The sequence below is a fragment of the Gymnoscopelus microlampas genome, assembly GCF_963454915.1.
Source record: "Gymnoscopelus microlampas genome assembly, chromosome: 14".
NCBI classification, from domain to species: Eukaryota; Metazoa; Chordata; class Actinopteri; order Myctophiformes; family Myctophidae; genus Gymnoscopelus; species Gymnoscopelus microlampas.
In genome coordinates, this window is record NC_139951.1 from 45,520,366 (window position 1) to 45,592,454 (window position 72,089).

General features: G+C 42.5%; 1 protein-coding gene across 2 annotated transcripts; it reads left to right on the top strand.

Annotated features, from left to right (window-relative positions):
- Positions 1–8,009: 8,009 nt before the first annotated feature.
- LOC311060682 (cdc42 effector protein 4-like) lies at positions 8,010–56,071 on the top strand. 2 transcript variants are annotated; one of them, XM_084078961.1, is made up of 4 exons: positions 8,010–8,281; positions 52,093–52,788; positions 53,626–53,948; positions 55,318–56,071. In XM_084078961.1, exons 2-4 carry the CDS (start codon positions 52,346–52,348, stop codon positions 55,728–55,730), a joined length of 1,179 nt encoding a protein of 392 aa, XP_083935087.1. In that variant the 5' UTR covers positions 8,010–8,281; positions 52,093–52,345; the 3' UTR covers positions 55,731–56,071. The 2 variants fall into 2 exon arrangements, with proteins under 2 accessions (XP_083935087.1, XP_083935088.1); XM_084078962.1 differs by lacking the exon at positions 8,010–8,281 and adding an exon at positions 34,263–34,393.
- Positions 56,072–72,089: the final 16,018 nt, after the last annotated feature.

Here is a 72,089-nt window from a genome sequence, read left to right on the forward strand (position 1 = left end):
GACCCAAGCCCCTGTTTCACTAACACTAAGATCACTCGTTCACAAACCATTTACCAATTAATAAATTGTACATCTCCTCAGAACCAAAACTAGTGAAAGTAGCCGATCTACAAGCTCACAAACCATTAAAAGTTGTCAGATTGTACATCGGCTATTTTCACAATGAAGTATGTTATACATTGAAAAAACATACTCTCATTGCTATCTGAAAAGTTGTGAGATTGTAGATCAGCTATTTTCACAATGAAGTATGTAAAAAACACTCAATTAAGTATTTCATGTTATCTTTAACAATTGCAGATGTATTCATTGATAGTCATGTTGTGTGAAATGCAACTTAGATGAAGTCTGCACCAAGTGAGGCTTGAACCTGTGACCTTGAGGTTGTGAGACATACACTTAAGCGGGAAGCTATTAAACCAACAGACAAACCTCTGAAAAAAGAGATCACACTGATGATACAGTTTCACGCAAATAGCTGAAAAATCCTGGGTTTAAGTGTTTTTCAAACTGCTCAAGATTGCGGACAATCTAAGGGCGGTGCTTACTGGTCAACGTGATAGATGTGTTCCTCATTAGTCAAGGCACATGTGTAAGCAGGTCTAATGGCTGTCGGCCAAACGAGGCATGACTTTTGCCTGTTTAAAGTTTGCATTTTCAAAACATTGCTATAGCGCCCCCGTTTGACCAATTGGAGTAAGATTGGTTTCAGTGATATTTGGAATGGCCCTTTACATTTCTGCAAAGTTTCAAAGAATGGTAAGTCTGCATGTATGTGTTAGGGGCAGATGAATAATTGTAATAAAACTGCAATATTCATTGGCTCATTAAAGCTTCATTTTTTCACTTATGGAAAATCCGCTGCAAACGTTTGTCGGCATAGGTCCAAAGTTCATGTGTAAAATGTTTCGTGCAGATTGCTCAAAAATCCCAGGAGGAGATAGGTTTTAAATGTTTTTCATATAATTCAAAATGGTGGGATATCTAAAGGTCAGAGGTCAAAAGTCAGAGTGTGAAAGTTGTTCAGCATGAGGAGACGCATGTGTGTATTGAAGTTTCATGGCTGTAGGTCAAATAGGGCATGAGTTGTACCTGTTCAAAGTTGGCATTTTTCAATTGAGTGCTATAGCGCCACCTTTTGACGAAAGATTGTGAGAATTATTTCTTGATCGTTTTTCATGACCATCTACCATATGGCCGAGTTTCGTAAAAAGCGTATGCACAGTTCAGCCAGAACTGGCAAAAACGGCAGAAGAAACGGAATAATGCCAATAACAAAACGGGTCCATGCTGGAAGCCTGGCCCCGTAAAAAGAAAATGGCCGGCGATGGGATTAAAATGCTTTTTATTGAACAATACGGGAGATACGGGTACTCATCGTGGTCCGCGTCGCCTTGTAACATCCGTGGCTCGGTGGTAAGCACTTTTTATTTGAAATCTGAACGTTCATGTTTATGTGAGAGATGGCAATGTGAAAAAATCGAACACAACTTTAGACCAGGGGGACTCGGCACCATGACTGTCATGGTATGACAGTCATGTTTCAGGGCTAGCACCTGATTGTGACTGACAGACGCTGATCAGTCACGACTGGAGCCGTCACCCTCAACACAATCATGTCTAGCTAGACATGATTGTGTTGAGGGTGACGGAGGACTATATAGATTGATTGATGTACTTTATTTAGTAAGACATGAGAACAACAGTACATGGAAGTACAAATTCACAATACAAGGTCTACTAAACTGGAAGACTCATTAAGCACTGAGCTTGTTTAAGATGATATCCCCATGCACACAAATCATGATGACATATAAGAGACAGACAGATATACACACTACTATGCAGAACCTCATACAATCAGCTTACAGGTTACTGGTATGAAGTAACCTGTAAGCTGGTATGAAATATGTACAAGAGAAGAAAAAGAAAAGGGGTAGGGGTGGGGGGTGTAGGTTAAGACTTAGACAGGGTCCATTTTCGAATTGCAGCCTCCTGAAGGTGTATCTTTTAATAGGGCAGTTTTGAAAGTGAGTTGTGTTGTTGTAACAGTAATGTTGTTTATTTTTTTGGGTTGTGATTGTGAATGATTGGTTATTATGTGTTAGCCCATGTTAAAAAAAAATCGCTTAAATCATAAACGCTCAATAAATATTTTATTTTCCATATATTTTCAGACATCGGGCCGATAAAACAAGTTCACAGCTAGCAGCTGCGTCACTCTTTGACCTGGACTGGGTGAGTTGGTTCTGAACATTAAAGTCAAAAAAGATAAACGGACAAACAAAATCTAAGGCAGCATAAATCATAGAAACATTTCTAAAGGTTTGCACACTGTAGCTCCCTTTTGTCATTTATTTTGGTACCACCTGAGTGGGCTGAACAACATTTTGAGCACACTGCTCTTCTTCAGACTTGAAGATCAGCACCTGCCTTTAAATGGTGTATGTGCCTCTTTTGATCCTCATTGTACAGCATAAAGCCCCATAGTAATGGGGTCTTCAACGTTTTCAGCCCAAGGACCCCCTAGCTGAGAAAGAGATGAAGCAGGGACCGGGACCCCCTATTGTATAACATTGTGTTTCAGATTCAACTTTTTTTGTTTACTTGGTCTGCTCCTTTTTCCCCTCTACACCTATATAACAGGCAGTGAGGCAGTGAGCAAAACAGTAAAGACATGAATAGCAGATCTACAAGCTCAAAATAGTAGATCTGCTACTTTTGATGCTTTTTGTGATGCTATAGTGTGATCAGTGGAGGAAAAAGTATACTCAAATGTTTTACTTAAGTAAAAGTATCAATACTGCAATGTAGAAATACTCTGTTACAAGTAGAAGTCCGGAATTCAAAATTTACTTGAGTAAAAGTACAAAAGTATTGGTATCAAAATGCATTTAAAGTACCAAAAGTAAAAGTACTAAAATGTTTGAAAATAGCAGATCTACAAGCTTACAACGCGTTGCATCGCGATGCGTAGATCGGCTTGTACATCGGCTATTTTCAAATAGCCTAAAATAGGGACTAAAGTGGTTAATGTATGTTTTATAATGAAATGATTTATATCTGCAAAGTAACTAGTAACTAAAGTTTTCAAATAATTGTAGTGGACTAAAAGTATAATATTTGCCTCAGAGATGTAGTGGAGTAGAAGTAAGAGTATTGGAAATTGAAAATACTCAAGTAAAGTAAAAAAAACACCTCAAAATTATACTTATGTACAGTACTTAAGTAAATGTACTTCATTACTTTCCACCACTGAGTATGATCAAGTAGGACGTTCATTTACGGGGGGAAAAAACACAGAGAAGTTGAAATATGGAGATAAGAGGTTTTTCCGCCCCGACAGCAACAACGATATATCCAGGCGGGCATATCAAGTTTAAACAGACAAGTGGGCGTCATTGTGGTCTGGACATGAGTTCAAGTTCACACCTGAAGACCAGATGGTTGCATTGTAAAGCATGGAACACCAGCCACACATTGTTGCTGTCGGATAGAATGTCCAAAACCCTAACTTTTTGAGGAAATGCAAAAAAATAACTAGTGTTCCAATGGACCCAGTGCAGTTACTCACAAGCTGTTGCTGATAATTTACATTGGTTCAACATTTATACGGCGCTCTCACACAGACAGACAGACGCTTAAAGGAGTAGTTCACCCAAAGGCTTCATGGGGTGTGTAACTGATAGAAAATAAGTCTTTTTGATCGGTGCAACCGCTCCTATAAGAGGATTTAGGACCCATCCGTGGTGAAAGTTTTTCTTTCCGTCGTGAAAATGTGTCTTTCGCTGTGACGCCATGCTGTGGAAAACACGCCCTATAGGCTAAGCTTTGCAGGACGTGCTGTGATTGGCTAGCGAGACGCATGATGAAATTAATAATAATGTAAAGAATGTAAGCACCGCCGTGACGCCACGACATGGTGTCACTTCGCAGGATGCACTGTGATTGGCTAGCGAGACGCATGATGAAATTAATAACTCATAAATAGCACCGCTCACTTCACACTGGGTGTGATTTTTTATTTGTGAACTACTCCTTTAATCAGTTTCACTTTTCCAAAAATAGCAGATCTACAAGCTCACGACGAGTCGCGATGCCCCCAAACCTCTGAATGATGTCATAGTGTAGCCAGCTGAACCCAACAAACTTGCCCGTTCTATTTTAGTATGCGTTAGGCTGAGAATATAAACTGTCCAAGTATGGTTTCCAATGATGTAAAGTAACTAAGGACATGTACTCAAGTACTGTCTTGAGTACAATTTTGAGGTACTTTTACTTGAACGGAGTATTTAAAAATTTCAATACTTTTACTTCTACTCCATTACATCTCAGAGGCAAATATTGTGCTTTTACTCCACTACAATTATTTGAAAACTTTGGTTACTAGTTACTTAAATATAAACTAAAATATTTTATAATTAAACATACATTAACCACTTTAGCCCTATGTTATACCTAGGCTATTTGAAAATAGCAGATCTACAAGCTCACAACGCGTCGCATCGCGACGCGTTGTGAGCTTGTAGATCGGCTATTTTCAAACACGTTAGTACTTTTACTTTTGGTACTTTAAGTACATTTGATACCAATACTTTTGTACTTTTACTCAAATACATTTCTTATTCCGGACTTTTACTTGTAACAGTGTATTTCTACATGGCAGTATCGATACTTTTACTCAAGTAAAACATTTGAGTGCTTTTTCCACCACTGAATTAGTTTCTCCTGCTAATCTGGCGAGGCTATAATCATGGCAAAGGTCCTAAAGTTGCACCTCAGCGTCGGCCCATTCATTGCGGTATATGATTGGATGATTAGATTCCATTTTATTCCTCCCACAGGGGTAAGAAATCCATTAATGCTCGGAACGTATCTGGCTGCTAGAGAGTGATAAATCGATCCCCGAGTATTAATATAGCAGACATTGTAGAACATTCTGAGTTTATTATGTTATTATGATTAAAAATTAACTGGCTTTGTGTGATGCCATTGATCAAGGCGTGTCACACAGATGGCAGAAGTTGGTGCTGCTGTACCACAGATCAATGGTGGCCGGTGGTTTAAACCATTCAATCCGGGAAAGCGTCTGTGTCATTTTAGATGTTTAGCTGTAACCACATTATTTGTATACTTTGGCCATTCAAAAATAGCAGATCTACAAGCTTTTATAACGGCACCGAGTGCAGCGCTACGAGCTTGTAGATCTGCTATTTAAAAAAAATCTTGAACGTTTGTGTACATATATTTTTTTGAAACAACATTTTTATCTCAAATCTTGGCTTCTGGGGGGGTCCCTGGAACAACATATTTTGATGGGGATGGGTGGCCAAAAACATATAATAGTGGGGGTCCTTGACACGAAGAAGGTTTGAGCACCACTGATATAGCAACACTAGTTTTTCAGAAAAATTAAGAGATTTGTTGAGACATTTGACAGTTACAAACGTTTGCTTTAAAACATATATATTCAAAGATTTGTACGAATCTTCACAATATTTCATAAATAGCAGATTGAATAGCCAAATAGATCTAAAAATGACACACAGATGCGTTCCCGGTCTAAATGGATTAATCATTGTAATAGTGTACAGCACAGCATACTGACTTTAAGCCAGCAGGAAGGAAAAGAGAGGAGAGGGAACATTCCTCTCGAATTTGACAGTATCTGTGGTTTATGTTCAGACCACTACATTCCTGATTTGGTGCCAGCTATATTTAAAAAAACTAAATAGGCCCCAGTCAGACAGACAGACAGACAGACAGACAGAAATGGACGCTATATGTTCGGGGTGTGGTGCTACTTTTAGAAGTGGGGAACCTGAATCTTTTCCACATTGTAAGCCTAACTTTATAAATGTTTTAACCATAACATTTCTCTTTGTGAAGATCATGCAGGACTATTGTCCTCTCAATGTCCATTTCTCACATTCTACTATACTTATTTTTGGATACATTTGGCCCTTACAAGTAGTAATACATATACGCACGCGCGCACACACACACACACACACACACACACACACACACACACACACACACACACACACACACACACACACACACACACACACACACACACACACACACACACACACACACACACTCACTCACTCACTCACTCACTCACTCACTCACTCACTCACTCACTCACTCACTCACTCACTCACTCACTCACTCACTCACTCACTCACTCACTCACTCACTCACTCACTCACTCACTCACTCACTCACTCACTCACTCACTCACTCACTCACTCACTCACTCACTCACTCACTCACTCACTCACTCACTCACTCACTCACTCACTCACTCACTCACTCACTCACTCACTCACTCACTCACTCACTCACTCACTCACTCACTCACTCACTCACTCACACTCTCTCTCTCTCTTATGTCTGAATTTCCCCTCTGGTATCATCAATGTTCATGTCTCAAGACAGATAGACCAAACGTTTTCATGTGAAGGACAAGATTAAGACAAGATTTGTGTTGTTAAGATCTGCATCCAAAGCTGACATGTTAAAGTGGTTGAACAGACTTTGATGCTATATTAACTAACTCTGCAGGGGACCCCCTGGAACACCCCTGAGGACCCCTGGGGGTCCCCAGACCCCACTCTGAGACCCACGGATATACCCATGGATATACCCATGGATATGTATTTTGTAGAATAACAGAGGGCAGAGCATAAGAGATGTGATTATCCCATGTTAATAAATGCAAATATTTCATTGATAAAGTAATGATGTGAAAGAGTGAATGTGAACAGTGGCTGAACTCTCTCTCTGCTTGTTTGATCATTCAAAACGATACATTCCTTTGTCAGTGTTCAGAGTACGTCACTACGTTTCTGAGAATCCTTTTTACACTGGCCGCTGTTCCTCCTTGGAACATTTTTTGGCAAAATAAATGACCCACTTCTCCAGACACCAGTGACTCAAACCAAGTTAGGCCAGTTAAAATAGAACTGTGTGACTTTACTTATGCAGTGTGGGTGGAAGAACTTGACTTTTTATGTTCTGTTCATGTGAAGATGATGACGACATCCCCAGCAAAATGAGGAACAGTGTAATTTATGACCCTATTATTTCAACGGCTACAAATCATCTCGAGATGAGAGAATGTATTAGAACTATGACTAATCACATTTCACATCATAGGTTTCACTGTCTCCACTGTTATCTCCCCCCACCTATAGTATATAGAGCAAACTTGTTCATGTCAAGGACGCCAATACTAAATAAATTGTCAAATTAATTATACGAGACAAAAGCGAATATTGTGAAAATAGCCAATCTGATTATTTCACAATATTTATCTGTGGAACCGAATCAGATTAAATGTAATGCCTCAACTCCAACAATTCCAAGCCCTTGTCATGGTGGGGGGTCCCCAGTACAAATATGATTATTTTAGGCGGTCCCCAGTTCAAATATGATTATATTTTAGCGGGTCCCCAGTTCAAATATGATTATTTTGGGGGGGTCGTGGCCTGAAAAGGTTGAGAACCACTGGTTTATAGCATTGGTTCTCAAAGTGGGGTCCGGGGACCCCCAGGAGTCCTTGGGGTGGATACCATGGGGGTCCACAGCAAAATTAGTTAATAAAGCGTCACAATCATTTTAATCCCTTTTTCCATATTTCATACTTTGGCTATTCAAAAATAGCAGCTATACAAGCTCATAGCGCGGCACCGAGTGCCACGCTATGAGCTTGTAGATCTGCTATATACAAAAAAAGAAATCCCTCCCTGGCATCATTTTGGGGGTCCTTGACATGAAAAGGTTTGAAAACCACAGGTTTATACTGTCTAGAACAGCTGAGGTTCTGCCTGTCAATGATGTGCCCTGCTGACCATGACTTGGGAAAACCTCAGAAATGGTACACTGTCCCTTTAAAAAAAACGGAACGGGAGGGGGAGGTGCTCTCGCGGGAACAGCAGTTGGTTGATACTTGGTTACGCGCGTCGCGCGCGTCGCCGCTCAGTATCAAAGTTGACGCTGAACAGCACAGAGCTCTCAGACACAGAGCTCGAGTTGTGTTTAATATTAATAATATCTCGTTTCTGTGGGAAATATAAGCATCTTTATGAGTGAATTGACACTCATAAAGCTTCACTACACTCTGAGAAACACTCAGTTTGTTTTTATCCCGCTTCGTTTAAAGGAAAACCCCCGTTTTTCAGAGGATTATTATTTTTTTATCCTGAAACTTAATCACCAACAAACAAGGAATAATATTCATTCACCTCCCGCCTCCCGTCCGTCCGCTAAGGTAACGTTTATTACTTAATATCCTCAACTAACGAAACGACACGTTCTTAATGTGTATTAACGCTCTTTTTCTTCTTGAAGACGACAATAATAAACGGAGTTATTGCCTTTATTTGTTGGTTTGGTTTATAAGGAAACTTTCAGGTAGGATTTATTTAGGACTAGTTGCTCCTGTATGGAGATAATGTTAAACAATAGGGAGGAAGTAAAGACATTCTGATCTGCATCTCATTTGAATGTCAAATCATCTCTCTGGTGTTATTTATTATGGATGATTTATAGTGCTTATAATCTCAGACATAAGACACTCTGAGAGGGTCCATTTGGCGGGTCCATTTGGTTCCAATTTGTACCCTCTCAGAGAAGAGTTAGATTGAAGTTTTTGGTTTTGCTGAGTGTAGGGTAGAGGTTTGCAAACTTTTATTTAAGTGGTGGTCCGTGGTAGGACCCCCATTTCAAATGGTTATATGACCCTATATAGCCTTGGATCAAGACTATCATAGAATTGTATCTAGTCTGACTTTTACTTTTTAGTATATCTATGAAGTGAAAATCAGACTAGTTAAAATACATCTATGACAGTCATGATCAAAGGCTATTATGACCCCTGTCATGAAATAAATATCACATATGATGGATATTGTTTGATGTGATGCTTTGAATTTCATTCAATTCAGTTGTTTAATGAGAAATATACCTCTGTGGTGATTCAGAAACACCCTTCATGGAATAGCCTAGGATAAGTTGTTTAGTATTGGTAGCTGATTGGGGGTAGACAGAGAGCCTGCTTGGGAAGCAGGTTCGATTCCTGTGGAGCTGAAAGCTGGATTTCCCCTGTGGGATCAAATAGGTCTAATTATTGTCTAATTCTAATTATGTATTGAGTTCAATTCAACGTCTCCTCATTTAGCTGGGGCCCCCCTGGCTGTAAGCCCCTCTGGAACCTCCCTTGGGGGTTCCCGTTCCCCCGGGTTGGACCCCACTGGGTTGAGGCCGGGTCATGATCAATGTGCTTCCACTTGGGTGACCTTCTGGCTGGGCTGGCTGCTTCCAAGCTCTGGCAGACTGTCTTAAGTACTGTATGTATGTAGTAGCTGGTTCTTCACTGTGGTAGAAGAAGTGCTCAGATTTTAAAATCTTAAGTAAAAATCCCGTATTCAAAGTTTTACTACTTGAGTAAAAGTCTTGTATTCACAACATGTACCAAAGTCAAAGTGCTCATTCATTATGAATGGTCAATTTCTCTCTCAAAACTTTTTTTTCGAAAATAGAAGATCTACAAGCTCACAACCCGTTGGCAATATATCATGCTTCCTGAGCTTGCAGATTGGCTTATTTTTGAACAGCCGTATGTTTTGTAACAATAATAATCTAAATCTGTAACTAAGTAGTATAAGTAATAATAAGTCATAAGTAAGCAGTAACTCAACTTTCCAAATAATTGTATTTGGAGTCCAAAGTACAATAATCCTCTGAAATGTAGTGGAGAAATGTGGAATTATTCCTAAAGTATGGAAAATGCCACTGGTTCTTTGTTATTGGTTTTGTAGCAATGAGTGAGTGTGCTCAGTCAGTGTAGCTGAATGTGTGGCTACACTGTGGCTAGATATCATGGGCAACAACATCTCAAAGGTTGTTGTTGGCGATCTGCGTGGAACAGTCAGCATGTTTATTCAGACTGTTATTTACACAGATACAGTAGATTCTCCTTCCCTTTCAACTGGAGAACGTAGCTATTTAGTCTACTGCTGTAGTTCTCAAAGTGTGGGTCCTTGAGAGGGGTTCCAACTTCCAAAAGGACCCCTTTGCAGTTCTGGAACTCAAAGAGTGTACAAATGGAGCCACCCCATTTGTACACTCTCTGAGTTATATGGGGGCCTTTGAAACAAATAGGAAGGAAGGAATGGCCAACTGGTTGCATGAGTTTTAAACTTAGTCATCATGCAGTTGTGAGCTGTGAATTGGCCTATAAAGTAGTCTATTTGACTAATATATTTCCAGATGGGGTTCCAGGTTGGTTGATGCTTTTAGGCTGCTCTCCCTCCCTCTTTCTCTCTTTCTCTCTCTCTGTGTCTCTCTCTGTGACAGCATGAATGGTTTAATCAGGGTAGGACAGATGGGGGGGGGGGGGGGGGGGGGGCTGGCTTTAAAAGTGTCGGCTTTCTAAACTGTGACTGAGTTACATAACAATACCAAAGCCACACATACGGTCACTAAGTCTGTTTCTCCTGGAAAGCTAAACAAACCGTAAGGGGAGTTAGTAACCACCATGATTAAGTGCTCTTACTACAAACCTACTTTGTTATTTTCCTTTCTCTTTCTCTACCTCCTTTGTTTTCTTTCTATATCTATTCTTTTCCCCCCTTTTCTTGTAGACAGCAAATGATGGGAGCTTGTAGACAAAGAATTTCACCCACTTTTTTTCACAGTAACCCTGTGATTTGACAATAAAATTGAAGTAGAGTCTTTCTCTCTCTCTCTCAACTGGAGTGTTTTACTGTAGCCTAGTGCCTTGGCTGTTAATAGGCCTACCTATTAGCGTTTCATAAATCACACTTAAGTGAGCGCTGATTTTAACTACGGTGTCAATAAACCCGGCAGGAGGGCCTGAGTTTATTGTTCATTACGTTGTGTAAACAACAGCCCCTCTCCCTCCTTGTAAAAACCGTTAGCCAGGACAACAGCGAGTGGACGTCTTGACAAACGAGCTGAGCTTTTGTTTTTGGTCCCTGCAGGCAGCTAACTGACTCTTTGCCCTCTGACACCACGGGGGTCCTGTAGCACGCCTAAAGCTCTGTGAAACACACACATATAGAGAGTGTGATATAGTGTGTGTGTATGAGTGGGGTCCTGTGCAGTCTTATATGGCTCTTTTCGACAGTCCCCACACCACACCGCCTACTTGTGCCGTCCTTTCCATATACAAGGACCTGGGCCAAAGTGGGCTCAGTGGGGGCCAAAGGGGTCCGAAAAAGGGTGACGATTTTGACACCATCCACTCCAGGGTGGTCTGAGCTAGGCCAAACGTAAGCCTGTAATGTGTAATGCTGCTGCAAGCGCTGGATTTGCTGTGATTTGCACTGGTTTTGCTGTAATTTGTTTACATTTGTTGTTAATAAACAGTTTTATTAACAGCCTTTTACTTCCATTTTTACACTCTGAGTTTACAGACCTGTAATGTCCATTTGGTTCTTAATGATACCTGGAGTACTCCTGCGCAGGTGATTTGCATTTGTATACAGGAGGACAGTTGGCCACTTGTCTACATTAGGCAAGAAGCAATGACCTCCATCTATGTACTTACATTACAAAGGGGTGTCAAATATGACCGGAGTCTGCTATGCATAGACTGCATACCTGTGGATTTGAGAGGGGCCACTAGCCTACTACTGTGCTATGTTAACAGGAGATATTTTGGGTGCTGGGCCGTGCGAGGCAATGCTAGGCCATAGGTGTGGTGTGCTTTAAAGTTAAGCATTTGGCCCTAGTAGGAGCACAGGAGGAAGGTGACACTGCAGCGCACACAGACCAGACCAGACAGTGGCCAGGGAGATTTAATGCTATTAGGTCAGATTCAGCCTGGCCATTAGCACGCCTAGCAGATGGTCCCATGGTGGTAGAGGGAGCGCGTTCACCGTTCACACAACATCATCACACACGCGTGAAGCCTAGGTCCCTTTGTCAGGGTTTCTTGTGTTGTGTTTCTTCTTGTGTTGTGAATGTGTTGTGAGCTTGTAGATCGGTTGATCGGTGAATGACCCCCCCCCCCACACACACAGACACAGAATAGGGATGCCAGGGTTCAAGTAGTTACATTAAATTCTGAGTGGAATTAAAGTCTTGCATCTAGCAAGCCTAAACCATGCAAAAAAAAACTGTGCTTTTCTCCACCCCTCCACCAATGACGGGTGATGCGTTGCGGTCAGTGTTGCCATGTCCGCTTATTATAAGCGACTTTTGGGCTTGTTTTCCTGTAAAGTTGCTTGTTAATATTGGTGGTTGCAGTTTTTTTGGGCTTGTTTCTAAAGTGTAGTAGGCTTGCTTCCTAATATCGTTTAAACCGGGTGGTTCTCAAACATGTTCATGTCAAGGACCCCCAGATTAATATGTATTTGGTGCCAAGGACCCCCTTTTTTTAGTTGTTGAAAATAGCAGATCTACAAGCTCAATGCGCATTGTGAGCTTGTAGATCGGCTATTTACAAGTAACCATTTGGCCTAGTCGCTTCTTTTGGGCTTGTTTTCAATAGACCTGGTTGTTTATTCCCCTCACAAAATCTGGCAACACTAGTGATGATGAGTTCCGGCTCACTCACAGCCCTGCCATGCGGCAGCTCTTTAGTTATTGTCCTGCCCCCCCCCCCCCCTCCCTAGCAGAGCTCCTCAGATGTTTATCCCTCCATCAAGGAGAACTATTGTGTCTTCCAGACTGTTGTCGAGGGAGCACAACCCCCCACCCACTCCGTCAAGCTGTTGGTTGGGGGTTGCGAACTTGCGATAGAGTAGGGCTCGATATTTAGATTAGAGCCGATAACAGACTTAATCTTGCTATTTGAAAGGCATTAGCACAACAATGTGCACATCGGCCGAGTCCTGCTTGTGCTGAACTAAATGCCAACTTTTGCCAACAGACTGCCAGTCTGTTGCAGTGTGTTGTAGTCTGAGGTTAGATTCAGACTACTTGGCAGATGTTGTGATAGTGTGAACGTTGCGTACCGTTCCCCCGGAACGGATCACCGTACCGTACCCGGGACCGCCTTGAGAGGTAGTCTCGGGTCCAATTGCTGTGTACTTGCCTGTTATCTCATGATGGTACCAACATCAATAAATACAGCATGGAATTGTATCCAACGATAACACAATAATATTCAACGTTTTGGGTCCGGTCTGAGAGTCTAAATCTCATCAAATGGTGGTTCTGTGGCTCAAATGCCGAATAAATAATGGAACTTGATATGAAAAAACTTGATATTGAAAACCACTGCTTTTAGAGGAGGATCATCATCTCTCTCTCCACTCAGCATAGTGAGGACAGTGCTGGCAGTGGCTTCCAGCCCGGCTCTGAATGCTCTGAGGTCATTCCCCTAGAATCCCTGTTGGAGCGAGGGAGGAGAGAGAGGGAGGGAGGAGAGGAGAGTGGGGGAGGTGGCCTGGTTCTCATAAAAAGCGCTGACTCCAGGCGGTTTGGTGAGCAGTGAATAATTGTAGTGGATGACTAAAAGGCATCTCTGGTGAATTGATGGTGTATCAACACTTTTTTGGGGTTGTTGTAATTATTGTTTTGTTTTGTAAAGCTGTGTGTGTGTGGTAGTCATAGTCACCTCATCGTTGTGCATCATGAATGAGTAAAAAGCTTCAAGTGTGTGTGTGTGTGTGTGTGTGTGTGTGTGTGTGTGTTTAGACCCCCGACGATGCCAGATTTTGGGGTTCTAACTTAGGCCGATCCCGATTTTGGAGAGTCTTAGACCAGTGATAACTTAGAGCTGAGTAACGTTTCTATTTGAGAACATTTAACTCATATGCAAACACATACATAAACATAAACATAAATAACCATTGAAGCCCCTTAAGATAAAAATGGCAGATCTACAAGATCACATTGTGTGTTACAGGACCACATTGGAATGGAAATAAGTGTTTAATTACACTTTTATGTGTATATCCTGGCTTTAAATTATATTACGTTTACTTAATAATGAAATGAATGGATATCAAATTGTGAGCTTGTAGATCTGCTATAATGATTGGACACATCGGCTGCATAATTGCAGATACCGATGTCGTCAAAAAAGTCAATTAATGGCACTATGGCAGATATATCAGTCAGATGTGTCTGCATGTGTGAGAGTGAGAGAGTGAAAGTGAGAGTGAATCAGAGTTGTTCTCAAGGGTAAAAGGGTCATAAATAATAATCTGCAGCAAGCAGAATGTGTCTCTATAAGTCTCATATGCCCTTCTTGCTTCCCAGGCTGCAGGAAATGCCTAGAATGTAAATAGTTTTGTGGACTTGGCACAGTCCACCCACCTTTATCCCATGGCTCCATAGGGCACTGACTGATGTGATGGAACGATAGCAGAAACTCTTGGCATTTAGTCGCCTGGCCCGAGGGAGACGGCTAACTTATTATTATTATTATGGACCGCCTGCACAAAGGGTAATAGATATTGAAGGGTAATAGATATTGAAGGGCGACAGTTACATGGCAGATTATATTTACAGGAATTCAATCCTTCCATTATAGAGGAGGTCTTGTCTGAACTTAACTATAGCTGAAATAATGCGTAAGAGTAACTCCCTCAAAGGTGCTGCTGGGTAATCTCCGCCCGCCTGCGTTAAATGACAACGTTAAAAGACCTGCGACAAACAACACAAATATTAATAACAGATGACTTGAAGTCACATTCTGTCATTCATTCAAAACACTGTTCGATCTGATAAAGTAGAATGGCAGTCAAAATGAAACCCAGCTTATGACATGTACACACATCATTATTATTATTTGTGTTGTTGTTGTTGTTGTTGTTAATATCATTATCATTTACATGAGGTAAATGTTTGCACATATCCTCGGCTTTTAACTTGAGGAGCAGTGAGTGGGCAGCCATTCGCTGGTGCCCTGGAACCAGCCAGTTTTTCCACATTTTAGCGAGAGAAATAAGCAACCAGGTCTATGCAAACAAGCCCAATAGGAGCGACTAGGCTGCATGAGCACTTTAAACCCATATGCATCGTCCCTGGCACAAAATGTTTTCAGAAGGGGATACGCGGACAATTACATATTCATTTGGGGATCCTTGACATGAAAATGTTTGATAACCACTGTTTTAACCCATTTTGGGCGGGAAACCTCTATTTGTAACTATACCTTTCAGGACGGGAACCCCTTTTGGGGTTCCGGTTGCTACTGTATATAGCAACATACATTTTTGTAATTTTTTAATACATATTTGAAGTTTTTCAGAAAACGTAGGTCAGGATTTAGAAGGCGTTTTTAGAATCGGCCTCAGGTCTAAATGGGTTCAACAACATTAGGAATAAAGCACAAATAAGCAAGCTACACTTAAAATACAAGCCCAAAGTCGCTTATAATAAGCGGACATGGCAACCCTGGAACCAGCTTCCCCGGTGACTGGCTATTTTCAAAACAATTTAAGAATTAGTTTGTGGTTTAAAGTGGCTAAAACAAACCCAGGGCCTTCTTGGTCAGAGGTGTCGTCATCATTGCTAAACCACTGAACCACTTAAACCACCTTTCATAACTGAATTATTTTGAGATGTGGCCTAGTTGTACATATGTTTGTAATTGCTCATCATAGCTCATCACAGCATGTTGTCGTGACTCGTTCTCAGTTAAAGATACACATTGATCTCACACGGTTCACAGTTCAAAAAAGGCAGACCTTTTGAACCTAACGCTAAGCTCAACCAACACGTCTTCAAACCACGAGATATGTATTTATAGATAGAAGAGAATCTTCAGGTTATCAGTGAACTAAAGAGGTTGATGTTAGAGTCTGTGGTTCTCAAAGTGGGGTCTGGGGACCCCCAGGGGTCCTTGAGGGGGGGTCCCCCCCAGCCAAATTGATTGATTGTTTGGAAGTATAGTAACCAATTGGACCCCTATGGGTCTGTAACTCCGAGAGTGCACAAATGGAACCAAATGGACCCTAACGGGTCCATTTGGTTCCATTTTGTACACTCTCAGAGTTAAATGAACTCTGATGATTCTACAGTGTAGAGATTGGGGTCGCAGAGATCGAAATGGTATTGAATGGGGGGTCTGAATGGCAAATCAAACTGGGGGTCCTTGGAATTAAAATGGATGAAAATCACTGCTATAGCTGTAAAAATCGTCTTGTATGGGGGGTATATCTTTTCAGATGGGGGTCTGTGGGCTAATATGTATACAATTTGGGGGGTCCTTGACATGAAAAAGTTTGAGAAACACTTTCTTAATGCATATCAAACTGGTGGTCCATGGAATAAAAATGGATGAAAATCACTGCTATAGCCGTAAAAAAATATATATGTTATATGTGGGGTCCCCGGTATATCTTCTCAGATGAGGGTCCGCGGGCTATTATGTTTCAATTGTGGGGGGTCCTTGACATGAAAAAGTTTGAGAAACAGAAACACTGTCTCTAGACGATGTGAGCTTGATGGATGTTTCACTTTCTCAGCTGTTGGTTTTGGACAGCGTGAAGGGATCACTGTGAACTCTCCTGGGAGAGAGATGTTTTGTCTCAGACAAAGAATACAGGAGCCTCCCCTCCTTCGTCTTCCCTTCTTGAAAGGGGGGGGGGGAAGCCTGCCGCTAGCTCTGCTTGCCTTTTTTACGCCTTTGAACTGAAGATGAATGGCCCTGCGGATAAGGCTTGTGTGCGTTCCTCTCTTTGAACCGTCCCTCTGCGTGAAAAGCAAAACGTAACCAGACTTCACAGAAAATAAATGAATTTTGAGACGTGCCGACAAGAGTTCAAGTGTTGGAACAGTTGAAGATTTCTTCACAAGAAGAGAAGCTACACATTTGAACCGGCTGTAGTCTGCTGAGTTTGTTGTTGCTGACCGTACGTAAACCCCCCTGGAAACTCTTGCCCAGCAGTGTTGCCAGGTTTTGCGAGAGAAATAAGCAACCAGGTCTATAAAAACACGCCCAAAAATAAGCTACTATTAGGCCACATGAGAACTGCAAACCCATATACGTCGGCTATTTGAAAAATAGCAGATCTACAAGCTCACGACGCGTCGCGATGCAACACGTTGTGAGCTTGTATATCTGCTATTTTCAAGAAAATCTTGGGGAAAAAAGTGAAAACGTGGAATATCTTTGAAATATTTTAACATCACAGATCTGGAGGTCCCTGGCACAAATTATAATTTCAGATGGGGGTCTGTGGACGAATACACATTAATTCGGGGGTCCCTGACATGGAAAATGTACAAAAACCATGGTTTTAACAAACACATTTGGAAGCAAGCCAAAATAAGCAAAGTTTAGAAACGAGCAACTACCAATATTTACATGCAACTTTACAGAAAAACAATCCCAAAGTCGCTTATAAATAAGCAGACCTGGCATCACTGCTTGTCAGTGTTCCAGATACAGTCGTCAGTAAAGGCTGTAACTCTATTACCCGGCAAAGTGAAACCTTAGTGGAACCTCTTATATGGACACCACATGCCCGGAACCATGCCTCAGACAGCAGTCTGTTATGGCTCTGGCCTCAGTCCCTTGGACCGCAGTTTGTCATGGCTGTAGGCCCCACAGCGTATCTCCTTTCCTGTTGCATGTGCCTGCAGCCTGACCACGTAACACAGTGGTTCACAAACCTTTTTTTTTGTCTCGAGACCCGAAAGAGAGATTTGATGTCTCTCCCCGGGACCAAAAGTCGTGAAAATAGCCAATCTACAACAAGCACACAACGCAACGTGCTGTGAGCTTGTAGATTTTCATTATACTTTTTATGTATTCATGAAATTCTCTAGATGTACGTTTTTTATATATATATATATATTTACTTGCGGCCCATAATAATGGGTCCAAGGCCCACAAATGGGTTCCGGCCCAGTGTTTGGGAACCACCGCTGTAACACTTTCAGGCCTCTCCATTTTGCTTACAGTATGTTGTGACCACTGAGGAGTAAATAACCGGTTCAACAAGAAACATCTTCCTGTGTGGTTCAACCACACACCGCTAAATAACATATATGTTCTGCCTGAGGAACATGGCTCATGATGAAAGAAATGTGGACTTCAAGATGAGTGTTTTGAATGTAGAGAAATGTTGTCCAATGTGTATGGTAGAGTATGTTGATACAATATAACTTATACAATTGGGGTGGTTGTATTTTGTCTCCCTGCTCTTCTAGACACAGGATCTGACACAAAGTTTGACCTGATGGTCAATATTGAATTTATCCCCCGAGCAAGCAGGCAGGCTCTATTATAGATAAACTTCAATTTTCTTTAACTTTATATATTCTAATGGTCTATGAATGTATGTACTGTATGACCAAGGTACTTGTTCAAAATGAGGTTGTATTATGAGTTGCTGGCTGGGTATACACTGGAATGTTTTTTTAAAAGCATATCCTCATGCTTTTACAAAAAGCATGAGGAAAAACAATGTTTATGTTTTTGTAAAAGCATATCCTCAATGTCCATGGGGTCCTTGAGGGAGTTCCAGGGGGTCCCCAGCTAAATGATAGATAGTTAGGAACCAAATGGACCCTTATGGGTCTGTAACTCAGAGAGCGTACAAATGGAACCAAATGGACCCGTTAGGGTCCATTTGGTTCCATTTGTACACTCTCAGAGTTCAATTAACATTGATTTTACAATATAAATTGGGGTCCCAGAGATAGAAATGTCATTAAATGGGGGTCCATCCGTAGTCTAATGCATGTCAAACTGGGGGTCCTTGAAATTAAAATGGTTGAAAATCCGTATTTTTGAGAACCACTTCTCTGTGGCTCCTGTGACACACCTAGCTTGACTACGTTTAGGCAGTAGACTCCCTTTCTATTTGGACAGTGTTCTGAATAAGAACAATGGCAGCTCGTAATTAGCTTTTTGTGGCGTAAGAAGCGACGCTCCCTTGTTTATGGTCGCATGTTGTTGGTGTTGTTTTAAAGCTGTGAAACCGGTTGAGATAACTAACTTAACACCTCATCATTATCATGAGAACAACACACACACAAGCTGAAGACACCTAAAAGACAGCGGAATGGTTGCATTCCGGAAGGTTCAGAACATCACCTTCGCTTTGGTTTCTGTTGTTGGACATGAATTCACTAGTGAACCGCGTCCCCACCCTCTGTCAGATCTCAGATGACACTGACAGTGACACACCTGCCTCCTAGCCAACAAACAGTGTTGCCAGATTTTGCGAGAGAAATAAGCAACCAGGTCTATGAAAAGAAAGCCCAAAAGAAACGACTAGGCCATGCACATGAACACACTCACACACGGCTATTTGAAAATAGCAGATCTACAAGCTCACAACGTGTTGCGAGCTTGTAGATCTGCTATTAAAAAAAGTATACATTTATGAAAAAAATGGAACGTTTTTGATAAAATTTCAACACACAAATCAACACTTTCAGATCTAGGGCAGCAGGCAATTAGGCCTACATATTACGGAAGAGATCAACGCTGGAGCAGCAGGGACAGTTTTAAGCCTTTTTATTATTTAGGTGCAAGTATACAAAGTGACTTTGTATACTTGCACCTAAATAATAAAAGGCTTAAAACTGTCCGTGTTGCTCCAGCGTTGATCTCCTCTGTATCTGTTGTCCCTGTCCCTGTGACTCACCCGGACTGGCCGTTTTAGGCTGAGGTGCACCGGTAGATTCCCTTTGTTTTCAGGCCCACATAACATATTAATTTGGGGACGTCTTTGACATGAAAATGTCAAAGACGTCCCCAAATGTCAGAAACCAAACCACCGATTCAAACAACATTAGAAAGTAAGCCCAAATAAGCAACTACACTTTAGAAACAAGCCCCCCAAAAAAACTGCAATCCACAACTACCAATATTTACAAGCAACTTCACTGAAAAATAAGGCCAAAGTCGCTTATAATAATAAGCAGACATGGCAACACTGAAATTCACCAGTGAAGCGCGTTCCCACCTCTTGTCGGCTGTCACTGACAGTGACACACCTGCCCCCCAATTATAGCCAAGCAGCTGTAAATGACAGTGACACACCTAACCCCCTCCCCCCCCCACCCAGCCAAACCACTGTCACTGTCTACTCTGTCTGGAATGCTTTTGTTGTAAGGTGGACACACCAACATGTTTTGGTGTGTCACTGTTCTGCTGTTGTTTCAACACTCTGGGTAAGGCATTAGAGAGCTGTGCCCTCCCTGCCTGACAGTATTATCTGTTCAGCTAACTGATCATTACTGAGTCAGACTGTCTGTCTGTGTTGAGAAAGTGCTTCCTCAGGAAGAAAAAAAACGTGCCCTTGATTTCATACTTGGTTTCGTGCCGTGCCATGGCATACAGTGGAAATAACAGATCTACAAGGCCCACAACGTGTCGCGATGCGACACGTGTCGCGATGCGACACGTTGTGAGATTGTAGACCTGTTATTTCCAAGCGTTTTGAGCTTGTACATCTGTTTTTTTTTCCAGGTGTTTTGAGATTGTACAGTAGATCTGCTTTTTTTTGTTTTTGCTATTTTTTAATTTGAAAAACTCAATTTGTTCTTGAAAACATTTGACACAATTTGAGTACTTTTACTTTGGCGCTTCAAGTATATTTTGATGCCAATTCTTTTTACTTTTACTTACTAACTGATAATTAATGAGTCAGACTGTCTGACTCAAGCAATGTTGTGTTGAGAAAGTGCTTCCTCCGAAAAGACCTTGCCCTTGATGCATACTTGGTTTGGCAGTTTGGCACCTTGCCAGACACTGGAAACAGCAGATCTACACGTAAGCTCACAGCGTGTCAGGATGCAACATGTTATGAGCTTGTAGATCTGTTATTTCCAGGGGGTTGTCAACAAGAATTGATATCTTTGATATATGTTGTATTTACTATTGTTGAATGTTTATTTGGACCACAATGTCAAGGAGCCTTTGGCTTATTTTGTGATTACTCCATTTTGCTTTTAGTAACGTATATATACTGATGTAGATCTGCTATTTTCAGTGTGCGACACTAACTTAAGGTATAAATCGCCCCTTTTTACGTATCATTCTATAGAAGACTGAATGATGTTGTTATGCTCACATATACCTGCCGTGGTAATAATCCCATCAGATTTATGGGCTGTTTTATCTGGCCTAAAGCCTTTAGTGAAAGTGATTTAATACAGGAGACAGCAGACCTTCTAGTCCTCATGGTTGCAGACTCCTTTTTTTTATTAAAATCCAACGGCCAAGTTCAGTAGGTTCCCTTCCCATCCCCCCCGTGTGACATTATTACTGAATGATTCAGGCTTCTGTGGAAAACACGGTTAAGCATTAACTAAGTATGATTGCATTAAACCCGCCTCCCCTCCTCCTACAACAAACCTCGGCCCTGGTCTGCTACCATACCGTTGCCCCCGACAACGGTATGGCAGCAGTCTCACACGTTGTTCGGCCAAAAACCTCTTCTCTCCAATATTTAAACTTTTTGTGTTTGTTTGTAAATTAACACCCTACTTGATTATACTTCAGTGTCAAACAAAAGCATAAAAAATAGCACATCTGCAAGCTCGAAACACGGCATGAAGCGATGCGTTTTGAGCTTGTAGATCTGCTACTTTTGAATTAGAATCTGATCATTTTTTGACATCTGAGGTTTCCACCTGACGGAGACGATATTTACTCAGTGTGTATACTTCTACTCCATTATGTGTCAGAGGCAAATATTGTACTTTTAACTCCACTGCAATTATTTGACAGCTTTAGTTACTTTAGATTTAGTCAATACCAAACATTCATTAACTACTTAAGCCCTATTTTGTTCTCGGCCGATTTACAAGCTTGAGAGCTTGTAGATTGGCCGTTTTTGCTGCAAGTATAATTTTGATGCCAATACTTTTGTACTTTTGTACAGGACTTTGTTTTTGTTCAAGGTTTTTTTATTGGTATTTTCCAATTCAAAAGGTCAAGACAAAAGCATACAAAAACAGTGTATGTTACCCCTCCCGAAAGAGCCACAACCCTGGTATCTGAATACAGGACTTCTACTACGTAAACAGAGTGTTTGTTTTGTGGTATCACTGCTTTTACTTAACCCATTTAATCCGGGAACGCATCTGTGTCATTTTAAGATTTCTTTGGCAATTCAAAAATAGCAGATATACAAGCTCATAGCGCGGCACCGAGTGCCGCGCTATGAGCTTGTAGATCTGCTATTTTTGAAAAATCGTGATTTTTTTTTTTTGGTTGAAAAAAAAACGTATGTACTTTTCCAATGTCAAGGACCCCCAAAATGATATGCATTACCATCTCAAAACATGTTGTTCCATGCAGGGACCCCCAGAAGCACAGATCGGAGTTAAAAATGTCCGCTTTAAAACAAATCTTCAAGATTTTTCAAAAGAAAAAAATAATAATTAACCAAATTTTTTTGAATGGCCAAATAAATCTAAAAATGACACAAATGCCTTCCCGGTCTTAAAGGGTTAAATAACAACTAAATCAGTGTACTGTCTTCCTCCACCACTCAGTGGGTTGTGCAACATGCGTGGTGTAGCGGCGGCGGGCGGCGGCAGCAGCAGGCATGGAGCGAACCCAAGCAGTCACGTGCCGGTATGGAAAACAATGTGCAGCTGGGTCGGGTCAGGCCCGTCATGCAGGCTTTGCTGTGTTCACAGTGTAGCGGCTGGCCGCTCATTGTTCTCTGGCTCCGTATGTATGGACACACAGCAAAAACAGGTGGTCCCTCTCTGGACCGCAGACGCTGACAACAAAAGGGGGAACGTGGTGGGGAGGGGGGCACGGGGGTGGGGGCTTATAAGATGATGCCACCCTCTGACTGTGCCTGTTTCGAGGGCATAATTCAAACTGGGAATCTGGTTAATGTTTAGGTGGATTTGGTGGGGGGTTGGGGGGTTAACCTGATGCTATGAAAGACGGGGATGCACCGATTAGGATAGTCTGTGCCAATACTGATTCTTAAAATGATAATTTGGCCAATAGCTGATGATGCCATATGTGTTTTGCTTGTTTGTTTAGTTTGTGTTGTTATTCATTCATTCCTTTTTGTGGCAGGATGGAATAGAATAACTGAATCGTTCAGCCCTTCAACTAGCCTTTATTTTAATGAGCACAAATCCAATCATATAGATTAGATCAGCGGTGGAGAGGGCCACTATATTTCCACACTCACTCCAGAGGGCCCACATTACATATACTGTCAGCCAGACAACTCTAAATTGCCATTCTATGTCACACAAAAGTAACAAAAATAGCAGATCTACAAGCTCAAAACGCGCCGCAGAGCGACACGTTTTGAGCTTGTAGATCTGCTATTTTTGCCATGTTTTAATTGGAATCCTGAAAAGTTGCATTTTCATTTAATTTCAAATGCATTTAGTTATACTTATGTTAACTTCATGAACTTAATTAAATACAAACACATTGGACATAAAAAGGACAATAGAATTTTAATACTAGTCATTAAGCTACATGTTTGGAATTGTAACAGCTGAAATCAATAATGTATAAGTTTTCCGATATTAACTTGCGGGCCGCATTAAGTGAAGTTGGGGGGCCGCATGTGGCCCCCCCGGGCCGCCAGTTGCCCATGTATGGTTGATGAAACAACAGATAAACAGATCAATGAATGTCATCTCATCTCATTTGGTGGCAGTAACACAACAAGCCAGGCCAGTACGGTCAGATCACCATGTACTAGTATTAACCCTTTAAGACCTGAGGCCGCTTCTAAAAAAAAATCTAAATCCTAACAGTTTTTTGCGGAAAAAAAATATGAAAAAATCATTTTTCACGATTTTTCAAAAATAGCAGATCTACAAGCTCATAGCGCGGCACTCGGTGCCGCGCTATGAGCTTGTATATCTGCTATTTTTTGAATAGCCAAAGAAATCTAAAGTGACACAGATGCGTTCCCGGTCTTAATGGGTTAATTGGTGCATCCCTAATGAAAGATCCATATCTGGGTTTCTCTGTTCCTCCTCCGGTATCTATTTACTGGGAGCCATGTGAACACAAAGGAAGCGTTCATTCATGGACTTCCTGCTCGCCAACCTTTTTTAGGACATAGTCTAATCCCAGGCCCAGGGGGGCCGGAGGAGGTGGTCCACGAACGACCTATAACAATACTTTGATAGATAAATATCTCGAATCCCTTTGTCTCCTTGTATTAAGTGGAGGGCGTTGTCCTTCTATACCTGCCATATAGGCCAGGTCTATGTCCATTTTGTGTGCATAATGCACGTACACTGTATCGTCATGTGTCCTGAGGATAATGTGACTCAGGAGACAGTGGTGGAGAAAGTACTCATATGTTTTACTTAAGTAAAAAGTATCGATACTGCGACGTAGAAGTACTCTGTTGCAAGTGAAAGTCCGGAATTCAAAATGTTACCTGAGTAGAAGTACTAAGGTATTGGCATCAAAATGTACTTAAAGTACCAAAAGTAAAAAGAGCTAATGTTTGAAAATAGCCATTCTACAAGCTCACAACGCGTCGCGATGCGACGCGTTGTGAGCTTGTCGATCGGCTATTTTCAAATAGCCTAGGTATAAAATAGGGCTAAAGTGGTTAATGTATGTTTTTATAAAGTTTTCAAATAATTGTAGTGGAGTAAAAAGTACAATATTTGCCTCTGAGATATAGTGGAGTAGAAGTAAAAGTATTGAAAATTGGAAATACTCCAGTAAAGTAAAAAAAATAGTAAATACCTCAAAATTGTACCTAAGTGCAGTGAGTAAATGTACTTAGTTACTTTACACCACTGCTCAGGAGAGTATACAAATGCATCAGTTAGGGGTCTATTTCACAGTGTATAGGCTATGTGTATGTATGCCGGTATCTTTAGGGTGTGTCAGAAGGACTTCTTGTGCTTCTGTTGTTTTTCCAGTGCATTCATTCATTCATTCATTGTTTCTTGTTGCTGTTAATTCCCCACAGTCGTGATCTGTGTGTGAGATTCTGTCGGACCTTCCGTTCCGGCTGGCTTTGTCTTCAGCCCGCTGGGAGTCGACTCTGTGAGTGTGTGTGTCGTGTGTGTGTGTGTGTTTGTGTGGTGTCTGGGAAGTGGGCCAGATCTTCCTGATGACCTTTGAACCCATACACGCCCATCTGACTGCGACACGGGGCAGTAGTAACACAGTCAAATCGTTGGGTATTAGTTACTTTGGTTCCTTTTCGGTTGCATTTGTTCAGTCTCAGAGTCCAATAGAATGTTATGAGCAATGTGAAGACGAGAGCAGTTGATGGACTTTGGTATTATTGCCCTGTTCCACGTCATGTGTCTACACACACACACACACACACACACACACACACACACACACACACACACACACACACACACACACACACACACACACACACACACACACACACACACACACACACACACACACACACACGCTCGTAAACAGCAGGTTTAGGACTGTCTTGCGTGCTGCTGCTCATCTTATGAGAATCTCGTCTTCGTAAATCCAAACCAGCTCGACATTTCCAGGAAATCTAAATTCTCTGCTTGGATGCCAAATAAAATTCCCCACATTGCAACGCACACGTACACACACAAGTACACACACGTACACACACACACACACACACACACACACACACACACACACACACACACACACACACACACACACACACACACACACACACACAGTTAGAGAGATATCTAAAGTACAAACACTCCAGAAAGATGAATGATGGTAGTACTGAACTTCTAAAAGAGGGACTTTCCTGTGTCAAATCAAGGCAGTGATTCAGCAGCTCTTTGGCTCCAGTATATAAGTGCTCACACACTGGCCTCATGTTTATCATTTATAGCTTTTAGAACTCTTTAGAGGCTCCGGATCCACAGGTTTCATATTATATTATGCATCAATGAGATGGGATTCTTCTGACGCAGTTGTGGACAAACCCCAGTGCTTGAGTCAAAGTGTAGATTACTCCTGGTCAAATATTAGTCAAACTGCAACTGTACAAGTGAAAGTATGCTCTGTCAGATTTGTACTTATACTTATATTGTATTGTAAGCGACTTTGGGTACTAGAAAAGCGCTATATAAGTCTGATGTATTATTATTATTATTATTATTATTATTATTATGGTGAAACAGCTCTAAAAGTCACTCTTTTAGCACATAAACAAACACAAACAAAGCTGATTCAGACAATATAGAACACCAAACCCAGTACTGTTTATTTTTCAAATAGAAAATGGCAACTTCCTGTTGATTTTACTATTTGAAGATGTGGACCCAGATCCGGGTTTTCTTCCTAGTAAAAATAGTAAAATCAACAGGATGTTAACATTTTTATTTAAAAAAACAAACAGTACTGTGTTTTGTGACGCTCTATATTGTCTGAATCATCTTTATTTGTGTTCGTTTATGGGCTAAAAGAGTGACTTTGAGAGCTGTTTCACCGTACAATGTAAGTCAATGAGGAGCATATTTTGAATTATCAATTTCTAATCAATATCATGGCAAGGACCCAAACCTCTACCAAAGTGGTCTTGCCCTTTAAGTAGTTAATTCATCTTTTTTTTCACCCTTGGTAGAAATGTAGTGGAGTCAAAAGTACAATACGTGTGAAATATGTGAAAAGTCATATGAAAAAAAATATGAAAGTCATAAGAAGAAAATACAAATACTCAAGTAAAGTGCAGAACTGCAGAACATTTACTTCATTACAACAATACTCAAGTAGATGTACTTTGTTACTGCCCACCACTGCCTTGATTAGAAGATGTGATTCTAATGTAGTCATATGTCATCATCTGCACTTCCGTGTGTTTAGGTGAAATATCAGTTGGAGCTCATTTGAATCTCATTTGCTTTGAGCCTGTAGTGTACAGTGTTGTCAGCCCACACTCCTCCGGAAAAGACTTTAATCAAAGAGCTTTGATGTATTACCAAGATAGACACAACCCCTGGCCCTCCCCACTACTAGTACGACATGGTAGACAAATGGTCTCCCTACGTGACTCCAGTTTGTCTCTGTTGATCTCGTGAACGTCCTATGATTACTGTTAGGTCTTGTTGTGAGACTGTGTGTTGCTGCTGACACAGACCAGGTCTTGAACAAAGATTATTTTGAGCTCACAACGCCCCGCATTGCGACACGTTGTGAGCTTGTAGATCTGCTGTTTTCAAATAGCTGATGTATAGGTTTAAAGTGCTAATGTGACCCCCTTAGTCGCTTGTTTTGGGTTGGTTTATCAAGGCCTGGGTGCTTGTTTCTCTCACAGAATCTGGCGACACTGGCAGTGTGGTGGTGCAGAAATAAACTGCCCTCTCGCTGTGTTTTGGTGTTTTCACAGTTTGTTTTGGTAGACGTTGTTTTTGTGTCTACCAAAACAAACAGTGAAAACACCAAAATACAGAGAGAGGACAATGTGTTCTGCAGGTACACCACCACACTACTGCACTGACTGATGATGACTGCTGGTATAGAGGGAAATGATGGGTAAAAATGTTATATATTGTGTATAAATGATGGGTACATGACCGGGAACGCAAGATTTATTTGGCTATTCAAAAATAGAAGATCTACAAGCTCATAGCGCGGCACTCGGTGCCGCGCTATGAGCTTGTATATCTTCTATTTTTGAATAGCCAAAGAAATCTAAAAGGACAGAGATGCGTTCCCGGTTTGGATAGATAGATAGGTTAATCCACTGGTTGATTGGTGAATGGGAATGCCATCTATCTTACATAGCCTTATAGCATGCCACATGCTGCTGATTGGCCTGACTGGAACAAAGCCACGCAACCCCTTTGATGTGCCATGTTGTATCCAATTACGCCATCCCACCATGCCGCCTTATGTCTCCCCTGTCCTGTCCTGTGCCGGGACGTCCCGTGCCGCCGGGTAGGTTCGGGCCAGCCTGGGTGAGGCTGTCTCTCTCCTGAGCTGAGAGGTAACCGATCCTCCTCCGCTCTATTGGACATTCCTTAGAAGTCATTGCAGGACGGATAATATGCATGCAACCACTCACTCACACACACACACACACACACACACACACACACACACACACACACACACACACACACACACACACACACACACACACACACACACACACACACACACACACACACACACACACACACACACACACACACAACCACTCACAATTTGTGTTACTATACTTCCAAGGAAATCAGCATTTTACAACGGTGATTTTATGAATGCTATTTTTAACCATAAAAACCCTAAAGCCTCAAATAAGCAGATGTACAAGCTCATGCTTTGTGCGCTTGTGTCACGCACCTTCAGTGCGTGACTCTGTGCCGCTCAAAGCTAAGTAAATCAGGGATAACTCCAACCCCCCCCCCCGAACCAACCAACCCCTAAACCTGACCTCTAATCCTAATCCCTATAACCCCAACCTGAATATTTTACTAAATGAAAGCCTAACTTTTTTAGCCATAAAAACATCCATTTCTCTTGTGAGGGCGAGTACGATCGTACTACTATACCAATGTTTCTCAAACTTTTACATCTCAAGGCTTCCCCTTAACTCTGGCAGTATACAAAGGGAACCAAATGGACCCGTTTAGGGTCCATTTGGTTCCCTTTGTACACATACTTGTATTGTAAGGCTCAATTTAGACCCCCCTAAACCTAAAGGAACCCATAATGAGTCCCTGGAATGAATCTACTTTGAGAACCACTGTACTTAACTGACGGGGACATTTAGGCCTCACAAGTATAGTAACTAACACAGACACACACACACACACACACACACACACACACACACACACACACACGCACACACACACACACACACACACACGCACACACACACACAGTTACCAGACACCCCGTGGGTGCTGGTAAATTTAGCCAGGGTGTAATAACGTTAACAGGTCTTGTTACGGGGGTGGTAGCGGGCTAGCGGCCGGCCGCACGTCTTCCAGTGTGTGTGCCCTGTGTTGTCCTCTGTGATTCCCAGCATGTCGGTCAGATGGTGTGAACGTGTGGTGTGGCCACAGTTTTTAAAAGGCCTGTCTGTGCCCTGTACACACTTCTGTTATCTCTTGTTGTGACACTTTACATAGTGAGCAGGTCAAGACCCTTCTCTCTCATTTATACATTACAGAGACCCAACAATTACCCCCCATGAGCAAGCACATAGCAACAGGCAGCAAGGAAAAACTCCCCTTTAGGGCTGCAGCAGTTAAAGGGATATTTCAAATAAAATAAACATTAAAAAAAGAAACAAAAAAAGAAAATGTAAAAGTATTGGAAAAATCACGGCCCTGTCCCGCATTAGAATGTCCTTCTAATGTGTGAGGGGGCGATATTTTTCCAATACTTTTTTCATTCATTTTCATATGTATATATATTTTTTTATGTGTATTTTATTTGAAAGTGAAATATCCCTAACTGAACTAATTGATTTAATAGATAACATCATCTTGGGAGGGAATTTATTTTTTTCCCCCAATGTTTCTCTCTTGTGAGTACTTCTTCCATCACTGTCCACAGCCATTGTCCATGGAAACCCTGGATGCCCAGCCGAGGAGGAGGGGTGTGTGTGTGTGATATAATGTAATAATCACCGGTCCATGGAAGCCAGTGAGACCAGAGACCAAGCTCAACAGAAAAGAAAGACAGCAGGGCTTTGTGTCAGTCAGCGAGTGTTTTGTTGACTAGCACTTGTGTTGTTAAAGCTATAGCAGCTCCGCGGGGCTTTATTATCTCATCTTGTCAGCGGAGGAAAGGAAGGGGCTCAGTGCCTCAGGCCATCATGGCCGTTGTGGAGCCGGGGGGGGGAGAGAGGGGGGGGGGGCTGTACTGATAAAAGACCACGAGCTGTTGAGCAGTTGACACTGTGCACAAACACACTAGTCCGCACACATACACACACACACACACACACACACACACACACACACACACACACACACACACACACACACACACTTATCTTCCAGTTACATTGAAAGGCCTCCTGTCGATTTCGCCACATCCTTGTGTGTGTGTGTGTGTGTGTGTGTGTGTGTGTGTGTGTGTGTGTGTGTGTGTGTGTGTGTGTGTGTGTGTGTGTGTGTGTGTGTGTGTGTGTGTGTGTGTAGCTGCGGTAACTGCCTGTGTTAACCCATTAACGCCTGAGGTTCCGATTGTACAAAATGTCAACAGTCAACAGTTTTTTAGAAAAAATGGATGTTATATCATTGGTGCTCAAACTGTTTCATTTCAAGGCCCCCCAAAATGATATATGCTTGGCTGCGGACTCCCATCTAAAAACACTTTGTTCCAGAGACCCGCCTAGAAGCAAAGATTTGAGTTACAAATGTTTGCTTTACAAATACTGTATATATATATTCAAAGATTTCAAGATTTTTCAAAAATTGTAAATCTGCTATTTTTGAATAGCCAAATAAATCAAAAAATGACACAGATGCGTTCCCGGTCTTAATGGGTTAAAGGTAAACAATTTCTTGCCTGTTTGCTAGACATTCTTATCTATCGCATATTGACTATAAAGACTTTCTCTCTCCACTCCCTGACGTACGGAGTAATGATGGACCCTCCCTGGGGTCAGGTGACATATTCTTAAAGACACACGGGCTGGCTGATAATCATAAGGCATGTTTCCCTTTATCCGCATGCCTTTGATTGATGCTCTGTAAAGCACCTGTGTGTTGGCATGATGATGACGTCAGTCAGCGTTCACATTTGATTGGATCATGTCGAGTCGGAGCGGCCTTGAGCTGTAGAGAGAGAGAGAGAGAGAGATAGTGTCTTCACTCCTAGAACAAAGGGCTACAGCGTAAAACCCTGACGGTATCTATCTATCTGCCGTTGCATATCTCTCTGGTGATTCAGCGATTATTTTCCCGCCAAGCGTCACTCTGAGACACAAAGGAGGGCTGAGCAACTTGCTGAGTCTGCCTTTCACTGTTTCTCTGAGGAGGGGGGGGGGGGGGGGGGATAGGACAGTCATTTTGTTTAACTACAGTTTTCAACAGACTAACCTTATACCTTTTCCAGTGGTGGAAAGTAACTAAGTACATGTACTCATGTACTGTACCTAAGTAGGTATTTGTGCTTTACTTGGAGTATTTTCAATTTCCAATACTTTTACTTCTACTACATCTCAGAGGCAAATATTGTACTTTTACTCCACTACAATTATTTGAAAACTTTAGTTACTAGTTACTTTGTAGATATAAATTATTATATTATACAACATACATTAACCCCTTTAGCCCTATTTTGTACCTATAGGCTATTTGAAAATAGCCGATCTACAAGCTCACAACGCGTCGCGGTGCGACGCGTTGTGAGCTTGTAGATCTGCTATTTTCAAACATTTTGGTATTTTTATACTGTGGTATTGGTACTTAAGTCAAATATCTGAGTGCTTCTTCCACCACTGACCTTTTCTAAGTTTCACCTGGTGCTGAGCGACGTTAGCACGTTGTCATTTACTACTACAAGTAAGATATTTTCTAGGCTTTTCTGCCTTTATTCTGCCTTTATTTGTACAGTGAAGAGTGACAGGGAGAGAGGGAGACAGGGAGTGACGCGCAGAAAAGGCTGTAAGGCTAGGGAATCGAACCCGAGACTCACTTGTCACTGTCACATTAATTATTAGAGCCTGTTTGTGGTGGTATGGTAAGGTCATCGGCGCCCCAAGTCTTAGACCTATTAACCACTTTGTCCCACCAAATCTCTTCGCCGAAAATAGCCGATCTACAAGCTCACAACAACGTGTCACAACGATGTGACACGTTGTTGTGAGCTTGTAGATCGGCTATTTCCTCTGTCTGTTCTCCTGTTTTTGCCAAATGTTCACTCTATCCATCTTACGACATGCGCAGCATAGAGAGACTAGGGTTGCATGGCATGTGATTACTAAGAACAGGGTTGGTCTTCAACCTTTTCAGGCCAAGGACCCCCTAGCTGAGAGAGAGATAAAGCAGGGACCCCCTACTCTATATTGTATAAAATTGTGTTTCAGATTTTGTTTACTTAGTCTGCTCTTTTTCCCCTCTACACCTAAAGCCTCTTTGCCAAAAATAGCCGATCTACAAGCTCTCGAGAGCTTGTAGACATGCTATTTTTGGCTAAAGTTCTCCTCAGAAAAAGGGGATGCTAGGGTTCAAGTGGTTACAGTAAAAGAAAGAAATGTCACACAAAGATTTGGCGGACCCCCTGTAGTTGCTCTGAGGACCCCCTAGGGGTCCCGGACCCCCTGTTGAAGACCCCTGACTAAGAGAATGCCGCCTCATGCCCCGCTGCTGCTGCATGGGCATCTGCTCCTCTCTGTAACCAAGCGTTTGGTCTGGCCTTTCCTTCTCATTCACTGTGATGCCATCCTCCTCAGCAGAAAACAAAGTGCATTGTTCTGTGTTGTGCAACAGATGCTGGGACCATTGATTCAGCCCACACCCCTCTTGGCAAGGGTTCTGCACTTCACTACACCAAGGCCAGAGAGTGGTGGTACCCATTAGTCAGAGACCAATGGGGGAGGAGGGCTCAGCCATTAACCCATTAAGACCGGGAACGCATCTCTGCGTAATTATTTTAGATTTCTTTGGGCTATTCAAAAATAGCAGATATACAAGCTCATACTTGTAGATCTGCTAGTTTTGTTTTGAAAAATCGAGATTTTAGCAAGTCTTTAGTTTGAATTTTTTTAATTTTTTTATTTGTAACTCAAATCTTTGCTTCTGAGGATTCTACACATGTCTTCTACAGTTTAAAAAAAAACACAGCATGCTACTATATATCAGTTGTATTTTGTTCATGTCAAGGACCCCCAAAATTACATGTATTTGTCCGCCGCCCCATCTCAAAATATGTTATTCCAGGGACCCCCCAGAAGCAAAGATTTGAGTTACAAATGTTCGCTTTAAAAAAAAAAGAAAAAAGTATATATTCAAAGATTTGCACAAATCGATTTTTCAAAAATAGCAGACCTACAAGCTCATAGCGCGGCACTCGGTGCCGCGCTATGAGCTTGTAGATCTGCTATTTTTTTATTGCCCAAAGAAATATTAAAATGACAACAGATGCGTGTCCCGGATCGAACGGGTTAATTGGACAAGCACACACACACACACACACACACACACACACACACACACACACACACACACACACACACACACACAGAACCACACACACAGCCCTCTCTCTTGTCGTCGGTTGCCAGGTCGTGGGCTCTCTAATGAGAGTTGGGTTGCATTTTCTCGCTGAAAGAACTTCTGTTCCTCTCTCTCTCTCTCTTCTTGTCACCGTGTTGTTGGCATGAAGAGACACAGAGAGCCAGGGGAGGGAATGCATCCAAAGCCGCGCCTGGCCTGGGTTTCCACCCCCGGCCGTGACGACGAGGGCGTGTTTCTGTTTAATGCCCCCATCTGCTCCCGACCCCCGGTTTTGAAAAAAGTCCCTGCGGTAATGTTGTTCCACCAAGGCATGAGGCAGACCTGCTGCGGCCCCTCCTACCCTTCCCGTCCCTTCCTGGCGTTCCTCCAGGTTCCTCTCCAGTGGTGGAAAAAGTAACTAAGTACATACATTCACTGAAGTACTGTACTTAAGTACAATTTTGAGGTATTTTTACTTTACTGGAGTATTTCCAGTTTTCAGTGCTTTTACTTCTACTCCACTACATCTCAGAGGCAATTATTGTACTTTTACTCCACTACAATTATTCGAAGACTTTAGTTACTAGTTACTGTGCATATATAAATTATTATAGCATAAAACATACATCAACCACTTTTGTCTTGTTATATGTAGGCTATTTGAAAACAGCAGATCTACAAGCTCACAACGCGTCGCGATGCGACGCGTTCTGAGCTTGTAGATCTGCTATTTTCAAACATTTCAGCACTTTTACTTTTGCCACTTTAAGTATATTTTCATGCCAATACTCGTGTACCTTTAACTCAAAGTATCATTTTGAACACAGGCCTTTTACTTCTAACAGTATTTCGACATTGTGGTATTTCAACTTTTACTCAAATATCTGAGTACTTCTTCCACTACTGTTCCTCTCTCTCTCTATCGGGCCTTTTTGGGCGAGGGAAGACATGGTCGCTAACGTTTTTTTTTTCACACCGCAGGATATCATTCACTACATCTAGAGGCGGAGGAGAGGAATTCTTTCTTCTTTTTTTCCCCCCCTTTTTTCTCGTCAATGGTTGCTAGCCCTCAGGGGGACTTTTCATGTAAAGGCACATTTTGACACGGCAGAAAGACATAGTTCATCACCCGTCTAATTGGTGGTTCACCACCAAGCAAGCCTTCTTCTTCTTCTATCTTCCTCCTGAGGCGCGCCACGAAACGCCACGCCACGCCACGCCGCCCCGTGCCAGCTCCAAGCCCACCCACACACACTCACACCCAACGTCGGACCACCACCACTGCACACACAGACGGGCCAGTCATGCTAGCTGAGAGTGCTGGCTTTATGAAGTAAGGCCCTGCGCTGCGTGGAGGCTGGCTGCTATGGCTGGCACCGTGTGCTGCTGACACACACACACACACACAGCAGGATTTGAAAAGATTATAAAAAAATAGATATTGCTTTGCATGATCACGTGTGTGTGTGTGCGTGTGCGTGTGCGTGTGCGTGTGCGTGTGCGTGTGTGTGTTATATGTGTTACGGGGTCAACAGCTAACGTTGAGCTTGACAGGCGCAGCCGTGGACTGATATTAACAGGGGTGGAGGTGTGGGGGGGGGGGGGTGTATACAATAATAAACCAGTGGCATATGACAGTGGTTCTCAAACTATTTTCATGCCAAGGACCCCCAAATGAAGATGAATTTGGCCGCAGACCAGCTTCTGGAAATACGTTGTGCCGGGGGAGGGACTCCCCACCATGTACAAGATTTGTGTTAAAATGTTTTTAAAAATATTGCAAATTTTTCCACATTTTTACTCTTGTAAAATAGCAGACCTACAAGCTCGGCAGTGGAGGGAGGGATGGATGGTGGAGGTGGGGGTTGGAAGAGGTGTTGATGTTGTTGGTGGGGGGGCTTAGGTTTGTTTATGTTTTCAGAAGGGGGGGAGGGGCGTGTGGTGGCTGGCCTCACACAGCAGGGCAGAGGCAGAGAGGGGCTGGTTCAGGCATGTTGGTTTTATTTGTACACGTCGAACGAACACGCTGCCCTTAATCCTCCTGTGGTTTAATGTTTCTCTCTCTCTCTCTCTCTCTCTCTCTCTCTCTCTCTCTCTCTCTCTCTCTCTCTGTGTGGCATTGAGGCCCAGAGTGAGGTTCACTCAAGTTGAGGCGCGCACGCACGCACGCACGCACGCACGCACGCACGCACGCACGCACGCACGCACGCACGCACGCACGCACGCACGCACGCACGCACGCACGCACGCACGCACGCACGCACGCACGCACGCACACACACACACACACACACACACACACACACACACACACACACACACACACACACACACACACACACAGAGGGCCTACTGTAGTACAGTGCTGAGGTCGGTATATATTTTCCCTCCACACAGCTGCCCCAGCTTGTCCTCCTCAGACTCAGAGTGTCTTTAGGTGAAGATGATGAGATGATGAAGCGCTCATCACGTTGTCAGCTTCCACCATGAGTAAGCACCTCACTGTCCTTAGGGCACCCCGGCCCGGTGTCTTCAGCTAATGGAGGCAACAACCACATAACATCATAACCCACAATGTCCTGGGTTCCAGCACTTGCTTCTGTGTAGGCTTGTCATGATGACCATGGCATCTTGGTTGGTGATTATTAATTGCCGTACAAATGATTAACGACTTTATTGTGTTTTTGAGAGAAAGCACTGCAACACTCCAGTCCAGATCAAGGGTCTTCAACGTTTTCAGCCCAAGGACCCCTTAGCTAAGAGAAAGATGAAGCAGGGAGGGACCCCCACTACATATTGTATAAAAATGTGATTGCAAATTCAACTTTTTTGATAGATTTCATAGTGTTAAATGTGTATTTTCAGACGGTTAACCTTTTAAATATTAACTCAACTTGACCGTTGGCCCTGTACTTGGTCTGCTCTTTTTTTCCCTCTACACCAACTCTCCGAAAAATAGCCGATCTACAAGCTCACAACGCCTCGCGCTGCGAGGCGTTGTGAGCTTGTAGATCGTTGTGAGCTTGATGTTTCGTGCTGATGTTCCCCATCACTCAAAGATTTTGGCGAACCCCCCTGTAGTACCTCTGAGGACCTACTTAGGGGTCCCGGACCCCCTGTTGAAGACCCCTGCTCCACATTAAACAAAAGTCTCAAGGTGCTACGGCTCAACAATATCATGAAACTGAGAAAGCAGCCAGCACCACAATACTGTAAATGTCCTTTTCACATTTCGTTTTATTTACCTCTCCACGGACAAAGCAACGGACGCGTTCCAACCTAACAGTTCTTCCTCAGCATTGTGTTTTTGGCCTTGGACCATTAGAACATAATAAATAAAGATTAAGTGGGCTGGTTAAGTGAATACACAGTGCCATAGCAATGACAGCTTCTCTGTAGCTTTGAACCTGAACCTGAACCTTGAGCCTCAGTCTGCCTGAACCACAGGTTGTGATGAGTATCAGGTTACCTTGTGGTGGTATACTGGTGTTATGGTGTCTGTTTGTATCAGGTCATCTGCTTCAGGTCTAAACAGCAGCGTTGCCAGATTGTGCGAGAGAAATAAGCAACCAGGTCTATGATTTGAAAACAACACCCAAAAGAAGCGACTAACACATGAGCACTTTAAACCTATATATACGCCAACATCGCCTATTTGAAAACAGCAGATCTACAAGCTCGCAATGCGTCGCATCACCTATACTGGCTGATACATGTCTAATTGAGAAAGAGCTATTGCAATACAAGAATACATGATGTAGCCTGTGATTTATATTCTCAAAATTGTGAGTACAACAGCAAAGTGAACAAATCAAATAATATTAAAACGTGTAGTAGTCTACAGCATGAGACGACGGGGCTTGCACTTGAAATTGTCTATAATTGAATCGTGGTTCAAACCTTCAGTAAAATATCTCTCAAACGCTAGGAGAACTTTTAGTGACTCGTTTCAGTGAAGGTGTTGAGGGTGTGAATTGCTGCCCTGCCTGCCCACTAGCACTTGCCCAGTCTTTTGTTAAACAATATCAGTGGCCTAATCACCGCGGCAGCACTCTGCACGTAGACACACATTTACATGCAGTTTGAGACGCAGGCAAAGTGTTTTTGATTCCGCTTTTTTTGTCCCGTCTTTCAGGGCAGGCAAGAGCTCACTTGGGCAGGCCCTTACCGCTATGGTGGCTACGCTTCTGATCCAAAGTAATCAATAGAATAATCAAATCAACAAGTAAACATTCGATAGCTGCAGCCCTATTTGGTCCTCTAATCTCAATCTCCTCCATGCTTAGTACTGTTTGGGGCCATGGTTTTGGTTTCACCCTCTCTTTCTCACTGTTTGTCTTTCTTTTGTCTTTCTTATCATCCGTATAGATTTTCTTTACTTGTATCAAATGCAGGCTTTAAGTCACAGCTTTGTGAGCAGCGTATATACATGACGTTAAGTTAACAGGAAAAACTGGTTCTTTCTTTGTAACGTTTTATGAGAGGAACACTCACACTCACACTCACACACACACACACACACACACACACACACACACACACACACACACACACACACACACACACACACACACACACACACACACACACACACACACACACACACACACACACACACACACACACACACAGGAAGCTGTGTTTACAATGGCATGCATACATGAGACAGTGACGGGCTGGTGTGTAATTCCAGAATATAATATCACAGCTACATCATTATTATGCTGTCAATCATTTCAGGGCGGGCTTCAGTGACGCCTGGCGTGTTATATCGGCTCTGCGTACGTATCGGCACTGTCGGGCAGAAACCTTGTATCTCCATGTTTTAACTTATTTATGTTTTTTATCCGTAAATTAACGGCTTACGTCGTTGTACAAGAATGCCGTTCAAAAGTAGTAAAAATACCTACGTTGGATCTATTGGGAAGTTATTTTTTTCCATTGCATGAAAAGTAAGGGTTTCCAGCTGTCAACGACATCCCCGACTGACAACAACTCCATGAATGAACGTTGACAGGTGTTTCTGTGACTCAGTTGAATGTGGATGAGCTGGTAGTCTGTGCAGTGGTGGAAAAAGCACTTTTTTCTTAAGTAAAAGTATCAATGATGCAATGTAGAAATACTCTGTTACAAGTGGAAGTCTGTTATTCAAAATGTACCTCAGTAAAAGTACAAAAGTATTGGCATCAAAATACACTTAAAAAAGGACCAATAGTAAAAGTACTCAATATGCAGAATGTGTGTTCAAAATGTATGAAAGTCTTTTGAAAATGGCAGATCTACAAGCTCAAAACGCGGCGCGAAGCGGCGCGTTTTGAGCTTGTAGATCGGCTATTTTCAAATAGCCTAAGTATGCATAGGGATGAAGTGGTTAATGCATGTTTTGTAATAATAATCCAAATCTACAAAGTAAGTAACTAAAGCTTTCAAATAATTGTAGTGGAGTAAAAGTGCAATATTTGTCTCTGAGATGTAGTGGAGTAGAAGTAAAAAAATATTGAAAGTTGAAACTACTCCAGTAAAGAAAAAAATCCTCATATGTACAGTGCTTGAGTAAATGTACTTAGTTACTTTCCACCACTCAGTCTGTTGTAAACGGTATATTTATTAGTATGTGGATGAAGGTGTAATGTGTGTAAACAGGATATTCTTCTATAGCTGTAGGCTGAAAGGAGTGTTAGCGGTATGGTAGTGACTTGTCATTAGGGGAGGTAAATATGTTCACAGCGTGGTGAGGTGAACACTTCACTGATAATACGTTCACACCGAGACGACACTTAGCAGGATGTTGTTGATGGGCCTCAGTTTGACACGTAGCTGCAGGGCTCTGGTCAGGAGGAGTTAGTTTAGAGGGGCACGCTGGCGCAGTGGTAGCAGTGGCATCCCCAGGAATTACATTTAGGGCAGGCAAGTTTTTTTTTGCACTCCCCCCTCTATTACCCTCAAAAAATAAATTTCAACTCAATCGAAAATCTGTGATCGAAAACCAGCGAAAGTGGTTGTTTTCCAGATGTTTTGCCCATTATCTCTGGAACAGAAGGTCCAATCTGCTCAGTTCAAAGCGTGTTGGATGCGTGACTTTGAAGACATTAAGCACGCAATGACACCTTTTCGGGTTAATTGGGTTTTCTAGGGGAGGCAATATCTTAGTTGGACAGGCGACCGCCTGTCCTGCCTCTACAGTGGCTACGCCTCTGGTCAGTAGCGCTGGCCTCCTCACAGTTGGAAGGTCCTGGGTTCGATTCTTGCCGCAATTGGCACTGAGGGAAAAAATGAGTTACAACAATTGTGGGGGGGGAATGAGGAAGTAAGAAGTAGTTAGCTTTGCTTATGGTCCAGAGGAGTAGTTTAGTTTAGCTTTTGTTTTCCTGAGTTTCTTACAGCCTGGAGATCTAACTGTAACTGCAGATCTAATCTGCCTTGTTTGTGATAGTAACAGTGAGAGTAAAAACAGGAAAGGTGAGAGAGAGAGGGGGTGACATGGGTCGGATTTGAACCCAGGCCAGCTTTATTCATAGCCTGGTAAACCATCCCCCTTCCGGAAATCTAATTTGTATTTGAAATCAAATACAAATGGGATTTCCGTTGATCAGTTGATCAACTCGTACCGTGATCATCACTCTTGACTGTGTTTGAGTTTGTCAAATAATCATCACCAAACAGCTGATTTAACAGTGATTCAAATGATGAATTTTTCATTAAAGATCAATTTAAAAAGTTAGCGGGAAATGATGGTCAAGTTAGTTTATAGTTATGTGATCTAGCATAAACTACAATGTAGAACAATTACATTCTTAGCTATTAAGTAGCTTACCCTTACAATAATAATCACACCTAAATGGGGAGGCAATACATCTAACACATTAGTAATGAGTAAATAAACCCATTAAGACCTGGAACACATCTGTGTCACTTTTTGATTTGAGCTAAAAAGCATTATTTTACACTTTGGCTATTCAAAAATAGCAGATATACAAGCTCATAGCGCGGCACCGAGTGCCGCGGTATGAGCTTGTAGATCTGCTATTTTTGAAAAATTGTGAAAATGTTTGCAAATCTTTGAATATATATTGTTTAAAGCGAACATTTTTAACTCGATTCTTTGCTTCTGGGGGTCCCTGGAACAAAACATTTTGAGATGGGGGTCGGCGGCCAAATACATATAATTTTGGGGGTCCTTGACATGAAAAGGATTGAGCACCACTGATATAGAAACACACGTTTTTCAGAAAACTATTGGGATTTAGAAGACATGTTAGAATCGGCTACCCTTACAATAATAATCACACCTGAACGGGGAGGCAATACATCTAACACATTAGTAATGAGTAAATTAAGCAAGTAAGTGTTTAGGTGTTTAGGGGCGGCCATAGCTGAATGGTTAGTGAACCCGCCTAGGGATCCAGAGGCCCTGGTTGCCCCAGGTTCGATTCCAGGCCAGGTCAGCATATGTGTCGTTGAAATGAAATTTGTCCCTGAGCAATACTCTTAACCCCTAATTGCTAACAGGTTCTCATTGGAAACAAGACCGCAAGGACTTTCATGAACGACCTGTTAAAAGGAATTATCCTTATCCTTGAATCAGTGATTCTCTTGGTTGTCATATTGGGCTTCTAGCTGTGATGACATGTTTGTGACATTACCAGCCCCTCCCCCTCCGTGGGAATGACATTATGGACTGAAGGTCATAGGACAGTTTGTCCATGTCTCCTTTGTCCCATGGGGGGGTGAAGACTTTGGCCATTCTTATGCGGTGCCATTGATTAATTGATTAGTAATTGTATTGACGGCGTATCTCCTGATGTCATTTGCACATCAATGTTGCATACAATTGAGCAGCCTCCCTGGTCCTATTGTGGTCAGCGGTGTGAACCATGGTATAGGAGGGGATTCAGGCAAGTTCAATGTTATACAAAGCAGCCAGGGCAGGGGGGGTCTTCAATGTTTTTCAGGCCAAGGACCCCTTAGCTAAGAGAGAGATGAAGCAGGGGGGGTCCCTACATATTGTATACATTGTGTTGCAGATTAAACTTAAAACTTGTTTGACAGCACACTGTTATCAGTGTTGTTGACTTATCTTTTCTAAAAAACATGTATTTTCAGACATTTAACCACATAAACCCTCAATACTTAGTTAACTTGACTGTTGGCTCTGTACTTTGTCTGTTCTTTTCTCCCTCCCTTAGGGGCGGCAGTGGCTCAGGGGTAGAACTGGAAACCGCAAGGTTCCCAGTTCGATCCCGGGCTGAGGCGGGCTCCGCCAGAGTTAGCGTCGAAGTGTCCTTTCCCTCACTGTGGGGCGTTGTGTGCTTCTAAATCTGCTATTTTTGGCTAATGTTCCGCTCAGAATAGGGATTTCAGTGTTCATGTGGTTAATGTAAAAAAAGTTCCAATCACAAACATTTGGTGCCCCCCTGTAGTAACTCTGAGGACCCCCTGTTGAAGATCCCTGTGCTAGGGGATTCTGTCTGCCTCTCAGACTGATGTGTTCCAAGTTTAGCATGGTTAGATAATGTGAGAGCAACTGAGGACATGAGTGTTATAGTAGTAGCAAAGTAAAAATAGGAGGGAAAATATTAACCATTAACTCTACTCTAGTGGCGCTATTTTGGGTAATGTCGTAATAGGTGAACATTCTCAAACTTAGCCTAGGCCTATATCGGTCTAGGTGTACAGTATGTACTACAGTACATGTTCACAAGATACACAGAGTTAGAATTGTGTTTTGTCACCATCTATTGCCCTTTTTTTGGGCATATAGATGATAAACATTCTTGCAATGTGTATCTGATGGACCTGACACTGCTATGGATTGGAGACCAAACTGTTGCTCAGGGGTAGAGTGGCCGGTAGAGCGGCCGGAGGGGAACCGCGAGGTTCCCAGTTTGATCCCGGGCTCCCCCAGAAGAGTTAGTGTCGGAAGTGTCCTTGAGTAAGACACTGTGAACCCCTAATTGCTCCCGATGAGCAGGTTGGTGCCTTGCATGGTTTCCTCCGCCATCGGTGTGTGAATGTGTGTGTGAATGGGTGAATGTAATGCACAATCTATATGTAAATCGCTTTGGATAACAGCGCTATATAAATGCACCATTTACCATTTTATTTACCATTTTGCTAGCCGTTAATGGTTAGTATAAAACCACTGGATTGATGGCTTAAGACCCAGCCAAGCCACTATATGCAGTGCATTTCTCTCATAACAACTCAACCGTTGTGTGTGTATAACTCCCCCCAACTCCATTCACATTACATTACAGGCATAATACCTTGCCGTCTTATGAATAAGTCAAAAGTTCTTCTTTCTCCGTTTCTCTTGAAACATTTAAAACACGTCCTCTGTGAGATGAAACCAAGCCAGAGCAGCTGCTTTTTTCCCCCTCTCTCTCTCTCTCTCTCCGGGGTGGTCTTTCTTAACTGAGAGAGTCTGATAGCCTTGCCACTGCCAGCCCAGATGACACCCCCCCCCCCCCAAAGCCCCATAATGCCACAGCATCTGCTGAGCAGACAGAAAGTAGCGTGGGATATCATCTCATCTGCTAGGATTGTGTGAGTCGCTGGACTCTCGGCGGATTATGACAGCGTCGTCGTGTTTTTAACGATGGTGGTGGTGGTGGTATGTGATGACATGATGCAGTGTGAGGTGTTAAAGATGCTCTTAAACATGCATGAGCCGTGTGTTTTTTACACCCTCACAGCTCACACTTTGATCGTTCGCTTTGTTACATAACTCCCACACGTTAAGTAAAAGCAGTGGTTCGTGGACGACCCTCAAGGGGTCCTTGTTATAGTCTGAGAACATGCAGACAGTTAGGGTTTTGGTTTTGGACATACAAGGTTTCCACCCGACACCGAGCGCGCCGAATAGTTTGTTGTCTGGATTTTGGTAGCTGGAGAATGCTAGCCTTAAGTACTAGAATGACCTGTTTGACTGTCCCCGGATCCACAGCTTGTGAAATAGTGCTGAGATGGAATTTGGCCTCCAGCTGTGCACTGAGAAGTCGTGTGTGTGTGTGTGTGTGTGTGTGTGTGTGTGTGTGTGTGTGTGTGTGTGTGTGTGTGTGTGTGTGTGTGTGTGTGTGTGTGTGTGTGTGTGTGTGTGTGTGTGTGTGTGTGTGTTGGGAGCGCATTACGAGCAGTGTTGCCGTGTCTGCTTATAATAAGCGACTTTGAGCTTGTTAGTTGCTTGTAAATATTTGTAGTTGAGTTTTTTTGGGGCTTTCTTCCTAATGTCGTTTAAACCAGTGGTTCTCAAACTTTTTCACGTCAAGGACCCCCCAAATTAATATGCATTTGTCCACAGACCCCAACTGAAAATATTTTATGCTAGGGACCCCCAACGCATCGTGATGCGTTATGAGATTGTAGATCGGCTATTTTAAAATAGCCGATGTATATAAGTTCAAAGGTGTCATATGGCCTAGTCGCTTCTTTTGGGCTTGTTTTCATAGACCTGGTCGCTTATTTCTCTCGCAGAATCTGGCAACACTGATTACGAGCCACATGCAGCTGGGGGAACTTTCCCCCAGCGACCCCAGTGACCTCTTTGACCCCATCATACACATGATGGTTCGAAGTCAAAGCAGCAAGAAATGGCAGAGCCTCTTGGAATTAGTGTTTTTCTAGCTGTCTAGACGCGATCCGTCTTTACGCCCACTGTATAGTTTTATGCCTCTTGGCCCGGTGAATGTATCGACAGCTTCAGCCACTGTCCAGTGGAATGTTGTTTCTGGAAACAGAAACGGTGGAGTCAGTGTGCTGCCCGCCACCACCGTCCGGCTGTACTTACTTTGATTTACGCTCTAAAAACGTGTAACTTGAAAGGGTTTGAAACCGAAGACGGCAGCGCTGCCTCTAGGGTAGCCAACTATACCTGAAATTCAAATAATGTCCCTTATTTGAATAAGGCCCTTAAGGCGTCCCTTATCTCCAAGACAAATAAGGGAAAGCCCAGAAAAAAAGATAGAATCTCACTGTATATGCGATTATGCGTACAGTCTTTGTATGCTTAACCACTTGAATCCATATTCTGGGGGGAATATTAGCCAAAAATAGCAGACTCCTCATGGTTGTAGTAATAATTCAACATCAGGTCGTTTAAGTGACCGGGTTGTCAGACAACAGCCAGGAGGATCAGAAGGGCAGCGCTCCTCTCCAGAAGTTTTAGTGATCTTTGGCTATTAAAAAATAGCAGATCTACAAGCTCATGGCACGAGTGCCGTGCCATGAGCTTGTAGATCTGCTATTTTTGAAAAGCAATTGTGAAAATGTATTTTCTTAATTATAGCTAAACATCTAAAATGACACAGCTATGCATTCCTGGATTGAATGGGCTATTCTCTCGGTTTGAAGCACCCCAGGGCGCTTCTGTGCCGAGAGCGCTGAAGTGCGATGCTCGGGCACTGGGCAGAGCAGCGATCCAGTGTGTCTTTACCATAGAAATACATGACAGACTGGCACTACCACTACAGCTCACAATTCAATTAAATTCAAAGGAGCTTTATTTGCATGTCATAGCACCTGACGAAGCTCACGGCGAAACGCGTTGTGCTAATAAATCACTTTATACAGTAGTAAGTTGCCCATCTCTGTTCTCTGGAGTGTGCAGTAGACTAGAGTGTCCTTATGGAAGGTCCATCCCTTTTTTACAGATGAGAAAACATACGTTTACATTGCCAAAGCAAGTGTCAAAACATAATAAAAACAATGGGGAAAGTAGTTGGAGGGGGTACAGCTTTGTGTTAAACAGAGCTATGACACATTGCGTCGTTGTATACATGTCATGGGTATAACGTTTTTTTTTAGATAAATAGTAGCAATCTTTTGCAGTCACTTTTGGGACAATTGGCAGCATTTCCCCCAAAACTATTTAAATATTAAAGCCTCAGATTTAAAATGTGTTTATATGTGCAGTAGGTCAATGTCAGAGGTGCACTCGGTACTTGGTTAGTAGTCCTTAGGGTGGTTGTATTCCATTGGCTAACCTTCTTTTATCGCAACAGTTCACAAATCTGGCAAAATGACGTAAACTCTATCTATGGATACAGTCCCTAATGGGGCCTGGATCATAATCCAGAGAGGGTTAATATAAACATTGCTCCCCCATTATACACAGGAGGGCCTCCCTATACGCAAACGGGACCATTTCCTAGAATGACCCCTAAGGTGTGAGTGAGGCCTCGTACCTTCACTGATATCTGAGCGCCCACAGAGCTCTTTTATGATGAGGTGGAGAGTTCTCTCTAATAATGAGTCACGTGAAAAGCATTCCCTCTGTTGCTACTGTGGTCATTGTTGTCATTGTTTTATCACTCTGCGTGAGGCCGGTGGGCGGTGTTAATCCATCTGAATGAGATGATCTCATCCCAGAGGGGGATAAAGAGGGCTCTCTCTCTCCCTCTCTCTCTCTCTCTCTCCCTCCCTCCCGCTAGCTTAGAGACAGGAAGTGAGCAGGGCATGCGGTGGTGTGGCCTCGTCCCTCTTTTTTTGCTCGTACAGTTCCCGTTCTCGCGAGACTCATTGCTACGTTCAGCAGAGAGAGTATATAGTCTGGGCCTGGTGATCCGTTAGGCCTGGCACAATTATTACATCATCGCAATTATTAAAATTCCATGAGTCATCCTAGTCATCCGTGGGCGGTTCTGTAAAGTCCAGCTGGCCTCTCCCTGCAGTGCCACGCCTCATTGTGTGGCAGATAGGGCTGTCACCATCATGATGAAACCTCATTGTGTGGTAGCCTGGTAGGTAGTGATATACTTGTGTTTTTTAGCATTGAACATTGGAACATATAAATAAAAGTTACGTTCATTTTGTTTGACTTCTAGGTTTTTTAAACAAAAATCACACCCAGTGTGAAGTGAGCGTTGTTATTTAGCAACAACAGTGGTCATCACAGTGATGGAAGCTCACTTAAAAAAACAAGGGAACCAGGAGACGTGGTACTGCCAGACCCCTAGTGGTTGAAATCTGAATGGCCGGGCTTCGCATGACGTGTGTCCCTTCTATGTCCCTTCTATGACGAAAGGGGGACAGACTTTTTTGGCTGGGGCCGGGGGACAAAGTGACCATGCCCATGTATGGAGAAAACAGATACAAAGCCTCATGTAAGCCCGACCCCTTGGGTCTGGCAAAAAAGTATTTTTTTTGAAGTGCGTGGTGCTATTTATAGGCCATTAATTTCATCATGCGTCTCGCTAGCCAATCTCAGTACTGAGCAAAGGGTGTGAATAGAGTCAGCCAATCACAGTACAGCGAAAGACAAACTTTCACCACGGATGGGTCCCAAACCCACTTATAGGAGCGGCTACACAGCTAAAAAATGGCACATATCCCCGGTCAGCCGGGGCTCCTGATGGAGGGGAAAGGAACTGGTTGGAATAACGTGTTCCTTCCACGCTGCTACGTCTAACCAGGGAACCTCCCCCCTGTCGGGTGATAAGAAGCGGCTCGCTAGCTCTCATGCATTGAAGGAGGCATGAGCTCGGCTCTAGGCTCTCCCTAGGCTGGCAGAGGGAGTGTAGCGCCCATGATTACTTAGAGGCAGTGGGTGAAAAAACGGGTTGCAAAATCGTGGGATAAAAATGTATGCACAGAAAGGTCTAACCATTACCAGCACCAATGATCAAAATAAAGAATGTACTGTATACTACGCCCAAAATGGGACAAATTCAAAGATGTTACATCTTGTGTTTATAGCCAATCTACAAGTTCACTACGTGTCGCACTGTGATGCGTTGTGAGCTTGCAGATCTTCTATTTCTGCCATTTTTAAAGATGTGAAAATGTATGAAACATTTTCAACATATGCATTTATAGAGACAAATGGAAACAATAATTTAATGCAATATTATGATAGGCTTAAGTGGCGGGTAGTATTAACAACTAACCGTTTACTTTCCTTAATGCCAATTTAATGAAGGAATTAATCTGCTTGGCGCTTGGCAGACATCTACAAACGCAACAGCTGCTGCTATATGTTATATATAAAGTGTTAGGATTGGCCTGTGTGAGCGATTGGTAAACACTTGAGTGGATTAACCCATTGAGACCTGAAGCCGATTCTACATGTCTCCTAAATCTCAACAGTATTCTGAAAAACCTATGTTTCTATATCAGTGGTGCTCAATCTTTTTCATGTCAAGGACCCCCAAAATGATATGTATTTGGCCGCGGACCCCCATCAAAATATTTTGTTCCAGGGACCCCCCAGAAGCAAAGAGTTTAGTTAAAAATGTTCGCTTTAAAAATATTTATATTCAAAGATTAGCACACATTTTCACAGTTTTTCAAAAATAGCAGATCTACAAGCTCGTAGCGCGGCACTCGGTGCCGCGCTACGAGCTTGTAGATCTGCTATTTTTGAATAGCCCAAAGTGTAAAATAATGCTTTTTAGCTCAAATCTAAAAATTACACAGTTCCAGTTCTTAATGGGTTAAAGGAGAACAATTGTACCTCACACACCAAAGTAGACCAAAATAACTTTCTTATACCTCATACCGTGCTATGAGTTATATAAATAGCAGTAATAATATCAGCTAATACCAGATCGTCCTGAATTGACCCTGGTGGGAACTCTCTCGGTCACGGCACATAATGTATGATGCCAGGAGTGTTTGCTGTGCTGTGGTTGTTATTTATTGCCATTGGGTTCAGCTTAAGTGCTTAATTACAGTCTCTGTGACCGGGTGTGTGAACTTTTACTGTTGATAATGGAACTCTTAATGGCTTTTGCGGTTGATATTTATACTCTGGGCGTGTTTTTTTTTGAGAGGCAGGCAGGCTCAGTCGGTAGAGCACTCGCCTTTGACCATAAGGTCATGCTGTGGGTTCGATCCCGGGCACCAGTGCATGGAGTAGTGTGGTGCGGCAAGTCGTGCTGTAAGCACTGGGAGCTGATGGTAGGTCTGAGCTCTCCACCTCAGCAATCCATCTACCAGGGGTCTAGCATAGTGTTTTTTTTTCAACCTTTTTCATGCCAAGGACCCCTAAATTGATATACATTTGGCCACGGACCACCATCTGCAAAATGTTTTGTGCCAGGGACCCCCAGAAGCAAAGATTTGAGTTAAAAATGTTCGCTTAAAAAGAAAATATATATTCAAAGATTTGCACACATTTTCACAATCTTTCAAAAATAGCAGATCTACGAGCTCATAGTGCGGCACTCGGTGCCGCACTATGAGCTTGTAGATCTGATTGTGACGCAATGTTAACTAATTTAGCTGGGGACCCCCTGGTACCCCCCCCCCAAGGACCACTGGTGGTCCCCGGACGACTGGTTGAGAACTACTGGTCTAGCACATAAAAAATGTGCTAGACATGGTTTTGTACCGGCTGGGAATAGCCAATCTACAAGCTCACAACGTGTTTCAGCGTGACACTTTGTGAGCTTGTAGCTCGCCTGTTTTCGGTGCACGGCATTGGCGTACGACTGAGTATAAATCAAAGGTTAGAATTGTCATAAAGGCTACATAAACCACACAAAGCATAGCACATAGTAGCGTCCTCTGTACGGGTGAACCGTCCTTTTGAAAGAAGGTTTTAAATAGTTCAACCATCTCTCTGAGCAGCCCTCAGTTCTCTCTGGCGCTACAGTTGACTTTTCAATTCAACAGGGCTTTTTGTCGGAGATGCTAATGTTTTCACGGGCGACGTTTGCGTTGGAATATTGTTGCCTGAAGAAACCCCATTCATTCATTCATTCCTTCCTTCATTCAGGGGGGAGGGGGGGGCGTCCCATTCTAAGGCTGAAGCGTGGGCTTCAATAGAGCTCTGGTCTGAAGACACCATGGGTATGTCTGTCTGTCTGGTACTGTGGTGACAATTGAAACCATTGTTTGATGTCACTAGAACAGTGGTTCTCAAACATGTTCATGTCAAGGACCCCGCAAATTGATGCGTTTTTTAGCTGCGGACCGCCATCTGAAAATATGTTGTGCCAGGCAAGACATTTTCCAGATTCTTTTCCTAGATTTCTGTTATTTACAAAAGAAAAATGATAGGTTTAAAGTGGGTAAAACTGATTTTGACGCTATATATTGGGGGTGACTGGAGGACAGATTGTGGCAGAGGAAATCGGACCCTCCCGTCAAATGACCCGTGTCATCAACTTTATTGAGCTACAGGTGTCAAGGACATGCTCACTGGAGATCAAAGTGACTGGTGTGAAAATCAAGAGCGCTGGGACATGTAATTCATACCCCCCCCCCCCCCCCCCCCCCCATTTATCACACGGGTGTCTTCACTTAAAAGCAACAGCAGCAGCTGAATATATTATTATAGCTTCAAAATCAGTTTAACCCACATCGGATATTTGAAAATAGTCGATCTTCATGCGACGCTTTGCGGTGTGGTAGGCTATTTTACCTTTTTGAAACTGTGAACATTTTAGAATATTTTTAAACAATTTCAACAAAACACATTTTTAGAGGCAAATACATATTATATTAGGGGTCCTTGAACATGACAAAGTTTGACAACCTCTGTGCTGTAGTGGCAACAATATATTCTCTCAGTCAGAGGCCCTCAAATGAGGCCTTCAAGGACACAAACGGAGAGGAAGAATAAAACCAAGAGTGATGCATGGAGAATGAGATACTCATAGCTCTGTGAATGAGATACTCATACCTCTGAGAATGAGATACTCATAGCTCTGTGAATGAGATACTCATAGCTCTGAGAATGAGATACTCATAGCTCTGAGAATGAGATACTCATAGCTCTGTGAATGAGATACTCATAGCTCTGTGAATGAGATACTCATAGCTCTGTGAATGAGATACTCATAGCTCTGAGAATGAGATACTCATAGCTCTGAGAATGAGATACTCATAGCTCTGTGAATGAGATACTCATAGCTCTGTGAATGAGATACTCATAGCTCTGAGAATGAGATACTCATAGCTCTGTGATGATGAGAGAAGGTTGAGAGGCTGCAGAGCTGATCCAAAGCAGATGAAATGCTGTTCCACTTGTTCTTTTATTCCTGGCAGCCCAGGCTGTTTGGGCTCTCTCTCTCTCTCTCTCTCTCTCTCTCGGTATATATCCTGTGTCTTTGCTAGTGATGTAACAGTCAGCCGGGGCCCCAAAGTGGGAGCAGAGCTGCTGTCCAAAACTACAGACAATTAGCCAGTGGTTGAAATTTTTTAAAGATATTTTTGGGGCTTTTCTGCCTTTATTTGGCTAGTAGGCTACAGTTGAGATGGACAGGAGAGAGAGAGAGAGAGAGAGAGAGAGACAGGGAGTGACGCGCAGCATAAGTTGTCACAATGTAACGGGCTGTGAGCTTGTAGATCGGTTCGAGTAGACAAGCTGTATAAAATATGGCTTAATTGGTTCATGTATGTTTTGTAATTAATAATCTAATCGTCTAAATCTGAAGTCATCTGTAACTGAAGTTTTTCAAATAATTCTCGTAGAAGAAACTACCCGCGCTGTTGCCTCTGAGATGTAGCCTAGTGCATTGGTTCTCAAAGTGGGGTCCCCGGACCCCTGGGGGTCCGGGGACTCCCAGGGGTACTTGAGGGGGTTCCAGGGGTTCCCCAGCTAAATGATGGATAGGAACCAAATGGACCCTTAGGGGTCAGTAACTCTGAAAGCGTACTAATGGAACCAAATGGACCCTAACGGGTCCATTTGGTTCCATTTGTACACTCTCAGAGTTAAATTAACATTGATCTTTCAATATAAATTGGGGTCCCAGAGATAGAGATGCCATTAAATGGCATGTCAAACTGGGGGTCCTTCAAATTAAAATGGTTGAGAATCACTGCTAGAGACATAAAGATCTTCTCTTATGGGGGTCCTGGGCATATCTTTTCAAATGGGGGTCCGTGGGCTAATAAGTGTCAATTTGACATGAAAAAGTTTGAGAACCACTGGCCTAGTGGAGTAGAAGTTTGACGTACTTACTCACTCTCCTCCACTGCAATCAGCTATTTCCTTTTTTTTTTGTTTAAAGAGTTCAAGAAATGTATCAGGAGTGCCATACTGTATAGGAGCACAGCGCCTGAAGGGAAAAATAAATAAATATATACTGTATATATATATATATATATATATATATATATATATATATACATATATATATATCGGAGACGATATCTATTGTGACGACAAAGTTCACCAGTGGAGTGGTTGGTTATTATGAGCGGGTCTGAGTTTTAAAGTGAGAGCTCTTGTCAACTGTGTGTCCCAGAAAGCAGGCTTTTCTCCCTTTTATTACATAATCCCCTCAGACCTCAGAATGTAAAAAGCTGTTTGGTATATAGAGAGAGAGAGAGGCTTCATTTCAAAGCCCTGGCAAACACACAGAGTTTCCACCAGCCCATGCAGATCATGGATAAGGAGGAGAGGAAAGTAAATTGCCCTGCATTAGGATCCCAGACACAGTTTCTTCCAAACCAGTCAAAGCCAGTGGGTGGGAAAGTAACTTGGTACATTATTTACATAAGTACTGTCAAGAATGGTATTTTTTTTTTACTTTACTTGAGTATTTCCGTTGCTTGATATTTTGTAGTTATACCGGAACCAGCAGCGGTTCCGGTAGGAGACACAAAGGAGACTCTTTGTGTCTCCTACCGGAACCGCTGCCGGTCATCAAATTATTGGCCTAGGAATGTGACAAAAAAACAAAAAAAACATCCATGAATTCAAGTCTCCATGGGGTGACTAATCGATAGGGAAAAAAAAGTCATTTTGGGGGTGAACTATTATAGTTTCAAAATGGGAGTACCACTTCCATCACTGCAAATGAAGTCACAGCTCACTGGAGCAGCAGTTTCACATAGTTTGGTCCTCTTCCAATAGGAATGGGGTTTAGCCTGTCTAATGTTATTAAGTTGCCGTTTTCCACGTGGCCGTGCCAAGTCATAATGTTGGCCCCTTGGTTTTTATGATAAGTGATGTTTTGTTTTTAACTCTGGCCATTCCCTTCTCCTCTCTTTCTTCTCCTTCTTCTTCAGCAGCACTTAGAGGTTTGTTTTAAATGTAAAGTGCACTATAAATAAAACGTCTTCTTCTTCTTCTTCCCGTAGGTTGTGAGCCGAGGCAATCGCGTCAACCGTGTGTCACCGTTCTTGGGAGGATCGTAATGGCCGGAACACACACCACCACCAGACACCTGGAGTTTGACTTGCTTTGACAGCGTCCCACACAGTTTCCACCGCCATCTAAAAAATAAGAAGAAAAAAACACTCACACACAGGGCAAAGAAAAAGGATTTTTTTTTCAGTCTGTGGATTTATTTTTCAAAAGGAGAGAGACCTTGTCATCATCATCATCATCATCATGCCTATCCTCAAGCAGCTGGTGTCCCACTCCAACGCGTCCAAGAGGCGTTCGCGGGCCGACCTGACGGCCGAGATGATCAGCGCCCCGCTGGGCGACTTCCGCCACACCATGCACGTGGGCCGCGGCGGCGACGCCTTCGGGGACACCACGTTCCTCAGCACCCGGTCGGGCGAGCCCCCCCGGGAGACGACGACGACGACGTCCCAGCCGGACCACCACCACCACCACAACCCCCCCAACAAGCAGGACTCCCCGGGAGGAGGAGGAGGGCCCAAACTGGGCCTTCTCTCTCGCACGTTCAGGAGCAGCAAGCGCTCGCAGTCGGTCAACCGGGGGGACAAGTACGACTCCAACCTCATACTGCCCTCTACTGGCGGCGGCTCGGCCAGCTACGTGAAAAACGCCATTTCGCTGCCTTACCTCAACGATGAGGATACTGGGTAATTTGTCTTGTGCTCGTCTGTCCTTGTCTGTACCTGTCTGCCCTTGTGTACCTGTCTTGTACTTGTCTGTCCTTGTCTCTACCTGTCTTGTACTTGTCTGTACCTGTCTTGTACTTGTCTGTACCTGTCTTGTACTTGTCTGTGCTTGTCTGTACCTGTCTTGTACTTGTCTGTGCTTGTCTGTACCTGTCTTGTACTTGTCTGTGCTTGTCTGTACCTGTCTTGTACTTGTCTGTACCTGTCTTGTACTTGTCTGTGCTTGTCTGTACCTGTCTTGTACTTGTCTGTACCTGTCTTGTACTTGTCTATGCTTTGTGTTCGTGTGGAGGTCTGTATTATATTGTTGAATATGTTGCTTGTTATATATTGTATGTATTTAATGCATGTAAGTATGCATATATGTATTTAATGCATGTACGCATGTTTATTATCTAACTCATTTATTTAGCTGTTTGTGAGTTAATGTTTGTCTGACTGTATGTGTATAAGTTTTTCATTTCTTTTTTCTGTCTTGGTTTTCCCTGTAATATGGCCTCTTATGTGCATTGGTGATCTCACTTGTTTCTGTTCTCCTTAAGAAAATAACATATAAAGTTATTAAAGATGACGGTCATTCTTTGTATATTTAAGTCATTTGTCATATCTGTCCTGTGCAACTTTTGTTTTACAAAGTCTAAAAGGCAAACCAAAATATTTTATGCTCCAATGTTCAATAGAAAAAAACACAATTAACCACTCAAACCTCAGCGTCCATATTCAGGATGCATCCGTTGTCCCGTCTAAATACAAAAAAGTTAAGTAAAGTATGTAAAACTGATTTTCTGATCGTGACAGACGTGGCGTCCGGCTGGCGAAGAGCGTCTCCTCCAGCCCCATGAGGAAGCTGTCTGAGGCGGACGGAGGAGGAGGAGGAGGTATCAGGCCGGCCAACGGGGGAGGAGCCATGGCCGCCATGGCCACGCTGGACGCCGAGTTTGACGAGCACAACTTCGGCGAGCTGACGGACCTGCCGCCGTCCATGCCCCGGGGAGGAGGGATGAAGCACGCCGAGTCCATCATGTCGTTCCACATCGACCTGGGGCCCTCCATGCTGGGGGACATCCTCAGTGTGATGGAGAAGAAAGGCTGGGAGGAGGACGACCTGGGATACGAGGAAGGCAAGTAGCACTAGGCCTGTCACAATTATTACATAATAATCTAATCGCAATTATTTGAGATAATCACAATTATTATAATCGCTTCCATGTTGGAAAATATTCACACATTTTCAAATATAAAAAAATAGCAGATCTACAAGCTTACAATGTGTCACGAAATCAACTATTTCTGCTTTTTTACATGTATAAAATGATTGAATATGTCAATCATTTCTTTGTGTTTATCAGTTATTTGTCATATCTGCCCCATGTGCAATGTTTTATGACGAAGCCTAAAAGGCTTCATTATGTTCCAATGTTCAATTAAATCGTTAATCACAATTAATTGAGTGACAATTAATCGTCAATTTAAATTTGTAATCGTGACAGTAAGTAGCACTTTGTCACACAACAGTTTCTATTTGCACTATATTGAACATTTTTCAAACATTCTTGGAACATTTTCGTCTGTAATGACGTGCCAAAAACAGGGATAGATTTGTATCCTTATATTAAAATTGGCTAATGGGAGGGCCATGTCACTCTGACTCAGACATAACCATAAACAAACCCAATATGCCCATATTTAGGCAGGACCACGGCCACGCCACACTGACTCAGTCATAACCATAAACAAACCTGTTGCGGTTGTCCAGAACCGCCAATCCGACCGATATGGGAATGCCAACATGGGTATATATGATGACATATGGGCTTAAAAGGGACATGGACTGACCAATACAGAGATGTTCATATATGGGCATAAAAGGGACACAGGTAGGCAGACAGAAACAGACATGTCCATATAGGGGCACAAAAGAGACAGACAGACATAGGGTACTCTGACAAAGCCCCGACACGACGACTCAGACATATCGGTCGGATCAGCCGTGCAACATAGGGCCATGTAGCTGCCTGGACTCTAGATGTGAGGGCTGTGTATCGGCCCGAACCTCTACTTTATTAACCCATTATTAAGGCTTCTTCTAAATCCTAACAGTTTTCTGAAAAACCCATGTTGCTATATCAGTGGTTCTCAAACTTTTTCATGTAAATCAGCCACAAAATTATATGTATTTGGCCGCCGACCCGCATCTGAAAATGTTTTGTTCCAGGGCCCCCCAGAGGCAAAGATTTGAGTCACAAATGTATGGTTTAAAAATATATATATATTCAAAGATTTGCACGCATTTTCACGATTTTTCAAAAATAGCAGATATACAAGCTCATAGCGCGGCACCGAGTGCCGCGCTATGAGCTTGTAGATCTGCTATTTTTGAATAGCCAAAAGTATAAAATAACGGTTTAAGTGGTTACACAGATGCGTTCCCGGTTTTAATGTGTTAAATTCCAGATGATCTAATTATTTGTCGCTCCACCCCCCTTAAAGGCAAGGGCAGCGAGGGCCGCGGATCGCCCTCCCTCAGCCCCCCCGCGGAGGACGTGGCACCCGCCAGGCCCCCCCGCAGCATGGTGTACCAGCAGCAGCAGCAGCAGAAGGCCCCCGTGGACCCCTACACCCCGGAGCTGCGTGTCCGGGGGAGCAGCACCACCAACCAGAACCAGAGCCAGAGCCAGAACCAGTACCTGGACAGCTGCTCTGTGTCCAGCTCCGGCTCGGCCGCCCTGGACGAGCAGAAGGCCGGCCATCACCACAACAACAACAACCACCACCACCACCACCACACAGGAGGGGGTGAGGAGGGGGGGGACACGGACAGCGCAAAGTACAGCTCGCCGCGGGGCGAGGACGAGCGGGATTTCTCCTTCATGGACGAGGACGACGACGAGATTCGGGTTTAAAAGAAAAAAAACTTTAAAAAAACCTATAGTATCCGTATCGTGGGGGGAAAAGCTTTCGGCGGGAAAATAGCCGATCGACAAGCTCACTGCCGTGAGCTTGTCGATCGGCTATTTTCCCGCCGAAAGCTTTTCCCCCCACGATAACGAGAAAAGAAAAACACTAGTATAGAGCCTTGAGGGACTCCGGGGGGTCGAACCATATTTAGGGTTTAAAGTGGTTCGACCCGAGGGCGGCGGCGCGTCATCGCGTCGTCCCGTAAACGACGGCCTTTTTGAGAACACAGGGAGAGGAGGAGGACTGGTGTTTCTGTTTGTTTTTTTCTCCACGAAGTTGGGGATGTTCGCACACTAGCTGGGAGGGGGAGGAGGAGGGCGGGGGGTGGGGGAAGTCGAGAAAAAAAAGAAGAAAAAAAAACATTCCCATCGCACTACGTATGGTTCTATCTGAGTCTGCGGCACCACAGCGTACAACATAAAAAAGAGACTGTAATTAAGCCTTAGTCACGCCACTATGGCCTAGAGGTTAGTGAAGTAGGCATGTGTGTGTGTGTGTGTAAAGTGTCCCAGATCGAGTGGGGAATGAAGAAAGAAAAAAAACGTTCCCCCATGAGTCCCCATTAAACGAATTCCAGTGTTGACCACTGAGAGAAGCAAAAAAAAATATGGAGGCTGGGAAACTCAAAATTGCTCGCTCTGTCTCTCTCTCTCTCTCTCGCATCAACAAATTGGCCTCTCTCTCCCCCTAAATGTGTTTGTGGTTTGTTGATTTTCTTTTCTTTTTTTTCTTTCCAATCTCTAGCTCTGACTCGCCTTCATAAGAGAAACTCTTGATGTTATGCCAAAACGTCAGTTTGGACGCTATGAACTGGTATTCTGATTGTGTTAGTGTCGTTATTATTACTAGCGGGGGGGGGGGGGGACAACAACATCCATTCTTCATTCGGGGCTTTGCCCACAAAACATTTTATGAACTGGCAGCGCCCGTCTACCAAGTATTTCGATGGTAAAGACCTCTTCCCCAGTGCCCAAAAAACATAAAGCTCTCTACGTCTGGCGTATTTTAGCGCGCAGCGCCCTGGGGTGCTTCAAACAGAGAAAATATAGTTCAACGCTGCTCTTTTGATCATCCCTGCTGTGTCTGTCTGACAAAACCCGGTCATTTTAACCAACCTGATGTTGAATCGTTACCACAAGAACCATGAGAAGTCCCGTGTTTTACCGTCGTTTCAGCTAAAGCTATTTGTGCTAATGCTAACACAGACGCCATCATGACAGGGCGTTCGAGCACAGCGACAGTTATATCGGTATGAACGTTACGGGTAGGGATGGGGGCGATATGAAAATTTCACGTCACGATTATTGTGACCAAAATAATTGTGATGTACGATATTCAAAAAAATGCTTAAAACTCTTAAAATGTCACTTTTGTTAACCACGTTAATGCACAGTCTGGGGTGGAACATTTGCCCAAAAAATAGCAGATCTACAAGCTCTACAACGCGATGCGTTGTAGAGCTTGTAGATCGGCTAATTTTTTGGCAAAGATCTAGAGAGTGAAAAAAAGACTGTATCAAGTACGTTCTTTACTAGGTGCATTTTTACCAATTCTAGAGGTGTACCGGATATGCAGCTCGGGCCGGCAAAGGATGAATTGATCCCAGTGCATGACGGAGGACAATTTCACGATGAATCGAGCGCTATGGACATGAATGATATCCAAAAGCACTCCCTCCACTCCACTCATGAAACACTGTGTGTAGAACATCATGGCCCCTTATCCTGCAGTATTTTTTGCCTGACACTTGTTGTTTTCGTCCCCCTCGTGTTGAGTTCCTATCGCCCACGACGGCGGCGTGCTGAGGAGGAAGGAAACGCCACACCGCCAGTTCATTTGTACACTCTCAGAGTTACGCCCCCCCCTCGTTAAGTGTTCATTTGGGGCCCCCAAAACAGTGGGATAAAACAACACTTAAGTCACATGGGAATCCCTTTGAGAGCCGACACGGGTCAAAAGGTCAGGACGGGGGACGTTTGAGGTCGCAGAGTGAAAGTGTACGTATGTTTCCTTGGAGATTTACCCAGGAAGGAAAGAGGGAAAGTAAAAAGGAACAAGAAGTGATAATGAGTCAGCACAAGCGTGAAAGAAAAATGTTTCTGGCATAGCTGAAAAGATGGAGAAAAAAAAACATATATATAAAATAAATAATTGTTTATTTCTACTTTTAATGGGGTTAATTTTGTATTTGTTTTTCTTCATTCTGCATCCATACATTATTATTCAGCACAGTAAAATCCTCACTGATTTTTTTTGTTTTTTTGTTTTGTTCCATCATTTTCCTGAAACTTCCTAAAATAAGCTGATCCACAAGCTCACAACTTGTTTGCGATCATCCGACTTCACTGTGAGCTTGTAGATCGACTATTTTTTTCTGGTGTGTGACGGAAGTATAAAATAGAGCCCAAAATTGGTCAACACTTACGTTTGAATTATGTTTGTAATTTATATCTGTCCTGTTGAACCTACAGTAGGTTTGTTTGTTTGTTTGTTTGTTTGTTTGTTTGTTTGACTGACCTCCACAGTCACCGACAGCCCCGTCCCCGAATCCAGTCTGAAGTGGTTCACTCCCGTTCCTATAAGACAGTGGTTCTCAGCCTGTGGCCTGGCACCCCCCAGGGAGGTCCCCCACATGATTTTGGAGTGGTTCCCCAGATGACAGTGAAGTGATGATTTAAGGACTTTTAAGACCTTTTCAATACCTAAAAAAAAAAAAAAAGACTATTACTGCATCAAAAGTAATCAACAAACTATACTATAAAAACTGGACAAAACATTGGCCAAATTGTCAAATAATATATTAGAAAGAGCCGTTGTGAGCTTGTAGATCTGCTATTTCTCCCAATATTTATCTGTGGCAGTTCGAGTCAAACAAAATGTAAATGCCTCAACTCCAATTCCAAGTGCTTGTCAGGGTGTTGGGACCCCAGTTCAAATGTGATTATTTTGGGCGGTCACGACCCGAAAAGATTGAGAACCACTCCTGTAAAGGACTAGATCACAGGTCTTATAAGTGCACTGTTTCTTTCTTTTATCCGATTTGTTTTTCTCCGATTTGCATTGGTTTGATTTCTTTCATGATGATGATGACGGTACTACTCGGCGATCCAGCGCTGAGCCTTTATAGGTGATACAAGCTGACACTTACAGTATAGTCTTACTACGTTGCACTTGATTAATGGAATTAAAGTTAGACACAACGCTAATCCCAGAGTCAGACCGCACAAACGGCGATTCCTTGAGGGGTAACAAAACAAATCACACAGGAGGCCATTGATGGATACGTTCTTCTATACGCCTCATAAATGTTTTGTTTTAGACCATCTCTTTCCCAAAAAGAATGAAATGGCACGGTGGTTTTGTCGGCTATTATCCACGCCCCTATACAGCTGACATTTTACTTCTGCTTGTCACATCCCATTCCACATCACCAAGTCGGTCAGGCTCAGCAGGTCAGCAGGAAGGATTGGAGAGAGAGAGAAGGGTCTGAGGAAGGAGTCAGTGGGTGTATAAAAAAAGATGTGTCTGAATCCAGCCAACGTCTCCTCTCTCTGTGGATGTCTGTCCGTCTGTCCGGGTGTAGGCTACACCATAGATCGGGTATAGTTCTCAAAAGTGGTGATCTACAAGCTCGCAACACGAAACAATTTGACACGTTGTGAGCTTGTAGATCTGCAAATATTTGGGGGCGGGGGGAGAAATAATAATACAACATTTTAGAAAACTTTTGAAAATGTGCCCAAAAAAATGGACGCCAGGGTTAATGTGGTTAAAGTTATATTATGGAGCCTTCCTTGATTCATGTATGTGTCTTTTTTTCATTCATTCATAAATGAGAGGAATGTATATTTGCTATATGGGGGGGCACATAGGGGCAAGTTATTCTAACTTTTGGTGGTTTTTTTCCCCGTAAATTAACGCCCCTGCGTGATCATCAGCGTTACACAAAAACACCAAAAGTAGCAGATCTAGAGCTTGTAGATCTGCTACTTTTGCTGCTTTTGAATTTGAAAAGTGAACGGTTTTGGACATGTGAGGTTTCCACCCGACGGAGACGTGTTGTCATGTCAGAGAATTGCGTCTCTGTGTTGCAGGTCTTAAGAAGAGAGATCAGAAGTGTGTGTGCAGATGTTTTAAACGGTCTGGAGGTTAAAACTTGCCAAGTACGTTATATTCCCATGTTGTTGGGTTAGCATTATTAGCAAGGATGTCGGATTATATTTTGTGGTGATGTGTGTTTTTATCCCCCCCCCCCCCCCCCCCCCTCCCCCACTTAAATGTACAAAGCTGCAGAATGATTTCTCATCATGCCTCGGGGCCCTCTTTCACACTTTTATTGTAAACGGCGGGGGCCAAAATCTGGGATGTCTCTTTTCGGCTGTGACTGTTTTTTATTTGATTTTTACATTTCTTTATTAAATCCTTTGTAGAATGTGACAAACGGACTGTTTTAGGCAGCGTCAGTCCGTCAGTCCCTCGTCGTGTAACATTGGCGGGGAGGGAAGCGGACAATTACATCCAAGATGAACTTTTTTTTAACAATGAGAGAACACTCCAATCTGCTGACGATTAAAATCTGAAGTAAATGTAAATACTATTTTGTGCCAATTCATGAATACCGTGAGCGGTCATTGTATTTTCACCGTTTTTTGACTATGGACCAGAAAGTTAGTAGCTGTAACAACATATAGACTTGAGTGGAATGGCGTTCGATTTGACATTCATGAGGTGCCAGATGGGTGGGGATCAATAACATGAAGACGATGAGATTTGTTTACTTTTAACCACATTCAACCTGGCTTCCCTATTTTGGGAATGTCATATCCAAATTTTTAAAAAAGAGAAGAAAAAAATAGCCGATCTACAAGATAACAACCTGATCTTGTAGATCGGGTTGTGACTCATTGTGAACTTGTAGATTGGCACATTTTTTGCTATTCATCAAACGATAAATTATGTAGGGCTTAAGTTAAGTTTACGCTAACGGTAAAGTGAAGAAGGTCCGATTGAGAACCGTATGTTTCTATATCAGTGGTGCTGGTGCTCAAACTTTTTCATGTCAAGGACCCCCCAAAATTAAATGTTTTTGGCCGCCGACCCCCATCTCAAAACATTTTGTTCCAGGGACCCGCCAGAAGCAAAGAATAGAGTTAAAAATGTTTGCTTTAAACAATATACATTCAAAGATTTGCACCCATTTTCACGATTTTTCAAAAATAGCAGATCTTGCGCTATGAGCTTGTAGATCTGCTATTTTTGAATAGCCAAAGTGTAAAATAATGCTTTTTAGCTCAAATCAAAGAGAGACACAGATGCGTTCCAGGTCTTAATGGGTTAAGCTGTAGCAAATCATCCAAAAACTGTCCAAAACTGTTACTTTTGAGGATAAAAAAAAACAAAAAAACAGCAAAAGTAGCAGATCTACAAGCTCGCAGCTTGTGGATCTGCTTTTGAGCGACGCTGTAGTATGATCAAGTAGATCTACGAAAAAACACTAAAACTTAGAATATGGTTTCTGCCGACAGCAACAAGATGGTATCTGCCATGCACCCCGACACCCATCTGGCTCCTATGTAGAAAAGCAATAAAAACAAAAAATACACATCACAGGTCTGTGGTAAAATAATAATAATAATAAAAAAAGGATTGTGAAATAAACGTACAGTTCAGCTGTAGAATGTATGTATTTAGTTTTTTCTACGCGGTGGCTCTTCTACGCGATGGTCTTAATGTCAAAAAGTATGTGCTATTTTCTTTTCCTTTCTCTCTCTCTCTCTTGTTTTCACTGTATATTAATATATATTTACCTCCCTCACGTTTCCTTTCTTTGAAATAACAGCTATATTTTTCAATAAAAAGAGAAAGCTGGTAATCTTTACCCCGTGGCTGTGCCGTGCCTTTTTTTTTTATTTGCTTCTTCTTGGCGTGTTAAGTCTTGACACCACAGGTGGCTAAATCGATGCCAAATTACTCGCATATGTTCATTAACGTTCTATTTGCGAAATAGCAGACACTGAAAACGTGACTTTGAGTCAGAACCAAGTTTTCGTTTTTTCCACACAGTTTGTCAGTAACAAAGACCCAATCAGTGTCCCATTGAATCAATAAAACTGAAATTAACCTTGTTACATTTTGACATTGCTTATGTGCAAAAAAAAAATCTAATATACTTTAGTTTGGCGTTTCTCCTGTTGGGAGTCTGAAAGCTTTAGTGTTTTGGCTGATAAGAGCTGTAGCCGCAAGCAACTTGGATGCTATATATATAATCCGGCATCTAAGTTGCAAAACCAACCCTTGACAGCCCATTCATTGAAACAGATAGGTCCTATCTGATCGTATTAAATGACGTTAAGCTCGCCAAGATTGCAGCTGTACGGAAAGCTTGGGTCATGTTTTATGTTTCATAAAATGCCACCAAAGCCAAAGACATGTTATGACCGACCTTCTGTCAATGAATTCTGTGCAGGTGATTACTCTTCTAAGTGTTCGTCGTAAATCACTCACCGGTCCTGTGTAGGCTTTGTTACAAGTAAAAGTCCAGAATTCTAAATTTACTTGAGCAAAAGTACAATTGTGTATGTATTGCCATCAAAATGTACTTACGGCTACTAGGGCTGCAAATATGCATTATTTTAGCGATTATTCTATCAATTTCCTTTCCGATTAATCTAAATGCATCATCGCTCTTCACTTTCAACCTGGCGTCCCTATTTTGGGCATGTCTTTTGTCAAAAAACTTTGGGAAGTAGCAGATCTACGAGCTCACAGTGTGTCGCATCACTTGCCCGAAGCGTTGTGTGCTTGTAGATCTGCTATATTCGCGCTACACGGTCGAACGCATAAAATAGGGAAGTAATGAAATAGGGCTTAACTGGTTAAATCACAGCAAGCTCACACAAGATGGCAGCATTTGTGTGTTTAACTTTAATTTCAGTCGGTGGACATGCATCCCATGTCCACCTCTGCTTACCGTCTTATGTCTAAAACTGTAATAATAAAACATTATGTCTAAAACTGTTACTTTTCAGGATTCAAATTCAAAAGTAGCAGATCCACAAGCTCCAAACGTGTTGCTTCACGCCACTTTTCGAGCTTGTGGATCTGCTGCTTTTACAGGACGACTTCACCGCTTTTCAACCTATCTTCATATAATTGGTCCTCACTAGTCCTCATGATAAAATGGTACCATTTTTTTCTACTCGGTCTGTGTCTCAGAGGAGGGCTGTGGACAGTTCAGAGTCCCGTCTACCAGTGACGTCATCAATGGGGAATCCAAGCTAATAGAAACTGCAGGCTTTCTATTCCTGGAAAGTTGCAATGCAATAAAAGAAGCCATTGTTCTCGTGTTAATAAAAATCAAAATAAAAAATGTGAAATCTTGTTGGGGGGGAAAAAAATCATGCCTAACGATGATGTCACTGGTAGACAGGTTTCTGGACTGTCCACAGCCCTCCTATAGAGACACAGACCAAGTAGGAAAAAAATTGTACCATTTTATCATGAGTATTAGTGAGGACCATTTATATGAAGATAGGTTGAAAAGCGGTGAAGTCGTCCTTTAATGCTTTTGTGTGACGCTGTAGTATGATCAAGTAGGGCGAATACCAGTCATTTCGCCCTTTCCGCACTTCGCCCAAAAAGTCGGACATTTCGCCCGGACACTTCGCCCCAAAAATGCGGACATTTCGCCCGGACATTTCGCCCATTTTTGCGGACATTTCTGGCCGTTTGTGTGCGAGAATGAGAGAGGGTTATGGTTAGATAAAAGCTCTCTCTCTCTCTCTCTCTCTCTCTCTCTCTCTCTCTCTCTCTCTCTCTCTCTCTCTCTCTCTCTCTCTCTCTCTCTCTCTCTCTCTCTCTGTGTGTGTGTGTCCCTTTTAAGGACCCCAATTGAAACAAGCCTAGAAGCTTTCTTGTGGTGTTTATCCTTTTAGTTGACCTTGTACCAGTGAATTGTACTGTCATGAAATTGTACCTTTTCCTATGCAAACTGATAATAAAAACCTCAATCAATCAATCAAACAAACTGACTCACATAACAAGAGATCCATATGAAAGCAACACAACAAAATAGGTCAAATGTAGGAATATATATCAGTTTATTGACAAAATAAAAGAGAACAGGTCAACACAGTTATTATGACATAACTGTAGTGCCAAATGTATCTGAACTATAATAATAATAATAATAGAAGAAAAAGTTAGTTTCCAAAAAGTACAGATGTAAAAAAAAGTTACAAATGTAAAAAATAAAAAATAAGAAACATGTTTTTTTTTTCAAAGATAATGTCTAAAATTGACGGCGAGGACATCAAACAGGTGCTGAGGCTGGTGACCTCAGAGAGAAGAAGCTAGCTTTGAGGGTCTTTTACACTCCCAGAGTTAAATCAAAACTCTGGATTTTATTGTGTAAACCTGACTGGGTGCTGCAGTCAGACTTATCAAATTGCACACAAATAACAGATAATATATACCGCTGTGACTGCGGAGCAAATAAAAAACAAAAATGCCAATCAAAAGACAGGATATAGCTAAACTGTCCATGCATCATTATGTTTTTTATTCATTTCTGAAGCCTTTAGGAATAAAATTCCTAAATCTAATTTGTTTTCAAGTGTAATCATTCAGAAAGAATGATTCAAGCCAAATCTAACAATTACAACAATTTAGGCTGGGGATAGATTATATTATCGACTCAGTGGCCTGTTTTTCAGTGCATTGTTTGATTGATTTACGTGTCATGCTTGATTCCTCAGACGAAGATCCAGCAGAATCTAAATGTTTGTATTCTGTCAGTTCTGGACTGGGTTGTAGACATGTTTTAGGCCTATTTGTAAAACAAGCCAACGGTGTCTGTTGCTCATGACATAGGAACAGTGGAGATGACTTCTGACATGCAGCAGCGGTGAACAGGTTTGCCAGGAGTCATACACACACACACGCTAAGACAGGAGAAAAGGAACATTTACATTTGCAATACTTTTTATTCTGCTATTCTGTTATTGTCATTACAGTACAGATGCATCACAGAGGCAGGTCACATTCCATTCCTTTGTATTTCAATAGACCTAGATCCAGGAGGTGCGGAATGGGCCATCTGCCGCCAATTACAGCAATTAAAGTACACAGATAGCTGGTGATCAGTTAAGGCGTTTGTACCTTTTCCTATGCAAACTGCCATCAATCAAACAGTAGAACAAGTTGTAAACGGAGCTATGCACAATATAATTGCAGGGCGAAATGTCTGGGCGAAGTGTCTGGAGGTGGGCGGGCGAAATGTCTGGGGGTGGGCGAAATGTCTGGGAAAAACGTCTGGGGAGGGCGAAATGTCCGGGCGAAATGTCTGGGGGTGGGCGAAATGTCCGCTCAAAAACGGGGGCGAAATGGTTTTAGGGCGAAGTGTCTGGTTACCAGTAGGGCACTCATTTACGTAAAAAAAACACAAAAAGGTAAAATCTGGAGATAAGAGGTTTCTGCGCGACAGCATCGTTATCCATTAGCAGCCTAACGTGACGGAGCCATGAACCCAGGGTTTGTCCAGTGTGGGCAACAGTGGCAGCTTTGTGCCAACATGTGTACACCGTTAGAGGCTGTGTTAAATATACTGTATGACAGGCAGTGGTGGAAAAAGTACTCAAAATTCTTTACTTAAGTAAAAGTACCAATACTGCAGGATAGAAATACTCTGTTACAAGTAAAAGTCCAGAATTCAAAATCTACTTCAGTAACAGTACAAAAGTATTGGCATCAAAATGTACTTAAAGTACCAAAAGTAAAAGTACTAAAATATTTGAAAATAGCAGATCTACAAGCTCACAATGCGCCGCGTTGCGATGCGTTGTGAGCTTGTAGATCGGCTATTTTCAAATAGCCTAGGTATAAAATGGGGCTAAAGTGGTTAATGTATGTTTTATAATGTAATAATTTATATCTGAAAAGTAACTAGTAACTAAAGTTTCCAAATCATTTTAGTGGAGTAAAAGTAAAATATTTGCCTCTGAAATGTAGTGGAGTAGAAGTAAAAGTATTGGAAATCGGAAATAGGCCTACTCAAGTAAAGTACAAATACCTAAAAATTGTACTTTAGTACAGTACTTAAGTAAATGTACTTAGTTACTTTACACCACTGATGACAGGACACGACAGTGTGCTAAAATAGGGTTGAAGGGCAAGACCACTTGGGTTGTGTAAAACAGTGGTCTCAATCTCAATCTTTTTCATGTCAAGGACCCCCACAATGATATGTATTTGGCTGCGGACCCCCCATCTCAGAAATATTTTGTGCCAAGGATTTAGAAAAAAAATAGCAGATCTACAAGCTCACAGCCCTCTGTGCCGCACTATGAGCTTGTAGATCTGCTATTTTTGAATAGCCGTATAAAATATGGTTAAAGTTGTTACAATTATTGTGACGCTATATTAACTCATTTAACTGGGGACCCCCTGGTACCACCCCAAGGACCCCTGGGGGTCCCCGGACCCCACTTTAAGAACCAACGGTGTAAAACACCTTTCCTTGTTTCTGGACTTCTGCTGACTAGTCCTTTTAATGCGTGAGGGGGCCGTGTTTTTTCAATTACAAGTTTTTTTTTCACAATATGGTTCCTTTGTGAATTCTTATTGAATGGCAGTTTAGCGGTTGTATTATTTTACATTAAATACCAGTCGGTGTCTGTTGATGTAGTTAGTAAATAGGATTCACTACAGTAACTCTGCCTGATTCAACACAAAGCACATCATGACTATGGGAGATTTGGTAATATAGTCTGGTGTCTAGTGACCTCTAGTGGTTTTTGTGGGTCATTGCATGGAATTGGGTGTATACTTTTTTTTTGTTTTTGCATAAGTTCCTAAGTTGTTTGGAGACGCATCAGTCAGCCCAGACAAATACAGATGGCGTGGGGGGTGGGGGGTGGGCGCGGGGGGTTTAAAAAGCCAGAGCAGTGTGGTGTATGCTATAGGCACAAACGTAGCAAAAGGTGCTTAAGGTCAATATGTACTGCATGTGTCTATCCCTTATCCAGTCCTTCTGTTAGATGAAGAAAAATAATACTTCCACTAAATAGTATTGCGACAAAAACATTTATATAGAAACAACCAATGCAAGCTGTAAAGAACAAGACAATGTGCAAAAGTAGCTCCATTCAGGCTCACTCTTTGATAGGAAGACAGGTTAAGACACATACTCAAACTAGAACACATAATAATATTAGGCCTTTTTAGTGTTTTCCGTTTTTCAATCCATGCGCCCATGCAATAAACGGAAATGTAAGTGTTTTTTTTGTTTTCCCGTTTCTGTTCTTGACGCTGGACACCAATTATACTTTAGTACCCTGACCCACACTCGTCCAGGTGCCCAGATGTCCCAAGTGCCCAGTTCCCAGTTGACCAGGTGCCCACATTTCTCTAGTGCCCACGTGTCCCTAATACCCTCATGTCCCTAGTGCCAAGATGGTTTTGGTGCCCAGTTATCCCTAGTCCGGGCCTAGTTCCGGATCTGCTATTTTCTAATGATTTGTATACATTTTACGCATTTGAAAACTTAAAATGTGACATTCTGCCTAATTACTACTTTTACTTCTGGTACTTTAAGTATATTTTGATGCCGATACTTTTGTACTTTTACTCAAGTAAATTTTCATTACCAGACTTGTACTTGTAACAGAGTGTTTCTACAATTATTTGCAGTATTGATATAATTGATTCATTGATATTCATTGTTAAATAAATATTACAATGTATGTCTATTATTATTATTATTATTATTATTATTATTATTGCTGTTATATATTTCGCTAACTTCTTCTCTTTAACTTTTAAATTAGTGAAATGACGTTTGCATAGAAAACAAATGTATCTATTTTTGGTTCGTGCGCATGTGCGTGCTTGTAATAGTGTGTGTGTGTGTGTGTGTGTGTGTGTGTGTGTGTGTGTGTGTGTGTGTGTGTGTGTGTGTGTGTGTGTGTGTGTGTGTGTGTGTGTGTGTGTGTGTGTGTGTGTGTGTGTGTGTGTGTGTGTGTGTGTGTGTGTGGGGGGAGGGGGGGCGGGGCTTGTGTCGTGTTCGTGTCGTCTTTGTGTGTGCACGTCATAGAGTTGTTTGGGTGCGTGCGCATGTGCGTGCGTGTAACAGCGTGTGTGTGTGTGTGTGTGTGTGTGTGTGTGTGTGTGTGTGTGTGTGTGTGTGTGTGTGTGTGTGGGCGGGGGGCTGTGCTTGCATACACGCGAGAGGGCATTCCCGGGGATGCCCTCTCGCATGTACGCATGTCTGCTTGTCAGACCAATCACAGCCCTTGGTGTTTTGTCCCGCCCCTTAAATCCACCGCTCTTGCAGTGCTCGCCTCAGTTCTCAAGGTTTCCAGCGGATGCTAGGTCGCTCGATACTAGGTCTCTTCGATCGACGATAGATTACTATTGGAAACTGTTCTACTTGATTTCGGTTCATATATCACTGATCTACTTTCATTTCGTCGTCTTTTGTCTGGGGTGAGTAATATTACTTGATATATACTTTTTTTCCCGCCTTTATTACTTTATATATGTTTTTTTCCCGCCTTTCTTGGACCGTTCATCTACATGAACGTTCAGATTTCAAACAAAGTTTTTACCCCATGGCCACGGATGTTATAATTATGTACGGGCCCTCAGAAGTAGCCGTATCTTCCGTATTGTTCAATAAAAACGCATCTTAATCCGATCGGTGGCCATTTGCTCATAGCTGGCACACTCTATCAGAGTGCAGTACACCTACCAACCGATGGGTAATGCAGTTGAAAGCATAGGGCGGACATGCTGAGAAAATGGCCACCGATCGGATTAAAATGCTTTTTATTGAACAATACTGAAGATACGGTTACTTCTGAGGGCTCGAACAGAATTTTCACATCCGTGGCCATGAGGTGAGAACTTTATATTTGAAATTTGAACGTTTATGTACATGTACGGGCCTTAAATGAATTAAGTGCAAACGCCAGGGTACGTTTGTTTCAGGCCCCAGGACTCTGGGTAATGGTTTGTTTTCATAAACCTATGGCACAATCGACCTGTCCATAACAATTCATTATACAACGCAGAATGCAGCTTTTAATCAACATTGCATTTGTTATATCTTGTCTGTTAAAATTGAGCTTGTAGATCTGTTAAAACTAACTTTAAGCAGCGACGATTGCTCTGAAACTGGGTTAAAAACGACGACTAGTCAGCTAGGCTAACCAGTGCTAACGGCTATAAACGTATGCCTACACCTTCCGCATGGCAGTGACTTAGATGATTACATTATCAACAGTATTGCTATCATGTTTATTTATTTACCAACATGTTGATTAATGTGCAATTGTGCATTGTCCCTGGTTATTTACCAGGGACAATGCACATTAGTCAACATGTTGGTTTTCACATCCGTGTAATGAACCAGAGTTAGCCAGAAGCTAGCTTTCATCTGTAGTCCCTGAGCAGGCTGTTAAAGGTGGTGATATAACTATCCACACAAAAACGGTTGTATTAATACCATACAAGACCAGTAGACATAGTACAGGAGACAGAACAATTATATTTTATATGTAGGTGGACTTTACTGAGACAATGGCAAACAACGTGGCTTTGACTCAGTATAGAGCAGTGGTTTTCACCCAGTGGTCCGGGGACCATCAGTGGTCCTTGAGGTAGTTCCAGGGGGTCCCCTGGAAGATAGGAAACAAATGGACCCTTATGGGTCTGTAACTCTGAGAGTGTACAAATGGAACCAAATGGACCCGTTAGGGTCCATTTGGTTACATTTGTTACACTCTCAGAGTTAAATTAACATTGATTTTATAATAACAAATTGGGGTCCCATAGATAGAAATGCCATTAAATGGTGGTCTGTAGCCTAATGCATGTTAAACTGGGGGTCCTTGAAATTGAAATGGTTGAGAATCACTGCTAGAGCCTCAAAAATCGTCTCTTATTGGGGGTCCCTCCCTGGCATAACTTTTCAAATGGGGGTCCCTGGGCTAATGTGTGTCAATTTGGGGGTCCTTGACGCAAAAAAGGTTGAAAACCACTGGTATAGAGTAACATGAGTTTAACTCCAGAAGGAGATGCTGTTGTAATTTGACTGTTTTACTAGCAGTAAATAGACATTAATTTGACGCGCTGTTTGGTTCCAACAAGTGTTTATCTGCACCGAGCATTGTACTGGGTTGACTAATGTTAGAAGACGCCGCGTCTTTATCTTGTTTCTCTCGCTATACCTGGCAACTGCCATGTCCGCTTATTGTAAGCGGATGGTCGCGCTTCTTTTGGGGCTTGTTTTGGGGTTGAAAAGGACCGTATGAGAGTAGACGGTACACGGTCGGGCGTACCGTGTCGGTCGCGCATGCGCGCCACTCTTACTTGTATATTAGGATCATCATATTTATGATTATGTGCCCACGTTTGCCTCTAAATTGTGGAGAAACTGTCGATGCGGAACCGAACTGTCAAGCAATTGTTTCCGCCCAGACACGTTTCACTGTCGCACATTCTAACGCTAACAGATAGCATAACAAAGTTATTATTCTTCTTTCGTGTAACGTCAGAGGTCCTACTCTGTGTCGTGTAGCCATGCCCGCATCTCTGGTCCTAGGTCAAAGAGGCTGGCTTCCGAGGGTGGTCTATATAAGGGGCAGATGGTGATTATACGCTCAAGAACAAAGTTATTGAGCATACGAGCAGTGGTGGAAAAAGTAATCAAATTCTTTACTTAAGTAAAAGTACCAATACTGCAATATAAAAATACTCTGTTACAAGTAAAAGTCCAGAATTCAAAATTTACTTGAGTAAAAGTACAAAAGTATTGGCATCAGAATATACTTAAAGTATCAAAAGTAAAAGTACTAAATATTTGAAAATAGCAGATCTACAAGCTCACAACGCGTCGCAAGCTTGTAGATCGGCTATTTTCAAATAGACTATGTGTAAAATAAGGCTAAAGTGGTTAAGGTATGTTTTATAATGTAATAATTTATATCTTAAAAGTAACTAGTAACTAAAGTTTTCAAATAATTGTAGTGGAGTAAAAGTACAATATTTGCCTCTGAGATGTAGTGGAGTAGAAGTAAAAGCATTGGAAATTGGAAATACTCAAGTAAAGTAGAAAGTAGAAATTAATATTATGTCGCAGATTGAAGGGAAGATCGAAATATTCTTTCCTTAGGGCGATCTTAAACACTAAGTGTTTACACAACATGACCGGCACTTTGGCTACCATAGTCTGTTGGACACCTGTAAGGGGCAGGAGGGACAGCAGCATAATTCCCCATGTTCATCAGCGGTGACCATGTATCACACAGACTATGAAATCATGTCCGTTAGAGCAGTGGTTCCCAAACCTTTTAGCTCGAGACCCAAAATAAATCTTATGTCTCCCCGTGACCCAAACTAGTGAAAATAGCTGATCTACAAGCTCACAAGATGCGACATGTTGCGAGCTTGTTGATCTGCTATTTTCACAAATTCTTAAAAGTACTTTTCCCCCTCTAATTAATGGATTTTTAAATGTATTTGTATGCTTTCGAAAAAAAGTTTTTTGTTGGGAATGTTTTGATAATCTTTTGAAATAATAAAAAAATGAGGAAGTTAGGAAACACAAAATAAACATATTTACTTGCGTGACCCATACAAATTGGTCCACGACCCACATATGGGTCCCGACACACTGTTTGGGAAACGGTGGTTTAGAGTACCTCTTTCTCAAGTGGTATGGTAACGGCCGTCTCTATTTTGTCATTGTGTCCAATATTGTTTGTTCTGAAAATAATAATAAATTGATTGTTTGACTGTGTGCTATGAAATCTAGCAGCGCAGGTATGGTTTTCAAATGGCCTATACTATAAACATTGCTTGTGGTGTTTGTCTTCTGCAGGACACATATTCGTATGTGCTACATCAGCTGTGGCCGCAGCACAGCCCCAGCCCACAGTGGCAGAGTCCTACTATCAGACAGGTACGTTCAACTCGCCACTGACTGGACTCGTCATGGTGAAGAAAAGTCCTCCTAGAGCTGTCATTCTCAAAGCTTTTTAAAAACTTTGATGACCTCCAGTTTGGTGTGCATTCGGCCAGTGGTGCTCAAACTTTTTAATTTCAATGACCCCTCATAACTCTGAGAGTGTACAAATGGAACCAAATGGACCCGTACGGGTCCATTTGGTTCCATTTGTACACTCTCAAAAGTTCCAGACCTGTACGTGTCCATTTGGAACCACCTCAAGGAACCCTGAGGGTCCCTGGACCCCACCACTGCATTAGGGTCCATTTGCTTCCATTTGTACAAAAAAAAGGTCAAT

Coding starts and splice junctions, on each gene's coding strand:
- LOC311060682 (XM_084078961.1), top strand. CDS start 52,346: ATGCCTATCCTCAAGCAGCTGGTGTCCCACTCCAACGCGTCCAAGAGG. Junction 52,789..53,625: donor CTCAACGATGAGGATACTGG/GTAATTTGTCTT, acceptor TGATCGTGACAG/ACGTGGCGTCCGGCTGGCGA. Junction 53,949..55,317: donor CGACCTGGGATACGAGGAAG/GCAAGTAGCACT, acceptor CCCCCCTTAAAG/GCAAGGGCAGCGAGGGCCGC.